Below are 63,361 nucleotides of genomic sequence, written 5' to 3'. Positions count from 1 at the left end.
CATCTCCGGGTCACTATTAGGCGGTGTTTGTCGTTCCTTGCATGAATTCCTACGTCTGTGTTAACTGCTTTGCATACAAAAATGTGGGCATCGCAAAATAGTTCTGGGGTTTATATAGAAATTCATGACTGGTTGGTCTCACAACGCTGCTTTGGGTGTGTCGCTGAGGGAGAAGGACTTTAACAACGACGATTTTCAGTAACAGGGAGATGGTTTAAAATCAAGTCGCTTGAATTGTAAAAAGCTACTCGAGAGTAAAATATGTTTTCTACAACGTGTCAGTCTGGTTTAGCAAGAAAAGGTACACAGAGAGTAGACGACAGGAAAGCTGTAAAACTTTGCTTTGGCACCCAAACTTTTGGGATCTGATCTTTCAAAGTGGAAGAAAGTGAAAATAATGATAATACGTGTTTATGTCATAGATGTTGGAGAAAAAAATGCATTTACAAACAGAAAAAAGCAGAATACTGGCTGTTGATGCTTTTTTTTTTTTTTTTTGTCACCACTGTATAGCTGAGTTATGAACGTAATTGGCATTCAATGTTTAAAGGGACATTTTCCCGATAAGCATGTTTTACATTTGAAAAATTAGCTCCTAATCAGGCCCTGGTCTGAGTAGCAGTTAGCTTGACTGCTGATCCATCAAGCAAAGGCTAGTTTCAGTAAGATACCAACTCATAACAACCACTGTGAAATAATAAAAAAAAACATTTCCATTTCAAAGTTACTGTATTATCCCCTTTTCAAATCCAGCAGCTCAGAATATTAAGCGTTTTTAAAGTGTAACTCAGCTTTCTGCTTGCAATATTTCCTTTTTATTTCAGTAATAGTACTTGTGGGTGTTAAACAAATTCAACGAAACCTGTACATTTTTCAGAAAACCAAGTGTCTGGAGATACAACGCTTAAAAAAAAAAGCATATTTAAAGTTATTACTAGATAATAAGTCAGTTGAATGTAGAAGCAAACATTTTGCTGTGAGACAGGCGGTCATCGTCCTTCTCTGATCTTTCAAACATCCTCATCTGAAAAAATAAAAAATGCTGTTGGAGTACAAAAACTCAAAGCGGATATGATGTGGAAGAACCACGCGCATGCGGACGCCCGCCATAAACACACGGCCCTTTTCTCCAAATAAACTCACACATACCCACTGAAATAATTCTGCATCCTCACCTACACAGGAACCGTCTGTTCATGCTTCAGACAAACAGGAACACGGCAAATCATTTGGTCCTAGACAAACACACACACACACACACGCACACACGCACGAGAATAAACTCTTATCAACGGAAGACACTATTCCTGACACCACACCTGAATAAGTACTTTAAACACCCAGAGACGCTTTATTTAGACAACCAATCCAGACAACCAATTCCTTTAACCCATCTTTACATTTTTCTGCTTCATGTGAAAAAATCTTGATTTTATTTATCTAAGTGGCACTTTTAGTAGAGTTGAACATCACTTGTGTCTTTTTTTTAGGTTTTATCTCAAGCCTAAAAACGCAGTAACTCCAAGATTCAAATTAAATTTACTAACAAATATTTTGTTTTTTTGTAAGTGTTTGTCCTGTTATAAAGGAAGGAGATTTTTTATTACTTGTGCATTGTTAGCATTTTGCCAGTATTCTAAGGGGCGCTCAATACGGCTTCTTCTATGTTTATTGGCGGTTGGCAAACAGACAAATAAAAACTAAGCTCAAGCAGAACTCGATCCTGTAGAATGAAAATTACCCAAAACCTAGGAGTAAATCCACCAAAGTCTGGCTGAAAACTAAACAAGATTGATGTTGGTTTTCGAGATATTTTTACTTTTCTTTACTTTATGTACGTCTACAGGTGACATTTTGATGAAACATGGGCGGAAATAAGAGATACATGGATGGATAAACTGATGTATTGACACATTGACAGCCCGATGGATGGATTAATTTAGAGGACAGGAAAGATATAAGTGTCTGGAAATATAAATGTTTTTCTGTTTTCTTTTTTCATATCCATCCCGACCTAAGATATTCAAACTTTCTACTTTTTCTGAGTTTTCCAGACTGCGTTGACACGTCATGCTGATTGCTCAGACATGACATTGGGATAACTGGTGCCCCTCCCCATGTGGTGCAGAATAAACCATTGTTGCTTCTATGCAACAAAGAGAGGAAAACCGTTTCAGAAATGTCCGTCCAACACACACAAGCGTGCGGTCTCTAACTGAACCAGGATGATGAAAAACCCGCTCATAAAGTTTGTGAATCACCCCCCCGCTCCATTGTTCCAACGCTGTTTTATCCTGTCCACCAAACCGACAACTATTTACACACTCACTGATACGCAAGTGGAGCTCTCGTCCAACATCCATCATTCTTATCATGTTTCCATTTTTTGTTCATTCCCGTCTGTCTCCCCGGTGCCGTTTTTGTCTTCGCTATTGTCTGCGACAAACCCGTTCCTCTGCCAACTCCCTGCGAGTCGTGTTATCTGTTCGCCGTTTCCTCCTCGGTTCTACGCACCTTCTGCCATCAAAAACAAACGGGGGGGGGTGAACAAAAATGAAAGCCTTTGTACTTCAATGACTTTGCATTTGATGTCAGAACGGAAGCTTTTTCATGACTGTCCAAGCTGTAATTAGGGTTTGCCCATACAAAGAGCCAATGCCCTTGATGGGCCTTGTGTGGATAAACTACAGAAAGAGTCACACTTCGGTGTTGTTTTAGAGTGGTTAAGTACCTGCGCCCCCTGACCAAGGTGTGTTTGAGGTGGTCTCCGTGGCTTATACCTCACACAGCACAGCTGAGTCAACAGCCGTTTCATGAGGCTGTGACGGATCTCTTTGGTGATTAGGCCGCCATGTTTCTCACCGATTTTTGTCTCGCCACGATGGTGTGAAGGATTTTACTGTAACTCCGTTTCCATTAACCATATGGTGTTGGACATGTTGAAATTATGAAAATAAATTTGCTTAATGGAAACAATTTTGAAAAAACTCATCACAAAGATGACTGGGGGACTTAAGTAAAAAGTAAAACGTATCCATCCAAGAAATTACTCAGGTAAGAGTAAAAAAAGTATTTGGTAAAATGTCCACACAAGTAATGGATCAAATTGTTTAATATTTAAAAACTACATAATCAGTTGGGCAAAAGTGTAGAGTGGAAATTTTGGTATTTTAAAGAAAACAAATGACAATAATTTACATAAGTAACAAAAATAAAATCAGGTAAAATAAAGTTTTTCAACATGAAACTTGTGTCTGTGTCTGGTGAATTATTTTTGGCTGAATATGTTCGTTCTTCATTCAGTGGGTAGAGAATCCAGACATTTTACTCAAGTAAGAGTAGAAATACTTCATGATAAAATTACTCAATGAAAGTAAAAAGTATAGCGTAGTAAGACTACTCCTAAAAGTAAAGTTTAAAAAAAAAAAAGTTACGGTGATTTACTGAGAGTTAAAGGTTGAATCTCACCACGTTAATGTAAATTTGACTTGTTTATGCTGTTTGTTTGCCTATTTGAACAGTTTTCTATTGGAATTATGCTGTTGTCTTTTTCTTAGCTTTTGAAGCCATCTTTTTTCACATGTAAAGAGTAAACTTTGATTTATGATGCATACTTTTTGCATTAAAATGAATTTTTTTTACAGTAAATGTGGGTCTAAGAGTTCTATACCTATTTTTCACTCATACTAATGAGAGTGACAACCTCAATAACCAGCAGATTAAATTTGAATGAACATGACAGATTATAGCTACTGGCTCACTAGTAGCTATAATCCATCGCTGCCATGATTTTCAATGACTTCACATAAACAAGCTTATTCACATAGAAACAAGACTTTCTAATATATAGCCAAAGATTTTTTTTTACCCGTTTTCTAATAAAACAGAGAATCTGTAGAGGCAAACTTCAGTTGTCAAGCAGGAGCCAGAAAAACCTCTCTGTTATTTCAGCTACTATTTTTTGACTAGCAAATAAATTCAGTGAAAAATAATGTTTTTTTTTTCTTTTTCTAACTTTCATGCTTCATTCTCTGCTTCTCCAATGAAAAGCGGCAGGTAGCTGGTTTCACAATATAACTGACTAGTACACCGGTGGTAAATTAAACACAGAAATCTGACTGACTTGTCTTTAAACATACCTTAAAAGTAATGGAAGGAAGTGAAGCGTGAAAGTCATAAACCCTTCCCAAGCTGTTGTCAGAAAAAAATTAATCATGTAGAAAATATGAGGCGTGACGAATTCATTCGAACAATCAGATAACGTTCACGATGGAGGCTCTTCACTCCTGCTTTAATGTCTGAGGTGTTTCTCTTTGTACCGTATTGTAACGTTGCCTCTACACGCAATTGTGTGTTCACTCCACGTTTCCAGCGGCAGATGCAGGTTGAACTGTCTGTGGTGTGGGTCATGTGTGCTCGTCTTCGCAAACCTGAACCCATATGTGAACGCAACAAGAAAGATAGAAAAACGCTACAGTTTTCCTTTCAAAAACATCCTGCGAAGGAAACCTGACACAGGTAGTATACGATGTAACCCTCAAGGTGAGCGAGAGTGCACCTGTCCCCTATAAATGACTTGATGGGAGACTGAAACTCTCCAGGCCGCCACCACTATCACCACACAGCAGAAAACCGTACGATAAGGGTGTTGACATGCAAAACTGGTTTTACTTTTACATTGAAGGTAGTTTTTTTTTTTAGAAATGAACAGATAAGAGATGTGAAATCTGTTTTGTTGGTATCTACATTGTACAAGGTACCATTGTTTCTGTCGTTTTATCTGCTTGGACCTAGGCCAAAACTGATCACGAGTAAGCATTTTTTTGTGAAAGATCCGGTAGGTACTCGTGATTTCTGCTTGGACCTAGGCCAAAACTGATCACGAGTAAGCATTTTTTTGTGAAAGATCCGGTAGGTACTCGTGATTTCTGCTTGGACCTAGGCCAACACTGATCACGAGTAAGCATTTTTTTGTGAAAGATCTGGTAGGTACTCGTGATTTCTGCTTGGACCTAGGCCAACACTGATCACGAGTAAGCATTTATTGTGAAAGATCTGGTAGGTACTCGTGATTCTTCACCGTTTTTCTTTCAGTTTTATGTTGGTGGTGTTTGTTTTTTTCCATTACTGGCATTTTTTCAAAGTGTCTTATTTATTGTTGAGTAGTAACTAGCTCTGCGACAGACTGGCGACGTGTCCAGGGTGTACGCTGCCTCTCGCCCGATTTTAGCTGGAGATGGGCACCAGCAACCCTCCCAACCCCACTAAGGGACAAGGGTGTAAAGAAAATGGATAGTAACTAGCTACACTTACTGAGATTCACTTGAGTAACTTTTTGTAGAAAATGTACTTTTATATGCTGTTTTTTAAAATTATTTTACTTGAGTAATTTTATTATGAAATATCGCTAGTCTTCAAGTAAAATTTAGTTAAATTAATGAATTCACTCATTTGTGGCTTACCCTGGCATTGTCATTGCCACACACGTTTAAACCACTGCTTCACTTTTGCTTTAGTTACATCAGAAAAAAAATCAGAGTGTCTTTTCCATAGAAAACTGGTCATTTTCAGGTGGAATCTGTGCAGCAAAAATGTCTGAACAAACCTATATAAACCTGTACGGAGGAACAAAAGCTCCAACGCTCGAAACGGGTCGACAAAGATCTGAACCGGGATGTTTTCATGGAGTGGGAGTTGCAAATAAAGTAGCTCAATCATTAAAAGAAGTAAAAAAAAAAGGTTCTGAAGCACTACTTGAGGTTAAACATTTACTCCCTCACGTTTACACCCCCCACCTGAAGTCTGCAGCCCTACTAGGAAAGCTAGTTCACTTGGTTCAAAGCTTCTTCTGATGCTCGCCGAGACCTAACGCCATCTGTAATGTGTGTTTGTGTCCTTTTTTCTTCTTCCTCTTCTTCTTCTTCTTCTCCACAATGCGTGTCTGTTAGTCCTCAGTCTTTGATGTGTTTAGTATAGGTCTGGTCATGTCTTCCTTTGTCGTTATATCGCTGTGGATCTCTTGCCTGTGACATCTGGACTGGTGTGAAACAGCTGTGTCTGCTTTAGTCCCCCTTAGGATTTATGGCCCATGTACAAACACACTCTCACACACATACATTGACAGTTCCTCATATAACTACTTATTCCTTATCTTTGCACCACATCCAATATCACGCTGCACCCGTTTCTAACCCGTCTTTCACCTTGGTGTTTCTCCTCGGTTTTGGGGGTTTGAGGACACGCTGAGAGATGCCAAGTCTTTGTCGGCGCGTTTGGCGAACAACTGACGTTGCACGTATAAAAGTACACCTCGCCTTTCATGCACGTTTTAAGCCTGCAAGCACATACACGCGGACACTTAGTTTCATACGGTTTGTAGTTTCTCATCCCCATGGCAAGCATTCCTCAGCCTCTGATCTTCCACACTCCTCTTTTCATCCCTCCGTTTCTCTCCTCCTTTTCTTGCTCCTCTCCTCCACTTGTCGTCATCCTCGGGGCAACGGTTCATGTTCAAGAACATTCTAGGTTTGGTCCGTTGAGGGAGGAAAGCTGTGTATCCTTTCATCTTTTGCCCTTTTTTCCCTCTCTGTGGTTCTTTCGTTAGGAAGGGGTTTATTAATTTGCAAGATGATTTATGGGCTGATTTTGGATGCAGGCTAAATCTCGCAAAATGACTGAAGGAGATTATATATATATATACTGCTCAAAAAAATAAAGGGAACACTTAAGTGTTCACTAAAGTGTTTAAGTGTTCCCTTTATTTCTTTGAGCGGTGTATATACACCGCTCAAAAGAATAAAGGGAACATTTGCTTCCTTCTGCTCTCAGATTCCTCTGCAGTTCCATGGATGGAAGTCAGGAACATTGTTTTTCATCTGCTTCACCTACTTATTGGACAATATAAGAAATATATATCACTTAATCGCATGATAAACTCAATAAGCTCAATAATTTCCATTTGCATGATTTATCGTTTTCCTCTTTTCTGTCTTTCTACTGAAAACTGGACGGCAAAAATCTTCAGTCTGGTGCTTTGGTCTCAACTAGGCCCTTTATTGAGGGCATTTTTGTTTGTAGAGACTTCATAAATCATTTTCTTGTTTCTGTTGTTTTATTTATTTTGGATATGTAAGATGTCTTCCAGTTCCAGTGTTAAATGTTCATTAGAATTTAAAGTTTATTTATCTTTGAGAATCTGTTCTTGCATTATTATGTCATTCTTGAAAATGGTCCCAAACAACATTATTATCGTTTATTGCGATAACTTCAGGGATGATTTATCATCCAGTAAAAGTTGTTATCGTGACAGAGACACATTTAACCTGATTAGTAAATCCCTATTGGTTCATCTAAATAAAGGGAGTACAACTTGTAGTGTTGCTGATTTAAATTGAGGAGGTGCTGGTTAAAAATCACTGAGTTTCCTATAGAAAGGTCGTTGAACAAAAACAAGGAACATTCAGATTCTACCAAGAAATCCGAACGTCAAAAATGGAAAGTAGTTGTTATTTTAGAACAACTGCGACACAGACAACATATTGTACCAGTAATTTGTAACAATCTCGTTTTTTTTTTTAATCTGCAACATTCAGTTTAGGGAATGTTATTCTGGGAAATACTAGAATTTGCTCTAGTCGCCTCAGGAAAGTCCTTTGACTCACTTGATTCGGACCAAAAAGACATTTTTCTTTTTTCTCATGTTGTAAGTGAAATAATCTGCCAGTTGGAGCTAATATGTTTTCATCAACATTAAGGAATTACTGATTTAAACAAGCTTCCTGGAGATTAGTTTTATATTAAGTTTGATCTTAATCCAAATGTACGAAGATATTTTGCATTAGAAACTACACAAGAACACTTGATAAGATTTTGTATTTTTGTAGCGTACTTGTCAAAATAAGATCAAGTCATATGTAACAAGTTCTAACGTTTCCCAAAATAACATTCCCTAAACTGAATGTTGCAGATTTAAGAAAAAAAAAAAAGAAATTTGTTACAAATTATTGGTACAATGTGTTTTCTTTGTCGCAGTTGTTGTACAATAACTTCTTCTTTCCATCTTTGACATGAACAATAACACATGAAGGTGGATTGAGGCCTTTTACAAGTGGATCGTTTATTCAAAATTTAGTAGCTTAAAGTGACAAACTAAATGCATTTGTGCAAATATGTCATCAAAGCAGGTGTATCTGGATGTGCCAAACTTCTAGTGTTCCAATTTATGAAGACTTGAGCTTTTTTTTTCCACAGACATGGAGGGAGTTAGGCACTAACTGGAAACTGCTCCTCTCTGTGTGTACGTGCACCACGCTCGTGGTGCTGCGCAAGATTGACTGCGTCTCCCATTATAGCCACAGAGCAGTGATTAGTCTTGTCTGTGAGCTGATTAATATTCTCCAGAGACGCCGGCCGAGGTGAGGGAAATGATTATGGGAGGGACAGATAATGGAAAGATAATGCCCCCATGGATCACACTGTCAGAACGGAGAGAATGTGGGAGGGAGGAGGTGAAAGGGGCAGAGGGAGAGAAATATGCAGGTGTACTGAGCAGAGCATTTCTTCTGAGGAATTTACAAACAGAGGGAGAAATGTGCGCGTGATGTATTTCATCAGATCAGTAAGATTAAATAAGTAGACATACAATAAAGCACTTTTTTTTACTCAAGTTTAGCCAGTTATTGGGTATTCTGGTTTTTTTTTGTGGTTTTTTTCTTTACAGATTTTCCTTCATCATTGAAAGGACAAAAGAAAGACTTGACAGGTTTGCACAGAACCATGACTTCAGAACACCATGGTGTTTCTTAGCACCAAAGGTAAGCCGTTATCAAAACTTTCAGGTTGAATGAGAAGAACGTTGCAAAATCTTGTGACAAACCTTGTGACAAACTGGAAGCGGAACCAGCTTCCAGTTTTAGTTTGTGAGACACATGCCCTCTCTGTTTAGGCCTAAAACATTTATTTTAGCACAGGTTATCTTGAGTTAGCTATAGTTATGCTTCTGTAAGCTAAAGAAGATAAAGACGTAATGAGCACTCTTCCTGTTGAGAACGTTTTAAAAACAGGATCTTGCAGGAAGAGAGAAGAGGACAGGAGGGAGGATGGAGTAAAACTGAGGACGAGGGAGGGTTGATATCATGATTTAGGGGAAGCAAATAATGAAAGACTGAAGAGGTGAAGAGTAATGGGCTCCACACCCTGGAAGTGACCAACAGCGGCATATGTGACAGTTTTCCGCCATTCGGGGTGAACCCAACACACGGGGCACGAACGTTTTTCAACTTTCTTGTTTTGTCGTTATGTGTATGAGCTTGAAATTTCACGTGCATGAATTTAGCCAGTCGCTTGGCCGGAGTAGGGCAAGTGATTGTCGGCTCTTCTTCAGTGGGAAATGAAAGGAGAGACAGAGACGTAGCCTCCCACGTGTCGAGCCCCTAATGCAGAGGGGAGTGAAGTAAGATGTGTCAGAGTGAAATAAATAGCAGGACTCAGAAACCAGTTAGGGAGTTTAATTGCCTTCCTACACAATAATGCTCGATTCTCATTTCCCTTCAGTACCCCATCTCTGTTTTCTCCCATAGAGCTGAATTTCTCTGGTAGAATTTCAAGATGGTCGTTTACCAGGAATTTCCGGTAAGCTTCATATAGCGTCAAACTGATGCATTACGTACATCAGGGCCAAACGTTAGCGGCTGTGTAAAAAGAGGTTACACAGAAATCCACTGCCTCTCTATATTTGGTAAAATAGTAACAAATAAATACATTTGTGTCACATTAATTACACAAAACAGTTACAAGTTGAGGGACAAACGCTACATTCACACTGCAGATCCTAATACTCAATTTGAGGTTTTCGGTGGTTATTCACATTTGACTTTAGAATGCATTTAGCTGCACGGGTTGATTCTTTTTTTGTGTTAACCAATTAAATCTGAGTGCCCAAGCTACAATGCTCCCAAGTGTGAATAAAAGTACATTTCTTATAATGAAACTTATTCATTAGGGCAGGATAAAGTCATATATGTTAAATAGTTTCTAATTTTTATTAAAAATAAAAACAGCTACCTCTGGAGGATCTTAAAACATCAACACTACGGCAAACAACCACAAGCTTTATCTGTGTCGACTGTGTGGGAGACATTTACAAAAGGAAAAGAAGTTGCTTTGTCTCTTTGCAAGAAATGTGAACGATACAGTTCCTGTTTTCTACTGAAACAATAATTCTTTTTTTCTAACTTGAGTTTATATTAAGATTTCCCCTCTGACCTCCGCATGGTTGTTTTTGTGGTGAAGTTTTCAGTGAGTGATAGATGACCTCACCCCTGCCACTGTTTCTTGAAATATGTGCATAGCTGCTTTTTTCTCTCTCTCTACCCAGCTCTTCATAATTGACCTTTTGTTTGTGTCTAGCCATCTGTACGACTGTGGCTCTTCAGTTTGAACGTTTGAGTCTTCTTGGGGGGGGTGAGTGTGTGTGCTGTTCATTGTTTCCTGTCCTTCTACAGCCCTCCCTGATTTTGGTTCCTTTGCTCGGGTAAGAAAAGCGCTGGAATTTGAAACATGCGATTTGAACTTCCTTTGTTTTCCTCTGGTCGCTAAGGTAGCACTTCCTGTCAGTGGAGCTGTGAAACCTGTGTGGCAAAAATCTACTATGACAAAAACAGATGCACATACATTGACATATAAACACATTGTGGTTTAAAGGAACAAGCATCAGATAGCGGTAAAGCAAACATGTAGATACTTCAACGTGAAGTAATAACCATACAAATTTTATTAATCTAAGTGAAGCATTTAAAAACATGCAAATTCAATTTCACTTCAGAAAACAAGATTTTGTGACCAGAGGATAACAGGATACCATATTTATTCAATCAATGTGTTTTCTAACGTCGATCCATTTGAAAACATGGAATCCATGAACGCATCAAAACAATTCAGATTCAAGAATACTTTATTGATCCCAAACTGAAATCAAATGTTATCCACGGTTCTTTAAAGAGTTGCTGTAGATGCCATTGACTGCGGGCAGGAAGGATCTCCTGCAGCGGCCTGCATTACAGCAGGTGTGAAAAGGCCTCTGACTGAAGACACTGTGACGGTCTCATGAAGAGGATGCTCAAGATTGTCCATAGTTTTCTTGATTTTGTATGAAATCCTTATTTTCACCATAATTTCCAGAGATTCCATGGTCATTTCTGGAACAGAACCAGTCTTCTTTGTCGGGTTGTTGAGCCTTTTTAGGTCGCTGCCTCTGATGTTACTGCTCCAAAAGATGATGTCAGAAGATGTTACATTCAACAACAGTTATCAAATATGTAGCACCTTGTTGCAAATCTCGAAGGACCTTACCTTCTTCGAGAAGTACAGTTATTCTGTCCTGTCTTGAGGACAGCTTCACTGTTGCATCTTCAGTCCAGATAAACACAGAGATATGTGTATCCCTCAACCACCTCCAATTCTTCTGGCCTCATGGAAATATGGTTTTATCTAACCTTGTTTGTCTTGAAATCTACAGTCATCTCCTTTAATTTGTTCACACTCAAGATGAAGTGATTGATCTCACTCCATGCCACAAAGCAGTCCACCAGATCTCTCCACTGAGATTCTTGTTAATCTCTGACAAACACAACAACTGCAAAGTCATCTGAGTATTTCTGTAGATGAAAGAAGTTGGACTTGTGCTGGAAGTCTGAAGTGCAGAGAGTGAAAAGGAATGGTGAGAGTACAGATCCCTGTGGTGCTCCAGTGACCGCCTGGTCTGGTTGGACACACAGTTCTTCAGTCTAAGAAATTGTGGTTTGTTAGTGTGGTAGTCATGGATCCAGGTGATTGTTGAGGCCTCCGTCTGCATCTTCTGGAGTTTCCCACACAGCAAATCAGGCTGAACTGTGTTAAATGGACTGGACCAGTCAAAGAACCTGATCCTCACTGTGCTGCCTGCTTCGTCCAGATGGGTTTGTTGAAGCAGATGTCCCATTGACATCATCAACTCCAACTCCACGATGATGAGCAAACTGCAGGGGGTCCCGATATGAGCTCATCTGCTTCCTCAAGTGGGCCACCAGGAGTCTCTTCATGATGTTGGACGTCATGGCAACGGGTCTGTAGTCATTGATGACTGATCAGAGAGAGTTTTCTGCGATACAAGGCAGGACGACTTCCACAACTCTGGGACCTTCTCTTGGATCCAACTAAGGTTGAAGAGGTGCTGCAGACTTAACATGTTCATTTAAGTTCAGAAATATGAACTTCAACCATGATCTAATATCATCAAAGATTCTTTAAACACACTGTGTATACATTTTTTAATATTTCCATAAAAACAATGACAAAAACTTCCAGTTTTTCTGAACAGATGAATGGAATATGACAGTGATTAGATTGCCTTTTATTGATTTTCACTTCTATAAAACCAAACCCAAAGATTCAAAAATGTACCATTGCAATTACTTTATTACATGTTAGGAAAAGAACATTTATTCACAAGTATGTGAAATACAATTTCTTTCCCTCCACTTTATCACAATAAATGATGGAAAATGTATCCCTTTGTCTTATTCCCTCGACACCCTTTCTGTCTCCTTTTTGACAGTCACTGTAGGTTCATGACCCCCGACCCGACCACAATGGGGGGGATTGAAGCGTCGTCCTGCTGTCATTTTGTCGGACTCATCTTTCTCTCTCTCTCTCTGGCCCTGACAGCCTGTGACAGTACGGAGAGGGACACGGCACAACGTCGCATACAGACTCTTGTTCTTTGAGTCTTTGTCGCTGGCTCACAAAAATGGCTTTGTTGGCACGCAAGGAAACTTGCAGCGTGGAGGAGGTTGTGAGAGGTACTCGTCAATGACGGTACCCCGCTGGAAGAGGGCCTGTGCTCCGTCTTTGTTTGGGCCGACCATTGTTGAAACCGTTTTACATTTTGATGAGATAAATTGTGCCTCTGACGTGTCCCGTTCAGGAGAAATGCTTGGTAAAGCACAACGCCACGGATGAATCTTTAAAAAAAGACATTGCATGCTTTTTTTGACTTCAATACCTGAATTCTGCTTGAGCAGCTGCCCCACTGCCTTTCAGGTATGGGTCAAGGTGCATTACTAAAGTCACTGACTCGAGCTCCAAACTCACTGAAGTCCTATTTAAATGTAAATTAATAGATAAGGATGTTTACTGATGCCAGAAAAGATCCAAAAGATCCGTTACTTATGCAGTTGCTTTAACAAAAACTGAAGAAGTTGTTTTTGGGCTCCTGTTTTTTTTCCAAACTGAAATCTGAAAAGTTTTATCAGTGCTCCATTTGATATGTTAATAATCCTTCATGCTGTTATTAGATACTTGTATTGTTATTCTTGCCTCACGCGATGGCTTATTTCTGTGACCTTAGGGCTGACTTGAAGCCAGCTGTCATAAATCATATTTGTAACTTCTGTTTGGAACCAACCACATGCTTTACCCAATTAATGTTTGTTTGTACATGCTTGTGCATTTCCTCGTGTGATAAACGGGTACCCACGGCACACCTCCTCTCCGAGTTTCCACTCACTGCTCTGATCTCATGCGGCTGATATGCATGCACAGTCACACGCTTTAAACGGCGTGTAGACATTCCTATCGGGAAACGTTACGCTGGGATCTGGAAAGCAAAAAGTCACAAATGTGAAGTTATTGGAAATGCGGTGCACACACTGTACTCTGTGTTTGGGTTATTGTCTTCTCTGTTGTTTTTTTTGTTTTTTTTCAGGCTTAAGTTTAAGTCGAGGTGCTGAATCAGCACCAAGCAAGCAGTGGTTTAAAGTAAAGAGAGAAGTCGACCCGCAGTGAAAGTGGAACGCCACACGCAGAGGAAGGGGTGCGACAGGGCAACATGCGTGGCATAATAACCAACGGGCTCGGACAGACGGATTACAGAGTGACACAGAGTGCAGAGGAGAGATCAGGGTGATTAGAGAGAGAGAGAGTGTGTCGAGAGTTTAGGTGGAGCTGACAGTAGAACCAAAGAGTGCATGATGACAAGCTGAGAACGTAAACAACAGATGGTCACAGAAATATTCAAGTAAAGTTTTGGAATTGCTCCGAACCAGGAGACGATGAACGTTAAAATCCTTTTCTGTTCTCAGAATTTCAGATGTGATGTCTTTAAAAAGCCCCTCTTAAGTCAACCTGCCCTTGTGAGAGCGAGAGTTTTCGGTTGACCGTTTGGTTTTTGGAACCTCACGTGAAACTTGCATGATACGTGAATGTTGGATATGGTCAGTGGTGCAGAGAGAGTGGTGCTCTCTGCTGCAGCAGCAACTCCACCGGTGGTATAATGTCATCACGTTCCTAAAATAATGACCAAAAAATTAATAATTGCCAATTTTTTCTTTCCAAAATATGTTTTAGACAAAAAAAAAAAACACTTTTGGTTCAAAATGACTAGGAAGGTGACGATACGCAACAACATCACATCTCCAGGATTAGAAAGAAAGGTACAACCAGAGGTCGCACTAGATGATTTTGTTGTCCGTCATTTTGACTGACAGCATCCAAAAAAAAATAAAAAATCAGTCATATTCTATTTTTACCTGTCAAATTCTAAATGATACTAATATAGCTGGTCAAATGAATTAATCAGATTAATTTGCAGTATTGACCACTACTGGACACTAAAACATAAGGAAGTTTATTAGGCCAAAAAAAAAAAAGTAACATAATGTAATAATTCAAGAAATCCAACATTTATCTTTGGTACATTTTGTAGTTGGAGAATGATGGAGGTTTTTTAATCTACATTTTCATGAGTTCAACACTCATTGGCAAAAGTCAAATAAAATCATCTGAAACAATCAGAAGATGGTTTCCTTTCAATTCATGAAAACATGACTTGTGGGCAGAATCTTTCATGAAATCATATCATTTATTTATTTGTTTACAACGTATTATTTTTGGTTTGCAGTAAAATTAGCTACAGACCAGGTGGAATTTCTTATCTTTTCAGCTTTACCAAGTCATTTGTTTCATCAGTGCATGTGAAGAGTGAAATGTTTGTGAAGTGGGGCGTCAAACTTTGTGTGAAAAACATAAGATGGTTGACCTTAGTTCTACTTCCCAAATGCACCTTTGATGCAATGATGAAATCTGGCAGATTTCTAAGAAATGTGTGAATAAGAATAATTGAATTTTCTTTTCTAAATCACTCTTCTGCAAAAAAAAAAAGAAGAAGAAAAAGTCGCCGTATTCTGAGGATGTACGTATGTTGCAACATGGATGTTGCGTTATGCCACATCCCTCGTGAAACCAGAGTCGAATATAGTTCTGGTCAGTCCTGGCGTTCCGCTTTCAGTGCTACTTTCTTCATCTTTGCATGAGGAAACATGCAGAGCAGCATGAGGAGAGGAGTCTGACTGGAAAAGGGGAATGCAGGAAGAGAGAGAGAGGAAATTAGATTTTAAAGCTTTGTGAAAAAGCACACAAGAAGCATGAACTTCTTGTTTCACTTCTGTGTATCTAAAATGGAAATCTGGAAGCAAACGAACGCCTGGTTACTGTAACCACAACTCCCAAAACAAATAACGTGACTCTAAAAATAAAAATGTGATTCCTCTGATTTATTGCCTGCTCCTCATTTCCAACTTTTTCCCATGAGAAGACTTTAAAAAATTAAAAATTTAAAAATCAACTGATTTCAAATCAATTATGGGTCAATCTAAATGTGTCCAAAACCTCAGACTATTTTTTATTTTTTTTGCTAGAAAGAAGATTAAAGTTTTTATCATGGACTACATAACGGCTTCTAGATTTAAACAACATTTACTCATACCTTGAATAATTGGTAACACTTTATTTGAAGGGGGGTGAATAAGACTGTCATGACACTTTCATAAACATGACATAACACCTTTCATGAACATAAATAAGCCTTCATGAATATTCATGACTGTTGTCATAAAGCGTCATTCAGTAAATTATGACACTTTTAATACAAAAGTTGACATTATTAAAAATGTCTATGACAACTTGACATTAACCAATAAATCATCACTGATATAAATTTGTTATAAAATTATTACTGATTGCACTTTAAAAATTAATTAACTTTATGTTATTAAAGGTAAAGTTTAAACAGTAATGATTTCTTGGTTAATGTCAAGCTGTCATAACAAAGACATTTTGAATAATGTCAACTTTGTATTAAAAGTGTCATAATTTACCGAATGACGCTTCATGACAACAGTCATAAATATTCATGAAGACTTATTCATGTTCATGACATGTTATGTCATGTTTATGAAAGTGTCATGACAGTCTTATTCACCCCCCTTCAAATAAAGTGTTACCAAATAATTTTTAAATTAACTACGGTAATGTTGTCTGTATGTTACAGTACTTTTAGTTGTACATTGAAATCTGTTACAAATGATAAATCATAAATGTTGTTCATTTTGCTGACTACAGAAGAAAATCTGCCTCTTTGGTTGAATCGGATGTATTCACAATGACTGATATACATTATCTCCTTTATGAAGCAACTCAAATTCACTAACTCCTGATGTCGGTACTGCACAGACACTGTTGGGACACGGTGGTGACATGAAGGGCGACAGATAACCGCTGTTGATGATTTTCTCCCATGAGCGTAAACATGACTCGAATTCCTATCAAGATCATAACAGGAAGCGGCGCAGAAGGATGTGCAGAAATATTGAATGCTGAGCTATTGTGCAACACAGTCTTGCTCCATGTTTGTCATCACTTGACTGACAACCCGAGCTCTTTGTTTTCAAAGCTTTTGTACTTATTTGGAGAAATTAGGGGAGAATTTTGTTTTGATTTTTGAGCATTTTTGGAAAGTGAGATCATTTGGATAGAGCCCTGACTGTCTCACACAATGGATTATTGAACAATTTGGACTGAGGCTCTGGCTGGAATTTTCCTGGTGGCTCATTAGTCATATGAACTGATTCACAGAAATTAATTACGAAAACTTGACTTTCTAACTCTAATCTTAACTGTGCAGAAATGAAACTCAACATGTAAAACCTACACCGTCATTCAAAGCTTTACACACACACACACACACACATATATATATATATATATATATATATATATATATATATATATATATATATATATATATATATATATATATATATATATATATATATATATATATATGCAGGGTTGTCTGGAAGATTGGAAGATTCTTGGGTGTACATGGAGGAGACTGAAACAGAATTCTTGAGTACAACATTAAGTCAACAGGAGACAGAAGTAAGTACAGCCAATGGGACCGGACCCAAACACCTCTCCTGGTGGATAAATACCTGGTTGCATGAGTGTTTGTAGCCAAATTACAGGTTGGGTGTGGGATGTTTCTATAGAACTACTAAACTGTTTCAATAGAAGTGTTGTTGTCACTAGGTAGTTGCATGACAGCCGGACCAACGCAAAGAGAGCTGCTTTTTCTGCCTCGACATGCCAACATTGGTTTCCGTTTATCAGTTAGATGAATAGCTAATTGAAAATTACGTATCAACAAGCAAACCAACTTGGCAACGCAATTAAATTAGATATCATCAAAGCAAAATCTCAAAGAACTCTCTTCAGCACTGGAAAGCAACGCCAAGGCTAACTCTGCTTTCACTTCTGCTTTGAGAGTTGCTTTTGTTTGAGAGACGTGCTAATGGCATGTCTAAGAAGAGCTTAGGTTGGACCTTTTTTTTTTCCTTGTAAGACTAGCTGACTCGTCTTTATGTGGAAAAATCACCGGTTCAGCAAGTTGACTGCAGATGTTTTATTGCCGTTAATTGTTCCAAAATATTTTTGAAACAATGAATAATGGAGAAAACTTGGCAGCAGATCGTAGTACATTCCCTTTTATTAGATTTATTTTTGTTTTCTTACTCTATTTTGCGCCAAAATGACAGAACAGAATGATGCTCCGCGCGCTCTGTTGGGGTTTATCATAGTTCAAGTTGCCAGTGTGTCGATTCTTTACATCATAGCTAAACATTAATTGAGAATAATATTCTCATTAATGCATTGACCTGTGACTCACAATAAGCACTTGAACTCTTGAATAACATTTTGAACAACTGTTTACCAGCTGAATTGATCGATATACATACTCACTAACATCTTAACGTCACTTTTGGAGTTATCTTTAACTTAAAAACTCAAATCTGGATTGTGGATTGTAACAGGATTAAACCGTTTTGAGTTGTTAATGGCCAACTAGAACTGTTCTGTCTGCTTTTTGTGATCTTGGTCTTGAGTGTGAATTAATGTTTCAGAGAAACACCTTCAAGGTTCTCCACAGAGCCAAAGCTTTGGTTCTCACAAGCTGATCGTAGAAGCAACAATCAAACTTCTTTAGTTTGTTTTTTAGGTTGGTTTAAGTCAACAAGGCCGTCATATTGATGAAGATTTACTAGTTCCACTGGCAGATTATTTCACCTCGAACACAGGAAAAATGTCTGTTAGGTGAAGTAATCTGCTAGTGGAACCAGCACTTTCTAAAGTCAATATTAAGGAATTTACTTGAAACAAGTTCTTTTGTCATGCTGAAAAGTTAAGCTAGTTTTTGTCTTATTTCAGTTGTAGATATTTGATCTAGAAACTAGGCCAAGAATACTTGGTAACATTTGGTGATTGTTTTGTTGCGATCTTCATGTGTTCAAACTGTCGATGTAAGCACTTCCTAAAAATACCACCTCACATTTGATAATTGATAATGGTCCGCACCTTGAAGCATAAAAAAAATATATATATATACTTTATATCCCAACGCCAGAACACGATCATCCTCCAGTGGAGGGTTAGGGTTTGAGCCCAACCTGTCCTATTTTTAGCTTTACTTACTTCATTCATATAAAATGCAGTTCCACACCTGGAGTGGGAAGATTCTCCACTTAGTTCAAAGTAGTACTGAGGTTTGTGAAAAGAAAGAGAGCAGTTATGATTGTGATCTGTGACTCAATCAAAATCTACAGCAATGATTAGAGTGTTTGGCCTCATATTTGTAGATACATGTTCATCATAATGGAAAACGCTCACATGGATGTTCATGCGAGCGCTCTAACACATAGTGAACCCAGGACAAACGGTGGGTGGGGGGTCTGAGACACGTGGAGCCACAACACCCCCACAGCAAATGGCACAGAGACCAAACTACCAGTCCAGCCCATACAAACCCACCGTCACCACATGACAACACTATTGTGGCCGAGGCGGAGTGTGTTTGTGTGTGTGTGGGCGTTCACTCGGGCGGGGCCGGTCATCTGGGTTTCCTCCAGAGAGCGAAACAAATGGTTTTAGGGAGATTCACTTCCCCATCGGGACAGACGGATAATATTGACAAAGTCTGTCACAATAAGAAGCAGACCGAGCCAGAAATGTGCAAACTGCTGGGCAGAGAATGGAAATCTCTCGGCACACTAAATCTAATTTCGGCTAGTGTGATTTTTTTCATTATTTTTTTTCTGTTTTTTTTAATCAACTAAACAAATTCAACTTGAAATGCACCATTCAGACACACATCATGGACAAACTCCCATCCTGATCACTGTTTTTACAAATTCTTTATCTCTTCTGATACCTGGACTCCTCAAACAATAAATCTACTTCATATGTTTGTTTGTTTATTTTTTAATCATTTTTGTTGAATTTCATGGGTCGAATAAGTGCTGGTTAATCCTTAAGGATTTATTGGTTCTTTAAAGCTCCATAACGCCCCACAAATGGGATTTGGGGATTTTCTTTAAAACCTCAGGGAACGCAGAATGCCAGAAGGATGAAACTAGCATAATATCTTTTAGCTTTTCCAGTGAAGCAATTTATTAACTTACTGTTCTTAACTTTGTTTTTATTCAACAGAGTGCTTTGACCTTTACCGGGCTTATGTGGACAGCTTTGGACCAACCTCAAGGGAATGAATCAAATTTGTTTAAAAGAGAGCTGAGTAGTCAGAAGCCAGTATCTTTCTGGAAAGTAGCAGAAGTGATAAAACCAGGGGAACTTTTCTTTTTTCTTTAAGTGAATTGCAGTCAGTTGACTTCATGTTTTCGTGTTGACAGTGTTGCTAAATCAAGACTTGACCAACAGGCCTAAACAGTGGACACTATCTCCATCCATCCATCCATCCATCCATCCATCCATCCATCCATCCATCCATCCATCCATCCATCCATCCATCCATCCATCCATCCATCCATCCATCCATCCATCCATCCATCCATCCATCCATCCATCCATCCATCCATCCATCACTGGTTAATGGTTTTGTTATGGCGATACAGCTGTTCAGCCCCAGTCCCTCCAGTTCCCATGACATTTTTAATTCTGCGTTGGACTGACCTTCACCTACTTCTTAAAACTTGGTCTAACAAAACGCTCCTCGTGGCTCAGTGGGAGTTTGGCTGATATAAAACAGACGGCTCACCAACAATATATTGTGAGTTTAATCAGTTACTATGATACTAATCATTTAAGAACCCCTTGACTGGGACATCCCCAGTACAAACTGGAAAAAAACCCCCAAAAAACATGAGTCTGTGCTTAATGGCCTACGCGACATATTAATACCTTTAACAATACAATTTTTGGGAAAACGATCCCAGGGTGAATGTCAGCTGCAGGAGCTCTTGTGAGTGGAATTTGCCTGGTTTTCCTGTCCATGTGTTTTCCTCTCACACTCCAAAAATATGCATGCTGTTAACTGGCTTCCTGTGAGTCTATTTTGATGCCTTCGACCCTGAACAAGACAAAGCAGGGTACATTTGTTATAATTTTTCTTTTTGGGGGGGAGAAATGTCTATTCATTCATTTGCTTTACTGTATTGCTGTGAACTAGCTAAGAGGTGGCTTACACTCTGGACAGATCGCAAGTCCATCATGCATCAACTCACACTTACGCCAGACTAACGCTCGGTTCACACGGCAAGATTTTAAAATTCTCAACCAGCTGTCAAAACCTGAGAGACCAACCCCACACTCTGATAAAATAATAGATTAGGTCCTATAGTGTGTGGTGACCAGCCACACATGAACCCATTTCCCTCATCAACATTCAAAATCTCAAGACAGTGAAATCTCACAAAACCTCTTCAGACAAACATGAGTAAACAAACAGTTTGTGCACTATGTATCTTTTTTTCTTCTGATGAACAAAGATGTCGCCAACATCATCCAGGATTCTGGTTTGCCATTGCACTCGTTTTGTCTTCTATGTATTTTGAATTCCCGTCGCCTCGTTTTCTGATTGTCGATCAAAAAGCTCAACCAAACAAGAACAGAACAGGCTGCACTCTTGTTTGTCTCCAAAATGAGTCTGTGCCTAATGGCCTATGAGACATACAAATACCTTTAACAGTATGATTTTTGGGAAAAAGATCCTAGGGTGAAGCCCTTGTGAGGCCGGGAGCAACACACACCCAGCTATATCAAGCCAACATTATCCAATATCTTTAATACCCTTCATTTTTTTAGATCAGAGTGGTCTTGAAGTCCTTCGGAGCAGACCGGGTCACTCTTAGTACCCACCACACACAACAGGAATATCTAATCGGTGCATCCTTAAGTTTGTTGGACGGAAGAAATCACTAAAAATCATCATCATAAAAATCTTGCCATGTGAACCAGGCATAAAAGACACAAGTTACCCCAACAAGCATTTATTCAAGCTTTTATTCAAACAAAGGGAGAACCATGGAGTCTTCACACAGAAAGGCCCAAGCCAACATTAAAAGTCCTGGTAATTTTTGCTAACAACTGCTTGTCCTTACAGGTGAAATATCTGTGTTAGGTGAGAAGTTGAATGCGTGTACAGACACCGCAAAACTCTGTTTATCTCAAGAACCTTATGTAATCGCTCCCCACTATCATAGGGTTGACTTCACAAAAAAAAGTATGAACGCAAACACATAGTGGTGAGCAAGAAAGTTGTGTTCCCCCATGTTGGCCTCTGTGCACATAACCATCCGTATGTTGATCGGCTAAAGCTGTGCCAAGCTGCTGTGACCTCTCCGAAAAGCGTGTGTACTCGTCTTCTCAGGCGAGTGTAAAATGTACGAGGACCCGCCGAGCTGTTGACACAAAACACCATGGTGTGACCCCGGAGGATGCCACCAACCCTGAGTGGCTGCCAGCTACCAGCTCATTAAGCTACCGGCGTGGGGGGACGTCGTGCCAAAAGACACTCTCTCCATTTGGTTCACAACACCGTGAACACAATCACACACACTTGTCAGAGGAACACCACAGGGGTGGCAGGCGGCCATGTTCGCATGCCCACCATGTGCATGTGCAACCACTCTCGTAAACCATCATAATGCATTGGGAACAGAACGTTTGTGTGGCCTCTGTGACCTGGCTGAACTTTGGCTCACCCTCATTGGTTCATCAGACCACAAAACCTCACACCTACTCTACAGACAACCAGACCAGATCGGGGGCTGGGTTATGATTTATTGGAGGAGAGGCCTATAAGGAAGAGAAATCTGTAAGAAGCTGCAAAGATGCACAAGAAATTGTGTTACAAAAAGAAATACAGCAAATAAAATCACAAGGAGATAGCAGTTTTGTTACATTAGCTTTTCAACAAGGCAAGATGTTCTTCGAACTGTCCTGAGTACAGGAGTCTTATCAGCTGAAGTTGTCCGATTTTTTTTCTTTCTCAGGCCACAAAGGAGCATCTCAAGGTGTGAAAGGGCCACACAATCACACTCTTAGCACAACATTGGCCTTATTTTCATTCCTTAAATAACATTGTACTCTGCCAGGTAAATGTCTGGGGATGAGATGAGAACACGTTTCCCTTGTAGGCAGGATAACTTAATATGTGTGTGCTTCTTTTGCATGTTTTGACATCGACTGGGCTGATGACAGGATCTCTGGGTCTGTGGCACAGAAAATGGTTTCCTGTCATGAATTCTGTTGATCTCTGTGAAAGCTTTTTGTTTAACCGTGCTTCTCCTTGAGAGTTTTATGAATTGTACTTATTCGTTTATTTTAGATTTTGAAGCAGTAGAGAGAGACCTTCCTTCATTGGACGTTGTTCAAGAAGACATGCAGTAAATGGCGCAGGGGCGTAACCTGAACCTTGAGTCAAGAACAGTAACCTCTACACATGATGCAGGGCCTGCTGAACCACTAAGCCAGTTGGCACCCATTCATTTGTTTAGTTATTACTTTATGTATTTTGTCTTCCTGTACAATGCTTTTTGATCATGTGAAACATGGATTATATTTACATTTCTTTGTCCCACTAATCTGAGATCCTCAGTCTTTAATCCTTCATGTTTTAGTCAGTCCTTGCTGGATTCATCTGCTGCACATCATCCAGGTGTTGTTGTTTTTTATTCCTTGAGGGATTTTAGGTGCAGGTTCCACATTTTTTATTTTGACATTAAAGTTTTCCACTTTAATATCTCATGCCTGCGTTCATCCATCTATACATTATCTTCCACCAGAACTTTCTACTCCTCAGTGAGGACATGTCTGGGTCAAGGACACATCCTAACCAGATGCCCAAGTCAGCTGGTTCCTCTCAATGCAAATGGCGTATCAATCTTTTTATCAATCTTCTGTTGTTTCCCTCCTTGTTTGCAAACTTGGGGCAGGACTTGTCATCAAACTGGAGAAGGCACTTTACCCTTTTCCAGCTCAAGACCTTAGTCGATTTGGAGGTGTTTATTTAGGTCCTGACCTCTTCACATTTGGCTGCGGATGACTGTAGATCACAAGCTGATGAAGCTGACAAAACACTATGATCTGTAAAAGGTAGAGACACAATCCTGAGCCCTCCAGAATGAATCCCTCTACACCTCGACTGTGCACAGAAATTCTGTCCCTACAGATTATTAACAGCTTCCATGGCAGGGTCCAAGTCTCGCCATAACATGCATGCCTGACTTACAGCCTGCAAAGCAAACCAAACTCTGAAACTAGTCATACACAGGAACCTAAAGGCACGTATCAAGGGGCTTGGTCACCGCTTGGTCACCCGTACTCCAGAATCACCTCTCACCGAATTTCCAGGGGGACAAAGTCAAACATCTTCTCCAAGTCCGCAAAACACATTTAAACTGGTTGGGCAAACTCCCATGCACCTCCAGGACCCTGCATCCTACTGGTAGTGTTTACATGTTAGTCTCTATATGTGCTAGTGATAGCCCTGATGCTAACATTTGCCTTGCAGCTAAAATAAGCATTTTAGCTTATTTTTGATATGTTATCTACATTTAGCATTGTAAATGGAGTAAGTCAATGTAGACCCACATGCTAGTAATGCCCCAGATAATTTAAGATAACCTTATAATTTTAGCTCATTTTAGTTTACACACTAATGCATACTGAGTTGAGTAAGTCACTGGTAGTCCAACATGCTAGTGATGCCCCACATGCTACTGACATAATTAAAGCAAACCTTAGCATTTTTTGCTCATTTTCAGCATTAGATCACCTGATGTGGGTTCGACCAATACAGACATGTTAGTAGACCCCTTTCTTCAGAAAATTTCTAGTTTAAAAATATTTTTTAAGAGCAGAACAGGCTAGTAAAACTAGGTCATGTGAGAAACGCTTAACTATTGCTTCTAAAATAATCCCCCCACCCCCCTCCATCTTTTCTAGTTGTGTGTGGATTTGGTCTTTCTCATCATTCCTGCCATGGTCCCTCTCAGGACTCTTAGTATGCTCTCACCCTTTCTGCCATTCATCACGTCATTCCTGAGCCGACAGCCTCCCTCCCTTGTCCTTCTTTCAAACATTCGATACTCCTCTGTTGACATGTCTGTCCATGAGTACCTATAGCAACCAGAAACTCTGCTGACCGCTGCTTTGCTTCGTGTGACGGTGCTACATGACTTGCAGTCATAGAGCAAAGATTAGCAGGTGATTCTAATGTGCAACGCGCAGCTTAACACGCACACACAAAGTGCATGGTGATGTGCATGGCTTTTCTTCAGCTGCCCAAACACCCACCAAAGATATCACTGCAATTTTTTCTTGATCCTTTTTTTATTATTATTTTTTATGAAAAATAACATTCATTACAGTACAACCAAATATTACATGTCTGTGGCAATAATTACACTTGAGAACCAAACGACTTCATATCCTCCTCTTCAATAAGTTAAGAAATACTTTTTTTTCTCTTTCACCAGGAAATCATTTTCTTAAAAGCTTTTTTTTTCTTACAATGTAGCATTTATCTATATAACTGATTCACAACAGCCTCTAAAAGCCATGTCTTTAAGACTTGTGGATATCTATAGCATTTAGTTAAAGCAGGCATTTAGTTGTTGTTTTGTTTATTTTATTAGACAGCAGTAATAATTGAGCAGGTTACTGATATTTTCCTGTACAATTAGCTACAGAACATAGTAGACTCTAAAGTCGGTGTAGTATGATCAGTGGGTTACTACTCCAGTGTTACATTATGTTAGACTCAAACATTTCAGGATAACAGTATTTTTTTGGCACTGAGGCCATGGCTGTAGGCTACAGTTTCCAGTCTTCCCAGTGTAGAAATCCAGTTCTCCTGGTCAGTTTGCTTTTTTCTTTTTATTTCAAACTCCACGTTTAGCCCCAAATCAGCAATTCAGTATCCATCTTGGCTAAATTAAGCAACTTGTTGAAAGTAGCCAGTCAATGGCTGCCTCTTGTCCTGCGTTCCTGAAGCGCTGTACAGATAAATCCTCATTTAGTTCATCCATTTGTGCTTTTCAGATGACACAAGTTGAGGTCCAGTGTTTAGTGTGTCAAAGCCTCTCTAATTTGAGGAGTTCACGAGATTGCACTTGTTAAATCCAGACTAACGGATACTTCGTAGCATCTCCAGAGCTGGAAAGGTGACTTTCTGCCAAGCCGAGTACGTAAAAGAAGCTGGTCTGAACGTCCCGGCTCCAGGAAACGCATCGTTTGTCTCCACAATCTTTGATTCTGCAGAGCCGCTTCCTGTTGGAGAAAGAAAAGAGCAAAACTTCAAACATGCTATTTTAAAAAAAAAGGTCCAACTTTTGATTTAATTCAGATTTATAATTGGGAACTATAACTACCAGCATTCAGAATGTGTTCCCCGTCCTTCTTATTCATCATTTATTAGCATCTTATATAGCGCAGCTAGCGCTACTAAAACAGAAGTCTCTGTGATTTCTAGACAATGTAGACCCTTCCCTTAATTATGTGATTTTCAAAATGCCATCAACATTTTGTATACAGAAAACGTCGGCTCTCTGCTTACGTAACCGAGGGTTTCAGAGCAAAACAAACTTTACTGAACAAAACGTTCTCCTTCATGCCTGTAGGTTTCTCTGTGTCCTCACCTTCATCTCTACATGATCATAGCCCTCATAGCAGCTTTGCTGATGCGTTTGCGGTGTTTCCTTTTTCTACGGCGAGGAGAAGCGGGTCGGAACGGTACCTGACGAGCTGCCGTCGACGCCGGTACCACAGTGGACAACGCTGTAGGAGAAAACGCACAAAACAAGAAGAGACAAGATTAGGCCAATTGGGATAGTAATCGAAGAGGGTTGGTTGGTTGGTTTGGTTCATGTTGAACCATTTTTATGTTGACTTGGCCTTGTGTTAATGCTGCTAAAAAGAATCCAAAAAATCTTTTTTTTTTCTACTTTAATGTTAAGAGTCCATATGATTTTTATTTAAAATGTTTTGGGATTTTAAAGTGGCTCCCAGAGGCCATGGGAAGAGAAATGCACCCAATCACACAGACGCAGCAAAAAGGATTTTAGACCAGACTCACTATCTGTACATTTTTATGACGTTCGCGTCCTCTGTGTCGCACAGTAACCTGCTCGGCAGGGAACGGTGTTCATACTGAATTGTTTCAAATGCAACACCAAGCTGGTAAGGTCAACCGTCGTCGCCGGCTTGTGGATGAAATGGTGCAGAATACGGAAGAGCATCTGATGCAAGATGTTACAAAATATAGAAAGTTGTAGGATGCATGAGAGAGAGAATAATGCGGAAGGAAAAAGCTCAGACACTGAGCAAGGTTGAAGCTTGAGACATGGCAGCTGAAATTTTGGCAAATGAAGGAATTTGTCATGACAAGTTTCTACTCCTGACTATGAAATCTCAATGGTTCGCAGACAGTGCAGGGGAAACCACATGCCTCACAGGTATGCACCCTATGCCTGACTTTGTGAGAGCCACATTAGTTTTTAATGTGATATTTTTTATCCCCACTGAGAAAAGGGACTCAAATTAAGGGCTAATGTTTTCCAAAATCTTTCTTGTGAAATTATTTGCATAAAAAAAGGGTGTATTTATTTTAAGGCTTTTTAAGAGGTTAACAGACTGAATTTATTTAGGGATTTTTCCAGTCGCATCGATCAAGCAAAGCACGACACCGGAGCCACTTTCACCCATTCGCACACACACACACGCATGCACACACGCACACACAGGAAAACACCGATAAATAGAGCAGTAAGCCTCTTGAGTTAAGTGAATTGCCCAAGGGCACATCAACATCTGACAGGAGAAAAACTGGAACCAAACCCACAACTTTCAGATCACAAGACGACTGCACTTCCCTCTGAGTCACAGTCGCCCACCTGCTTTTACCAAGTGGGTCGATAAAGATGCAGGGTGGTGTAATCGGGCAACCATAAGCACAGAAACACACATTTGTGGCAGGTTTTTAGTTAAAGAGAGCAGTAGCTAGCACAAACCTGAACGACAGGTTGGTTTAAGGGAAGCGACAGGAAGGATAAACACTGGGTTTGGAATTTGACCAACTGTGCCCCGAAGGGACCTGAACTTGGTTCATCAGAGACTGCTGCTACGCGAACGTATGAGCTCACGTTTCGACTGCAGAACACAGAGCAAGTGAGGACAAATAGTTGGACACGTAGGTGTGCTGCTGTTTATTTTGGCATGTACAGATTGCTATATCCTTCCAGATAAACAAACTTACTCACTCACGAGTTACAAACTAAGATTGTAATCTTTGTTCTTCACATGGACAATGGCTGTGGAGAATAGGGGCAGATAATCTTCAGTATTTTTTACCGTTATGCCAGGCGACCTGATTGGGCAACAGTGGTTGGAGTCATCATGTTCCTTTGGTGCTCAGACTTTTAGCTTCAGCTACTTTCTGTTTTGGTCATTTCTTATTTGTTTTCTTATATCTTGCCATTCTAGTTTATTTCTTGTGTTAGTTCCGTGTATTTTGCATTTGTTTCATTGGATTAGCCCAGCCTGCCGTTCGGCTCACCATCCCAACAGTTCAGTTCTTCCTAATTTGCCTCTACCTGCTCCTTCCCCCAGCTGGATCTATTCTGGTTCCTTTAGTCTGAATGCTTAGAGATCGACAAATATTACAGGACCCTGTTTATTTTGCACATCATCAAAGGCAAAAATGAATGAAAAAGTAGTTAAATACTAAACCAAAATCACTTATTGGCTTTGAACTAGTAATTGTCTTAATAAATTTAATATATTTAAGTTATTAAATGCGGCCATACATTGATACACATTCCCTAATCTGAATTCATCTGCTTACATTGGACAATACTTGTATGATACGTTTTTTAAAAACCGTGAGAGTAATAAATGTGCATTTAATGCATGGTTGTAATACATTGTAATATAAACTGGTCAAAATACTATTTTTGCATTATTATAACTATTTTTGGGAATTTTGTGTCAAATCCAAGCTGTACTCACGTATACAACTAAGTATATCTTAACTCTGGAAGATCATAGAAAAACCTAAAAAAAAAAGAAAAAATTCTACTTTATATGAGTTTGTAGGAGTATCTGCAATAAAAATATATTTTAATATTTTTTTGTAAGGTTTTATAAAAATCTAATAAATATAATATATTTTGCATTTTGTACAAGTTTACATATGTTCTGTAGACATTGTATGATCACTCCAATGTTTTCCAGTAACATTTCAGGACTGAACAGCCGGGTTGAGTCTCTACGTTTGAGTAAAACAAACTGAAGATAAATTTGTAAATTTGTTTGTGTGTGAAATACAGATGTAATATCTCAACACTAAGTCTTACAGCTGGTAATGTGACGCAGCATTCAAACTGTTATAATCCAACAGATGTACTTTGTCTCAGAAATGTAAGAATTACCTGATTTAAATGTCGTTGGTTTTGGTCTTTGGTGAGGATGCAGCAGAGGGTCTTTGTCTGGCTCACTCTGTACCATCTCCAGTAGCTTCTTCCGTCTCTCCTCCTCTGTTAAATGGTCTGCCCCCCCACTTGATTTAGAGTCATTTTTCTTCTCCTGATTGGCTGCCTCTGCCCGACCTGAGTCACCGCTAACTACGTAATCGCTTTCTTCCCTCTCGGTCCCGTCTTTTGGACCGTCTCCTTTGCTCTTCACCTGTTTGTGACGAGTGACCTCTCCATTTATTTGGCTCGTCACCGAGTCTTTTTGATTTGCAGTTGTGAAAGAAGCGGGATTTTGTCCCGTCGTGGGCGCCGGGGTTATGCTGACGGGCGGGGAAGCGCTGTCTGACTGGGGAGCGTGAAGCAGATACTGCGTCCTCCTCTCCTGGTCCTCATCTCCTCTGGGGTTGTTTTGTTGCGAGAGGTGAGGGTGTTGATGATGATGAGGATGATGATGCTCCTGCCTCTGCTGGTGCTTTAACAGCTCCTGCTGTCGCTGTTCATGGTCGGGACGGCGCGCCTCCCCGCCGGTCTCCTCACGGCTCCTGTCAAAGCCGCTCCCGTGTCCGACTTGCTGCGGACTTTCCATAACGGTGTGCTCTGCCCTCGCCTCAGACGGCCAGGTCCCGACTGAGCCGAGAAACCCGGCCGTCCTGAGTTGGGTCTGCACGTATGTGGGGGCTTGATGCACTCGGGGCTGCGTCCAGTGCACCAGCTGAGTGTAGCTGCCCTGCTGCCACTGCCTTGCCAACGGATCTTGTTTGTGCGGAAGATGGTGGTGCTGGTTGTGCTTGAGGTCGTCGTGGCGGTGGAGGTCCGCCTTGGAGGTGGGAGTCTTTGGTGGAAGCGGGTGGGGGTTGTGGGGTGGGAAAAGAGGAAGGGAGGATGCAGGGTGTCTTTGCGGGGGAGGTGGAAGAGGGTTTGGTTCAGAGGTGAAGACAGTCGATGAAGAAGACGACGACGACGATGTGGAGAGTGGGGGCGCCTGCAGCCGGCAGCTCACGTGATCTACTACTGAGATGATGGCGTCTTCATTGAAACGTCTCTGGTTCCTGTACACAATCTTTGTTACCTGAGAAAGACAGATGAACGACCAAATAAGAAAACTGTTTGTGTTCGATAAAGGCATGATGGTGCATCCATTAGAAATTGTAAACTTTCAGCTTTCTAAACCTGTTGCATACATATACCCACCAACCCTTTGAGTAGATCAATCAGTTCAATTGATGGTTGACATGAAGAATTATCAATCACAAATGAGCAACTGAATATATTTAGGCAGCTGTTTGTGGTGAAGACAGTTTGCCAATGTCCAAAACATGCACCAAAATAGGGATAAAATGTGATTTAACCAACTTTCTTGTGAGGATGGATGGTCTGAGAATTGAACATGAAGACATTGTATCCACTCTACACATCCAGGTCACTGGGGTGTGATGGATTTTTTTCTTTGCATCCCTTAGACCAGAAGTGCCCAAAGTCGGCATCCTGCATGTTTTAGTTCTCTCCCTAGTAGTAACAAGCTAGTCAATGTTCCTCTTAGGCCTTCAAACGAGCCATCACTTGATCCAGGTGTGTTAAACCAAGGAGAGACCTAAAACATGCAGGACGCCGGCCCTCCAGGACCGACTTTGGGCACGCCTGCCTCAGACCTCTTGAGACTAAGTGGGCCTTGTTTAAATGCCACAGCCTACAAGATGATTGCTGCTGACCATTATCTATCCCTTTATGACCTTTATTTACCCCTCTGATGGCAACTTTCAGTATGCCGCAAAACTTGAATCTTCTCACATCAGTTTGTTGTGCATGACTGTTGGGCTAAATGTTTGTTTGTTACTCCAGCAGCCTCCACAGTCAGCCTCAACACTGCTGCAATAATGGATATGATGAAAAGGGAGATTCACATCACAATAACAGCAACTGCATGATACTATGACAACCACACGGACCAAAAACTAAGGAATGTGTCCGACGCCTTTTTTTATTAAAAAATAAATTGATAAATTGGCTGGTGAGTGTAACAATCCATATTTAATGTTGTCGATTTCCTAGTATTGACATCTGATTCCATAGTTTTAAGCAGCTGCCTGTCAGGACCTGTTTGCTAATCATGTTCACAGAGTGAAGCTGAGATTCCTGTTTGTAAAAATTCCCGTCTGTAAATTGAACCAAACGGTCTATGCAAACTATCATTAATCATTCAAACAATATAATAAAAATACCACATAGCTTTCATCAGCTTTCTATTATCTACCCATTAATCTGGCTTCCATTATAGCATGTCGATACAGAAATGTATCAATCTGCTTACAAATTCACAAAACAAACAAAAACCTAATGGTAATTTGTGCAGGGTGATTTATAAGAACTTAATTAGAACTTGAAATGTTCTGCTAGAATAACCATAAATATTAACCATAAATATGTTGTCACTTCAACATTTAATCTGTGGGAATATGAATTTATCCAAAAATCAAAGTGATAACTTGGGGGGGGGAGGGGCGGACGGTTGTTTTGTTGCATTTCAAGCAGCTTTTAGATACAATTCAATCATTTCTTAAAGGAAAAGGTTTGTGTGGCTCATTATTTATAAATCATTAAATCAATTAAAAAGTGCTTTTCTCTGTCCACATTCTGCAATCTGCTGCTCTGAATGAACTAATTTCCAGTTAAATGTCATTACTGCAGTGAGATCCAGAACCATTTCCAAACAAAGACCAGTAAACATTTGGATGTTGCTTAGCAACCGCTCCTAAGAAACAGTTCAGATAGCAACCTCAATGTAAAAAAACTGAACTATTGTTCTATTAATTTATTTTGTCCGAGTTAGGCATGTATTTTTTTAATGTACTTTGTTATGAATTTCTTTGATTTGTAGATAAAATATTTAATTGACTTGAGAATTTGTGAAGCAAAAAGTGGAAGGAGTTTGTCAGAGTTTAGTCTCGCTTCGTTTTGATTTGCATAAACTGCTTTAACCTAATATGTATGATCATTTTTAGTGTCATTCATGTAACCGTTTAGCTGAGACCAATCAAAGCTGGACTCCTTGCTTGTATCCAGAAACTTGGCAAATGCAGCGTATCTTGATCCTGCTTAAGTAAGGACACGATGAAATCTGATCTCACAAGATCTTGTGACATTAAGCCCAACAATATTTCTGCTGCCAGCAAGTGATTTTATCAGCTCAAATAAGTAATTCATAAAAGTGTGCACTACTCTTATGAACCCAGAGTAAGCAGCTGTTGTGAGACGATGTCGCAACTTTGTTTAGGGCAACTTTTGAAGCAAGAAAGTAGTTATTGGGTAATGGAAAAGCATCTTAATGTTTAGTTTGATGTAGGTACTGCTGACGTTAAATTGATTTTTTTTTTTTTACTGTGCTGCACTGTTTTATCTCTAGTGTAAATTCTGCTAAACTTGAACAAACCTCAAACATTGAGCAGTCATGATTTAATTCGCCATTTGAGATTTACAAAATCTTCATTTTTGGGAAATGAATTTTCATTGCATTATGGGAGCAGAACCACTTTAGATAAACACTATTATACCAGTTTAAGAAAAAAAAAAAACTTAATCTCTAATCAAGAAATGTAATCAACCAATACATCAAAAATAGCTTCTTTTTTTCATTTGGGGGAAGTTAAGCATGATAAACTTTTCTTCAGCTGTCACTTTACAGAAGACAGTGAAATCATGCTTTATTTGTTGCGTACCTTCAGGTTTCGGGTGGCGTTAACGACGGGGACACACTGCAGGTGTCTGGAGTTGCAGCAGCCTGAACATCGCTGCACCTCCACACACTGAGGCCACACCAGGAAGTTGGCGTTGCTACGATCCACCATGGATCTGGTTATTTCCATCACCTCTGTTCTGACTTTACATTCTGCCTTCTGGGCTTGCTGAGCTTCTACGGCAAGAAATATGAGATCAAAACCAAGGTAAGAATTATTTTTAACAATATAAAATATCAAGATAAAAGAAGAGCAATGCTGGGAACAAATAAGGAAACCTACCAAGACTTCTAATGTATCGACCGTGGATGGGGCTGAGAAGACTGTCGTGCTCGTCCTCTTTATCATCTGTAGTAAAGAAATCAAAAGGATGAGGAGCAGTTAGGTCACCTTTACATTTTACAGCATAGATCTTGAATAAACAGGTCAAACATGTAAAACACGAGCAGCCTATTGGGCAGATTTATGCCAAGCTCATTGTTCAACTCACAAAGGAAGCCTTTTTTTTAACCTCTCTCAAACAATTAGGCTATTTTCTGCCACAATTTGTCTCACTGCTGTCAAGAAAATTGTTGAACAAAGATATGACTTGTTAAATATAACTCATGCGTGTGTACGTATACTCTCATTTCATACTGTAGCCCCCAAGTCCTAATTATATCCCTAGTGTAGGCTGCTTTAGCCAATGTGTGAGTGTGTGTGTACGTGTGTGTGTGCGTGTTTCCAAAACACAAATGAAGGTGTTACTTGGTTGCCTGCTAACTTTAATTAGCTGCCTGGTGTTAAAGGACTTTGTTTACAGAGGTTGCTAGGTGTCCATTTATCTGTATCTAAATAAACTGTGAATGTAATTAGTTTTTTTATGTATTATCATTTGTTAAAAGAAGCATTCACAGTCTGAATGGTTATTTTATATTTAGTATAGCATCAATTTTAATACCATGCAGAACTGTTAAATATACAGAAGTCACTACAGATGAAAACTAGCTGAAGCTAAATCTGGTGCAAAGCATTTTTTGTTAACACGTTTAGCACACTGTCCTGTTTTAAGAAAAAACTCATTTTTTCAGGTAATTAAAATCAATAAAATGCAAATGGTTAAGTCAATTCATAAAAAAAGCAAAGGTGAATTTCTCTGCCATCGTTTCTGAGAGAGGCTTAGCTCTGTCATGGCTAACCTGGCTAAATAAACATGCTAGCGTGGCTACTAGCATGTGAATGTCGCATTAACAAAGTGTAGCTAAGGGTTTTACTTTGTTAAAAATCTTTTGAGAACACATTTTTTTTTTTATCATTTATGTCACTAAGTTAATAATTAATAATCATTAATAATTGTTTAGCATTATTGTGTGATAGCAACATGCTACTCAGACTTCCTCCCATAGTTCAATGGGCCATGTATGTTGGGTTAAATGAAGATCCAAAATGGCCTTTATGTTTGATTCAAAGGGTTAAATTAATTTTTTTTATTTAACTATGTAAATGCCATTAGACCATCTGTAATGACTCACTTGCCTACATGCTAGAATCTCACGTAAAGACGATTAAGTTGCGTCAACCTCATGAAAATAGTTTATTCTAAATTAAAAATATTTTGAGTCACTTCCCTCATGTCCTGTTTCTATGCATCCTTCCCTCTGCTTGTTCCTCTCTGTAGCCACTGCTATGTCACTGTGTTATTTATACATTATGAGATGATCAAAGTCCCGTCTATTAATACGTGTATGTGTGACTTGGTTCCGCTGTGGCAGAAGTTTAAAACGGTTTGCTGATCTGCGTGTGAGCTGCTTCATTCTTGGACTCTGTGGAGGTGAAGAAAACACGCAGCACACGCGGTCGTTCTGTGGCACAAATGCTCACATCCATAATTCAGGCCTTTTGAGGAATCCAGTGCAGCAGAACAATTCAGTGACCTTGTGCTGGAAGCGTTTCCCCCCCTCTTCGCTTTTTCGGTTCCTGAAGGGAAAAAAGTTGCTGCTGCTCTCTCTCAGACTTCTCCCATAACCGACTGAGCAACGTAGCCTGGAATGTCTGCTGACACGCTCTTAGACGGCATTTCCCTTCATTCATGACTGTTAAGACACCCCCATCCTCACCTCCTCCATGTGGGTCTAATTAATGTGTGTGTGAGTGTGTTTCTGTGTGCATCGGCCAGTCGTACCTATTGTGCTGGACTCCTGCTGCTGCAGCAGCAGCTTCAGGTCCTCCACTGAGGAGATGGGAGAGTCCCACACCAGGTCAATCAGTGACTGAGGGAGTGGATCGCCCTGCAGAGACAGACACATACAGTTACAGTGTGTTACCTAATAAGCTACGCAGTCTTTGAGTGATCACGACAATCTGAATGCGTTGCAGTATTCCAGTTCTGTGACCGTGTTTAGTCTGATTTAATCAAAATCTAGCTCATTTGCCAATGAAGTCAGATTCGTTTGGGGAGGTGTTGAAATTGAATTAGCAGTAATTTAGCTAAAACCTTCATGAAGGTTTTTATAAAAATGAAGTTGGAAGAGACACCTTGAAAAAAAAAAAGCTAGATTTTTTTACAGAGACATGTTCACTTTTCATTCACTCTGCTACTTTTCAAGAGAGTAAGGGATTTCAGTAGATAACAGGAAGGCTAAACGTTTGAGAAAGCTGGTCTGTTTTTCCGTTTATCCGTTTACCGGCAAGCCACACATCAGACTGTTTTTAATGCTAACTGTGCTAATTGCTAAAACAGGACGCTAAAGTGTTTTTTATAGAGTATCTCTGTTCTTGATCTCCAGTCAAAACTTGCTCCAGTTTCACTTCCTCCTTTGAAGGAAATTAGGGTTGTGATTGGTGTTCGCTGCTTCCTTTCCCTGTCTGTTTACCCACAAGACCCCCTGCTTTTCTCCCTCCCTCTCTCTTCCTCTCTCTTTTTCTCTCTCAATATTTTTTAAAACGTATGTAGTGAAAGTATCCATTATTTAAGAAAAGAGCTGAACTGAGAGACTTAATGAGGTTTTAATGAGTGCCGCTGCAGGGACTCCTGATGGATCTAGCGCGGCCGTGCTGCAGGAAAGGCCTGTGGTTTCACTGCGGAGATCAAATGGAGATGGCAGCGAACATTCTTTGAAGCGTTTTGTTTTGCTTGGCTGTTACTCGATACCATCTTAGAGAAACAACTGATACAGGAACGTTTAAAAAAAAAAAAAAAGACATGCCGGAACAAATTAAGAGATCATGAGAAGTGAGAACTGTGAGAAAAAAAGACGTATCCATCAAAACTCTCCAATTTCACTTCCTGTATATTTCTAAATGTTAACTAGTAAAATTTAAATTCCTTAGGTGCTCCTGTTCATTTAAACTGTAAATATGCTGCCGAATAGATCCTAATGTGTTGCTTAATTATTTTTTTTTAATACTCCAGATTCACAGAGGACATGGACAATGAACCGTCTTATTCAAATTCACCCTTAGTTCCTTTAAATGTGATTTAGACTCGCACTATTTGTGTGCCCAACCAGCTGGGAAGTGAAACGATACTTCAGAAATCCTGCATCACGGCGACGACGCACAATCGTGATTTAAATACCGGCACACACAAAGTAAAGCTGCAGCTGCATAATCAGCAGCTGGCGCTTTGGACTTCACTCCGCATTGCATCATAAAACAGAAAACGGTTGCCAAAACGAAGAAAACCATTAAGGAAAAAGAAACGTGTAAGGTTCTGAAACATGATAGATGATAGAGTAATTGTGAGATTAAAATCTTTCCTTCTTCAGAAACGTAAATCAAAAACTACTTTTGACAGAATATCATATATTTGGCACGTTTCTTAATTTTTTTTAATGTAATTTTATCACAGCTCATCTCTGGTGCCGTAACACACAAAACTGCCATAACAAAACTCAGCATACATCATTTCTTTTTGGGGTAGAGCTGGTATGAAGCGGGCTGTTTTAGCTGACGTCTGTAAAATTTCACAAAACTAGAAAAAAAAAACTATTCTACAATTGCAGTTGATTTCATGTACATTTCAGAAAATTTTGCCAGATAAAATCAGCTGTTTTATTTCCTCAGTTGTGACTTCTGGACCACTCTGTTCTTCTGATTCTGGTTCTGCTCCACGTCCCCAGAATCAGAACCAAACATGGAGCATTCAGCTCCTCTAATCTGGAACAAACCTCAAGAAAACTGCAAAACTGCTCAAACACGGAGTTCCATAAAGCTCATCTCATTAATAATAACTGAAAAATAATTACATTTTATTACTCCTCTTTATTCTCCCACAGTAATGTAACATAAAAATAAACAATACAAAAAAACAAAGCCAGGTTGTGCCTTTTGAACATGTCATTAAGAGAAACAGGCCCATAAATGGCAGCTCATGTAAATGTGTGTGACTTTAACTGCCTAAAATTAAAATGAGATATATTTGACTTGAGTTTTTTCCTCCATGTCTTTTCCGTCCTCGGTTCTATTTTTCTAGGGTCGTTCCCCTCAGTAAGGTTGCATTATAAATTTAGCTCCCACCAAATGGGGGAAAAACAGCAAACACTCTGGTTTCATAGGCAAACAACTGACAACAAAGCTCATGCTCACAAAACCAATAGCTGCTCATGCAAAAAAAAAAGAAAAAACAGTTGTTTTAATCCTAGTTTTTATTTTCGTTGAACCAGAGCAGCTCCAGCTGAATCTTCTGCTGTTTTCACATCATCCCCCCCCCCTTCCGGCTTTCTTTCCCCTGCTCTCTGTCTGCTTGGTGGGCGGTGATGGCTAAGGACACCTGGATGACTTTCACCAGCCATTGGCTGACCCACTTTAGCAAACACACACACACGCACACACACTACTCGTCTCTTTTTGTCCTTTACATACAGATGCTTTAACCACTGTCCGCCCAATTTGTCAAGGCAGCCTTACAACCGAACACACACACACACGCTTTTCACTCTACAACAGGCCATTATTTTGCTCCCTCCACTCAAATTAGAGTGGCACACACATCCAGGAAATAAGCTTCAGCCGCTGGTTTAAAATGGCAGCAAGATTTGTAGCTGCGTTTCCATTACAAATGTGCACAAAACGTTGCCGATGTTCCACTGATGTCGACGAAACACAGTTTTGCAATTACGGTGTTTCCGTTAAAAAAGAAACTCAATTAAAATCACAAGTGAATAAGTTTGTTTAGACGACGAGTGATTTAAAAACGCCATCATCCTCCGACCACTTCCTGTCGTTTCCTTCTCTAACTTTTCCGCCTGTAGTTGTTGATCACGTGATTCATGTAATGTGAAAAAAGTGTTTCCATTTGGGGTTTCGCAAAATACACAACATTCAATACAACTGGGGAAAAAAATAAAAGCCTCATCGCAGCACAAAATTCTCAAAAATCGTGGAAACAGACTTTGGTGTGTTTCCAAGGTCAGAGTCAACTTTATTGTAAATTCATCATATGTAGTAGTCATGTTTGTAGTTTCATCTTGTGAGAAACTACAAAGTTAAAAACATCATATATTAAGTAAAAGCAATTAGTAACTTAAAAAGTTCCGACTATTCTTCTTTATTATTGTGATGCTGTTAAGTTTGTAGTTTCACCGGGGATGGCGAGAAATGTAATTTTGATTCCTCGTTCATCTAGGACACATATACGATTAACTGACAGTAAAGTTGACTTTGGAAACGCACCAATTAAAAAAAAGAGAAAAAAAAAGTTTTTGATAAAAGTTTATGCGCTAGAATGAGATGTTTTTCAGATGCATAGAAACAGTGAAGCAAATTTATTTTAGTATTTCCAATTTGCACAATCAGTGATTTGAGAGCAACGCTTTTTTTTTTCTTTATTTCTCATGCATCACACAATTTGCACAGAAGAAATCTCCAATCACTTCTGCTTCTGGTCCTGTGTGAGTGTGTAGCTGAGACTGCAGGTCAAAAAGGCAATCTGCTGGGCTGCTGCGGAACACAAGCAGGTCGCAGATGTGCTTGTGAAGAACACACACTACCAGGGGGCCTCGGAGGAAGCCCTGAAGGCAGCGGGGTTTGTAAGGAATGTTTGAGGAGAAAGGTGGAGTGTGTAATGGAATGTAATTATGGGGGGCCAGCAGACAGCCAGCGCACACACGCTGTCAAAAAGACGATCAAAGTTTTCAGCAGAGGGCAAACACAAACAACGGCGGGGAATCGATGTAACGCTTGAGTCGCAGTCGCGCCGAGATGCGACGCCACATGCCTTCTTTTATCAGCGCGGCAGTGGCAGGTCGCCAAATGTTGCTGCAGGAACAAAAAAGAAAACAAGTAAAAAACAAAAACCCAGGCCCGCTGAGCTCGGTGGGTAGTTTTTCAATCACACACAGCAGCAAGCAGAGCAAACACACACACGCACCTACATACACACACCCGCACACACACTCCCCCTACGCACACTGCGCTCCACCCCTGGCTGAAGAGATGAGGGTGTGGGTGATGGATGGAGGGACGGTAAATGAGAAAAGAGGAGAGGAGTTGAGAAAACAATGATGAGCTCCGACTGCATGGGTACACAAGCTGACATTCTTCTTTTAATGGGAACGTCGGAGAAAGCTGTCACCTTTGTGTTCCTACAGGCCGTGTAGATTCCTGCATTGAACCAAAACCCAAAGTGAAAATGGTTTGGTCCAACGAGCTAATGTAAGTTATTCACTTGAAACCACTTTTGGTTTGATCTGCCACATTTTAAAAGAGGTGACTGGTCCAAACTGAGATCAGACGGGATGTGATCTTTGTAAAGATTTAAAGAAGTCTTAAAACACTTTGCTGTGTTTTGTTCAAAAACATAGTAACAGCATCAAACTTTTCTGCCTAGATGAGCGGTTATTATTTATTGAAATAAGAAACAGTGACGATGTGACACATTGTCTGAGAGAGAGTCATCTTTTAGAGTCTTATGTTAGTGGCTGGTAAACCTAGCTTTACTAAAAGTCACTTTGTGGATCCGATGTATAGCCTCATCATAAAATGATTGTGCGCAATAGTCATATTGCAAAGGATTGTTTGGAGTGCAATAGTTGTTGGCTGATATGTTCAAAGTGTTCTGAACTTGCATTTTACATTTTAGTGTCATCTACAGCTTGTTGGATACAGTCTTGCGTATGAATCAATAGCATCGTCCAAAAATGATAATGGTCGTAAAGTGCACAGATGAAAAAGAAAATAAGCACATATGGCAACGGTTAATGCAATATTATCGTCATCAATGTTGTTGTCATCGCAATATTTACCACCAATATTATCGGCATCACAATTTTTTCTAGTATCGTGCAGCCCTAGTGCATTCCCTGCAAAACATAGACCAAGAAAAGTTGCAAACATTTCTAAAACCATCATGTTCCATAACAGGTTGAAAGAGTAAAATTATAAAACTGAACAGTTTTGATGTTCAGACTTCCTGTTCTCTGCTCAAACTCTCATTCTTTCCTGCAGGATGAATGAACCTCTGGCATGTAGCTTCTTACACCTCCATGCTTACTTTGACTGACTTTTGGTTACCTCATTAGTCCATATTCATAAAAATACTTAGCTACCAAAAAATAAATAACGTAATGCACCATTGTAAAGTATTTGGCTATGAAGTGGAAGTAATTTGGGGTGAATTAGTGACAACAAATGGGTGTACGAACTGGTGAGCCTGAACCTTTATTCTGAGATGCTCTGCATGCAATATGTCAAAAGCAAAGTACTACATGAGTACAGGTTTAGTTGGAAATCATATTTTACTTTCTCTCCATAATAATAGTAATTTTGGCCAGAGGAATGGGGTCTGGCAGCCCTGAAGGCCCAAACCTGTTTTATATTTTTATTGGCATAGATGCTAAAACTGAGTCAATATTAATTCTGCTCTGTAATTTTCATTTGCATGATTCATTGTTCATCTTCTCTCATTCTTTGTCCACCAAATCCTGGAGGACAGCAGTCTTCAGTCTGGTGTTTTGGTCTCAAATAGCCTTTTTGTCTATTTACAGAGATTTAATCATTTATTTCATTTGTCATTTCTGTTTTGTTTATTTATTTTGGATATTTAAATATCTTCCAGTTCCAGTGGTAAATGTTCGTTAGAATTCAAAGTGTATTGGTGTTTGAAAATGTGTTCTTGCATTATTGCGCCATTACCTTACCATAATATTACTGGAAACTGGCTTCAAAGCAACAATATTATAGTTTATCGCGATAAATTCAGGAGCAATTTATTGTCCAGCAAAATTTATCATCGTGATAGGTCAGTTTGTGAGTTAATTGTATAATATATTGCCAAAGTTTCTCCAATAGTGTTGCAAATACATATATTTTAATATTTGCCACAGGGATGTACCATTGTTGTCTTCTTACACTGAGTGATACCTTACTGGAGAGCAAAAAAACCCTCAAAAGGCAAGTTGAAGTTCTCAGTTAACCACTGGAGCAGTCCATGCTACTGATGTGAAACTTTACAAGATGCTAACATTTTCACTGCCCTGGCTTTAAAACCAAATGACTTAATGAAACAGCTCCATACTCCGCTTATTGTGTGTGTTTTTTTTAAGTTAAGTGATTAATATCTGAAAACATCTTTTCAGAACAGCTGCTGTGATGAAATCTGCTACATTCTGCACATACTTGCAGCTGCTTCAAGGTAAAAACCTTCCAGGTGTCTAACTGAAAGAATGGATGAGTCACTTTGATGCATGTTGCAATAATCTTTGATTTATCCCAAGCTGCATCATCTGTCCAAAAATCTGATAAAACTTTACGCGGATCCTTCAAATTTTATTTTTAGATTTGCAACATCAGCAATCATCCACAACTTCGTATCTTTCTTCATTAATCAGATTTTTGCTGAAATCACACCAAACGAGGCTTAACGAATAAATGCTCTTATGAGCCGCTGCACATTTTCTATCTGACGTTTGGAGCTCTAACCCCTGACACACACCCACACGCACACACACACACCCCCACACACATGCACATATGTCACTCTAACATGTACCCAGGGATCCAGATGTGAGCACACACACACACACACACTGCACAAACTGCACGAAATCCCCCGGCAGATTAGTTGTTGTTCTTATGTAAAATGGATCAAGTGAACAGGCGGCGGCCAGCTTGTGCGCCAAGACAATTGCCACAAAAACGACCCGTCTCAAAGTCACCAATCGACAGTTTACTTTTTCAGTAGATGATGATGATGATGATGAGGAAAAAATTAAAAGCTGAGGTCTAACCTGATGTGAAAGCATTTTTTGTGGGTGTAACTCTAGCACCTTTTACAATGAATCTGAAAACGAAACATAAGAACTCCCGGCGCATGTGTGGACACGCTTAGCTTGTGTTCGACAACACATTGTATAACACATTGTACACAGTGTGTTATCGGATTACGAACGGTAGCGAACGCTAATGACGCTGCTGCGCTGAAAAATTGCTGAATAATCAAGCGGGTGAACGTGGAGTCTGTTCAACAGATCAATCAATCAATTAAATGTTATTTGTGTAGCACATTTCAGCAGCAAGGCATTTCAAACACAACAAACACAGAGGCATGCAATATAGACTCAACAATCAAAGCATTGCATTAAGTCAAGTGCCATCATTAAATTCGTAATTGATTACGTTTAAAATGCAACTATAAACAGGTGGGATTTTAGTCGAGATTTAAAAGAAGTCAGTGTTTCAGCTGTTTTACAGTTTTCTGGAAGTTTGTTCCAGATTTGTGGTGCATAGAAGCTGAATGCTGCTCCTCCTCATTTGGTTCTGGGGATGGAGAGCAGAACCAGAACCAGAAGACCTGAGAGGTCTGGAAGGTTGGTACAACAACAACAGCAGATCTTTAATGTATTGTGGTACTAATCCGTTCAGTTATTTATAAATCATCAACAGTATTTTAAAGTCTATTCTCTGAGCTACAGGGAGCCAGTGAAGGACTTTAAAACTGGTGTTTTGAGAACGCGAGCAGCAACAAGTGGATGTAGCAGCCGAACTAGAACAACGTCGTCCCCCCTTTCTGCCAACGGAATGAGCATGCTAACGGTTTAGCCAATCAGCCAGAAACCAGAGCTGACTAGTTTGCCCTGGATCTGTGCTGATTTGTAAAGTGGCCGGTCAAATGATGAAAAATCTGATTTACATGCATCAAAATGAAGAATTTTCACTAATTTTCTTCTACAAATCCACACTGAAGAAAAGAGAATTGAGCTCCAACTTTCTTTTTTTTTGTTAATTTTTTGTTACACGTAATATAATTTATCCAAGTAAATGAATTCGAGTTATCATGTTAAACATAAAAAAATGAAGCTTGTTAAACTTAATTCAATTACATGTCACAAATTAACACATTTCTTTTTAAGCTTTAGCTCCATTCTCTTTTTTTCAGTGCGTCAACCATCCACATATACTCTAAAACACTCAATTTACTTCTGAACTGCTCAATTTATATACTTAATTAAACAACAATCTGCAAAGGTGAGGCACATATTTGATTCATAAATTGTGAAAGTCTTATAATTAATTTAATTCCGGCTTCCTCTTCTTATCTTTTATTTGTTTTACGCCCTGAAGGGGGCGGGGGAGAGGGAACTGAAATTAGTGAAAAGTTCAACTAATCAATCTCTATTTATAAGCACTTCCTGCTCTTGTAGAAGTTAATTCGAGGGCTGGTTTTGGCAGATCATCCACACAGAAGAGGAAATCTTCACAAGACGTTTCTGCTCAAGCCATATCAATAATCAGCACATATTAAATGACAATCACTATACGGGTCAAAATGAAGCTTCATTTAGTCAACAGTTTTAACTGTTTGTTTTTTTTTGTGGATGTGCACATTTTTGTTTCAGCATGGGGGCTGACAAGAAGATAAGTGAAACAAAACCCATCCAGAGAAAAAAGATTTCAGGAACGGGGAACCAGTTTACACCTGTAAAAAACTATTCCAGCCTCAGCATCGCAGTTTAATCTCTGCTGGATGCATGCAGAGATGACATTTCGCCATTCTCCTCCATCTTCCAGCAACAGAGTGACTCCTCCCTGCACCTGAACACAAGCCGCACACGGATTCACCGAGTCGCAAAGGGAAAACCTCACTGAGCATTAGCTCCTGTTTTAGCATCTATCCAGCAAATAAAACAGTTCTATATAAGAAAACAAAAATCTGCTGAAATTATAATTTTTCTGGACCATATGAGGTCTGACATTTTATCCAGAGTGGTTCCAAATCAACCAGATTTGCAGGGCCTGATTTACCCTATGCCCTGTCCATATGTAGGGTCCATATGTAGGGTTTCCCCAACTGCATTATAAGCCTGGCGGGCCACCAGGCTTTACTTGTGCCCCCACCAGGCAAAGCTTTGCTTGTTTAGATTTTTTTTAAATGTTATAGTTGGTGTTCAGATATTAATCTTCTAATCTTTCAATAACATATAATTGTCAAGTGATATTTTAAAATCTCCTGTTTTTTAACTCAAAACCACAGCAGGTTGTTGGTTGAATGATTGCCCGAGTGCCCCAACCACCAGGCTTAGCAAGTTTTCTGGCGGAAACCTTCCCTCTGCAGCCCTATAATTCAGTGGATATAAACTGATGCATGGTAGATTGAATATGTATTGTTCTAAAAAAAATGTACTATAACTTTCCTCCAAAAATAAAAATAAAATCTTTTGGCCGCTCTCAGAAATGACGCCCTGGGCTTCTTCCCCAGTACGATCTTTATAAAGCTGTGTCCATTGAGTATCTAGAATGCTTGTGAGTCCCATATATGTCAGGTACAGACGTTAGCGGCGTTTAGAGTTCATCAAAACTGGCAGAAAACATTACAGATATGAAAAGTATGAATGCATGAAACTTGAAGCGTCATATGCTGCCAAATATCAGAACCAGGCGTTAACATTGCACACGCCAAAACTCAAATTGCACAAAATTTCAACTTTTACTCATATGTAGTCCTGAATTGATCCTTCAGAGGTCATCAACATTTTGAGCCCTCATTATGTGACTTGTGCCCATCAGTCTATATTTCAGACCCATTTTATCGTAGCTGGGAATCTATCTCACATATTGCACATTAGATAGGGATGTAAAGTTATCAAAATAATGCAATCCTAATCTATCCCTATTCAAAATTATTCAGACTAAAATTAGTCCAAACTCTTTTTCTCAACTGTAATGTAAAATGTGACGTATTGTTGCCCCAAAAATAAATGCAACCCAATACTGGGAAAATGACCTGACAAAACACTGAGTCAAATCACACAGCCACTTATTTCCATCATTTAACTTTAAATTCCAACCGAGTGTCTATATGGTCCTCCATGCTTCCGGCAGGTGTCCCCCCGCCCCCCTCCTCACCGATTAGAGGTCATTTGTGTACCGGGCTTACCTCAGCGTTCCCGAGCCGCAGACGGGCCGATAGCAGCGCAGTCAGCAGCAGCGGTAGCAGGACCCAGGACTTCATGTTTCCGCCCAGGCTGAGGAGCCGCAGGGGTCCGGCTGGGCATTTAGCACACAGCCCCGGGGGTCCAATCCGGCAGCCGCACCGAGCCTCGTCCCAGGAGTGTCGCGTGCGCTGTGTGACCGCTTTTGCGCAAAAGCACGCGCTGTTATAATATCCTCGTCCAAATGTTTTTTTTTTTTTTGTTTTGTTTTTTTTTCGCTCAGTGTGACTCACGCGCAGGAGAGACGTCTGGATCGACTCTGTCCATGCCGTCGGTCTTTATCAAAACTCACTCAGAGGGTTTCCGGCGGTGGGACCAGTGCGCAGGTGTGGTGACTACCTACCGCACGGTCCTCCTGCCTGCCCACACGGTTCCCACAATGTCCAAGTTCAGTTCAACTGAGGCTGCTTCCACAAGCCAGTCCGAGTGCGGCTCTGAAAGCGATCGTCAACATGTGGCAAAGTGTTCACTGCGTCCGCTCTCCATGCAAAATTCCACACGGAAAAATGATCAGATTTCAACAAGCTCCCGCTTCTTAATTTCATTTTTTATTTGTTTTTTTTTTTTTAGCGTGAGAATAATGCAGGTTTCTGCTCACGCGCGTAATCTCTCATCCCTCAAGGTCTGCGCGTAAAAAAAATTATTTTTAAAAAGCTGGTTCACCTTGGGAACCAGCTTTGCCAGCTTCGTGCGTAATTCTTGTAACCCAACTCTCAAATCTATCTAACCGCATATAAAATTCTGCGTCCAAACGGAGCGTTTTTCTCTCTGCATGTTCGTTCCCACGCGTGTTGTTGCGTGCTCGTGCCTCTCGTGGTATGCTGGATCAGGTTGGTCTCGCCCCGCGCGCCTCTCCTCTCTGGTTGCGTCCCGAGCGGTGAGCGCCTTTCAACGGGAGCTTGGCCTCTCTCCTCAACTTTTATCCATCAAGTCAGACAGGGGAGGGGGGTGGGGAGCGAAATTCATATCGGAAGTATGCTGATTTCCCTTTCAAAATAAAACGGCGTGGGTGACCTTATGACTTTCTGTTATTTAACAGTCTTATTGTCCCCGTTAGCGCTGACAGAAGTTGTCATTTATTATTTTATTTACTTATTGGCGGTAGGATTCAATAAGTTCTGTCTTCTCCCTACTTCTTTTCGAACTGGACATGGAAGTTTTATTCTTTTTATGTTTAATTTTTGTTGCATAATTTTGCTCTCTTTGTATTTTTTTCTCTGTCATTTTACTTGTTTGAAATAAAGATTTTCTTTTAAGTCCCAAATTCCCTTTAATTATTGCTGAAAGTTGAAGTTGTGTTGGAAAAACTGTGCAGAACCTCTCACTCTTGTTACTTTTTTTTTTGACAGCTCCACAGCCTTAAATTTTTTTTATATTTTTTCTGGGCACGGACGAGTTAAAGCTTAGATATTTACTCGCCAAAAAAGAAGAAATCCTATTTTTATTGCAGCTAAACACTGAGCAAATAACAAATGTGGCAAAAAGCGAACTCATAATCTTTTCTAGAAAAGAATCAAACCGCAATATCTTTAAATTGAAACGATTCCCTCTTCAACGTTTGTGTTTTATTTTGAAAGTCTTTTGGCGGATGTTTCTCTTTACAAATATCTGTCTTTACTTTTGGCCCCCAAGTTTTTCATGCAGGTCTCCGCAGTGAAGGCTGGGTTTGTGTCCTCCGTATTAGGAGAGAAGGAACTGAAGCGCTCTTAAAGGGAGACCTGGTCCAGAGTTAATGTTTCTCTTTTATAATATAATCAATATAGATTATGGAAAACTTTTTTTTTTTAACTATTACTTATTTATTGTTAGGTGATGTTTTTAAGTTTTTAGTTTCTCCGGCACACTGCACGAAACTTAATTTTGATTCTTTGTATGTCTAGTACATATGATGAATTGACAATAAAGTAGACTACATAACTCTGATTAAAACTGCAACTTTTGCCCTGAAACTACTCTGCAGAAATCTTGAGTTATTCATAATTTCTTTTGTATTTTCCTTCAAAGGAGCCAGACTTCCTGGTAATCTCTTCCTGTGATGTCAAACTATTTTCCCTCAGATTCTCTGCAGGTTTTTTAAGGCGTCTCTCATTTTTGGCCGCTGCTTCAATCCCTCTGTCAAGTAGCTAATTAAGTCAGTTAACTATAATATCAATCACTCAGGAATAAAAAAAAGTCCCTAAAGGAAGAACAAGTCATACCAGAATACTGAACACACTAGCAATTTTGAATTAGATCTTTAGATCTATTGTCAGGCAGACACCTTTTAGTGTGTTTTGTTCGTTTGTTTTTTTAAGTAGGCAAAAATATGCTGAGAAAGTTGGAAAAATGTCCAACTTTTTTTTTTTCAGTGATTTTGGTTCAGTTCAACCTCATCGGTTCAGCACCAACACACCTCAAACGTCTCCTCAAGGATTTTTACATAGAAATTAGTTTCATAGATGCTGAAACAATTTTTTAAAAATTACTATATTTTATTTTGATATACCTTAACATGTTTATGTAGTCATGTTTAGGTCCAGTGTAATTCAGTTGAAGCCTCTTAAAGTTATTTGAAAACCCACACGTCCCTGTTAAAATGCCAGGTTTTAGTGATGGAAAAATTGAAGCCAAGATAGATAAATAATGTCAGAAGTATTTTTTGTTAAAAACAGAAATCCCCTCTATGGAAAAATCCTTAAAATTCCGATTGTATAATGTTAGCATGCACACTTTCCTCTAAACGGGGATGTGGTTGTGTTCATATTCAGACTCGTGTTAAACAGAACCAGCCATCATTTAAAGTGCCTCTGTCTTTATTTATAGTTCAGCAGTAGCTGTGGTCCACAATGACGATTAGACGGAGCTTATTGTCAAAAGGTATCAGTCAGGGGATGGAGAATTTTTTTTTTTAAAAAGGCACTAGATATACGATGGAACTCAGTGAAGATATCAACATCAATGTACGGAGATAAATAAAAAAACTAGCACAACATTGCAGAAAGAACACATTTGAAGTCTCCAAAATCACATCGTCTGTCTTCATTTAGTTGACATGTCAAATAAAACCCAAGAAGCATTTCACCTCCACATTTAAAAAGGAGTAGCAGTGGCTGCATCATGTGTTGGGACTGGTTTTCTTCAGCAGAAACCTGGACTTTAGTAAAATGGAGTTTAAATTGTTTCCTTAAATGCTTTGAGATGTTTTTGCAAAGAAAGACGATCAAATTAAATTCAGAATGTGGCATAGTGAAAGTTCTGTAAGAAATCAAAAAGCACTTCAACAAATTATAGATTTAAGGAAGTGTATGACAAACATTTCAGATAAAAAACAAACAAACTGGAATTATAAATAATACTTGGAGATTATTTTATATGACTATATGAAGATGTCATTAAATAATTGACGGTAACACTTTATTTGAAGGGGTGTGCATAAGGCTGACATGATGACACTGTCATAATCGTGACATAATACCCGTCATGAACATAAAGGAGTCTTTATGAATGTTTATGACAGTTGTCATGAAGTGTCATATGGTAAATAATGACACTTTTAATGCAAAGTTGCTCTAAAAGTTGCATTAAAAGTCCATTAAAAGTGCCAACTTTGCATGATTTTGTAAATTATGATAATTTATTGACAACTGTCAAACATTCATAAAGACTCCATGTTCATGACAGTGTCATGTCATGTTTATGACAGTGTCATGTCATGTTTATGACAGTGTCATGTCATGTTTATGACAGTGTCATGTCATGTTTATGACAGTGTCATGTCAGTCTTATGCACACGCCTTCAAATAAAGTGTTACCCACTTTTCTTTCTAATTCTAATAAAGACTTTCAAATTTCATATCATCATCATGTATGTTGCATTTAATCATTTAAGCCTGAATTCTCTGCTTTTGTACACAAGATGTTGTTACGCTCATAAAAACCTTTGAAGAACCTGCAGAAAACCTGAGTTTGATCAAAGTTTGGCTTTTTTGCAAGAAAAATATAAAAACATGATGGATTACTGCAAAGCATGTTGTTCTAAAATGTTGGTAAATTTGGGTTCTAAGCATTATGGAAAACATAGTTGCGAAGCTGTACTCCTTTTATTCCTGCAATGTTAAAAATAGAGCATGTGTTTACTCAAAAAACATTCAACTTGTACGACTAAATTCGTGCTAAAAGCAATTGAAAGCATGAGTGAAAAGGGGACAATGAGTTCTTGTAATCTGTTTGGATTATTGCTTGGACTTAGTGTGGGAGCTTTGCAAACAGAAGAAGAAGATTATTATCATTATTATTATTATTATTATTATTATTATTATTATTATTATTAGTGTCTCCAGAATAAAAAATTAATTTGGGCTTAATATATTAAGAGTTTTATTTTACTTTTTTTTTTGTGTCTGTTTTGTCTGCCTAAAAAACCAGAAGAAAAAACAGCATAAATAATATGCAAATAAGCATTCCTCAAATTATCCCCAGCTACACAGCAGAGTGGTGAATAGCCAGCTGATTCTTCTCTTTTTTTGTGATGTGACTGTGTTCATGTGCTTTGCAAAAGATTCTGGTCTTAGAAGTCAAACTCTGGATGTGAAGAGATGTATGGATAGCCCCTACTTTGCATGGGACTGATGGTATTATTAGACTGTCAACATAATTATGGTGTTCAGGAGATTTTCTTCAACAACTTGACGAGTCTTTGCCATCACACTTCCTCGTCCAGGTCTGTTCAACGGTAAAATGTGTGGCCTCTTTGAGTTTTCAGAAAACCACACATACACTAACTTTCCTGCGATGTCTTTTTTTCTGCCTTGCTCTGGTAAGTATTCATATCCGTTGCTTGTTAGTGTAGCTAAGTAAAAATGATTTATGGCACGGTTTCAGTGCCAAGTTAAGACTATTGCTCACCCCTCGGTTGCTACTTCCTTGACACAAAAGGATATATCTGTTCCTAAGCTAGCACTTAGAGATGCTAACCATTTTCTTGAATAAGTTTTCTTTAAAGAGACGAGTCGCTAGTGGCCATCCAGTGCTAACGCTTGTCTATCTAATGCTAGGCAAACCAACGAGTGACCGGCCTAAGTATGCTAGTCACTAGCGTCTCTAAAGATAACACAAGTGACTACGCTCTTCTCATTTGCTAGCGCCGGACATTAAGTTGCTAGGTTGTTCAGTTAGCGGTAATGGTTGCTCAGTTAGCGGTAATGGTTGCTCAGTTAGCGATGCTGGTTACTCAGTTAGCATACCAGCCCATCATTAATCATATAGCTGTGGAATGGATGCAGCTTCCTGCTAGCAGGAAGTAGCCACCTCCAGGTGCGCAACAGTCTCAATTTAGCGCTGAAATTGCGCCGTGCAGTGTGCCAAGCAGCTTGCTGTTTGTCGATGTTGCTTGTGCGTCACATTTACGAGAACACCAGAAATACAAACGTTCCATCTCTGGACTTTTGTTTGTAAAGAAATGCAATTTATTGTGTTAATATTTTTAGCGTGTTAAAATCTGTGCAAGTAATTAATCAAAATTAACTAATTCATTTAAGATCCAACAAAACTTCCGATTTAACAAGCTTTGTTTCCTTTCTACTTCTTTTTGAACGATATGAAAGGTTTGTATTTCTATGCTTTATTATTATATATATATATATTTTCTTTTGTCTTACACTATTTTGACATTTCACACATAAATAAAGTTTTAATTTAATTTAATTAAATTTCGAGTTCAGAGTCTTGGCGTTAAAGTCCAGGGCCCTAGTAAATATGGAATCCCAGTTTTCAAGCAGGAAGGACGCAGATGCACGTTCTCTCCTCTTAGGTTTTTATCTGGTTGGCATTAGCAGCGGCGCTCTGACCTGTTGCGTGGCAAATCATTACAGATGAGCTTGTTTTGAAACAAAGGACAAATCTGCTCTCATTTCCAGAGCAGAGGCAGACAGAGGGTGTTTTCCGGGAAGCTCCGATGTTTCGTTTTCAGGTCACGTTGTGACAAGTCGTCGCGGAAACCTGGGGGTCAAGGCAGATTCTTCCTCTTCTGTGGTTCAGAAAGACAGAGGAAAGAGGCATCTCGGTGGGGGTTATTTCTGGACTTCACACAAACATGTACTCATAAATACCTGCCTGTGTAAAATGCTGCCGTTGTAGAGCAATATTTATCTCTATAAGAATAAACTTTAAGGCTCGATTGCTGACGGTTTTCAAGGTTTTTCTTGTTTCGTGCAAACAAAAACACCATTAGAATAGAATTCACTGTAAAAGCGCAAGTGGCAAAGCAGTTAAATCTAATTAAAGCCTCATTGCAGTGTACAGACCGATAGGGCTGACTGAGAGGTCACTTGAGTCACCGACGGACTGAAGTAGGACCCCTTCTCCGCGGCGATGACCCCGCTGTACTCCTATGAGTGTCTGTATCAGGTTAACAGAGCTGCTCGCTGTCAGTGCTCCAACTTCGACATTCCCGGTATGTAACAGAGGAAGAAGATGTACCTCTAACACGTGTGTGTGTGTGTGTGTGTGTGTGTGCGTGTGTGTGTGTGTGTGTGTGTGCGTGTGTGAGTGAGTTCCCGCAGGTGGGATAATGTCAAACATTTTCTCACTTTTCACAGCTGTCCATGACACGGATACATGCAGGAGATGGACCGCAACAGTTTGTTTTTTTTTGCGCCATAACAACTTGATGCATAGAAAGAGATGAATCGTCATGCTGTTATGGAGGTAAATATGAAAATGTCTCCAAAGCAAACCTTCTCTGGTGAAAAACATCAGTACACGTTTTGTTTGTCGAATGATTTTACACTGCAAGTTTGTTTTTAGTTGACATTAAGGTCCCTCACAACAAAAACGTGTAACCTTTACAATTTTGAAGCAGCTATCATGTCGGAATTGTAAACTTAAATATATTTGGCACTAACGTGATGGACCACAAAGTGCATGTTTACAAATTAAAGAGTCACAAAGAGCCATTTTATAGCACGATCAAGTAACTATGTTAACTTCAGTTGTTACTAAAACGCCGTATATATCATATATGACTTATTTTATACAATACATATTTTTTAAAAGCGTAAGCGGTTAAATGAAAATGTTGCAAAGTGTGCCTTTTTTTTTATTCGCTTGATTCATCGTCAGAATAATAAGTAGAATAATTGATCACTAAAATAATCATTGTTAACGCAATGTGGAAAACGTAACCTGCAAATGAGTCTTGACACGCCATCTTGACCAATAAACATGGTGGAGGCAGCATTATGCTGTGGGAATGAGATCTGGCAGCTTTAATTCTAGCAAAATGTGGTTATCCAGATGGCACAGACAGATTTTTATTTAAAAAAAATAATAATAATAGTCTAGTAAAATACCCATCACTTCCCTTTCACACAATTACGCACTTCCCTATTGAACTATTAATTAAAATGTTAATTACAATTATTTTTAGTTATCGTTTTTGACTGTTTACCAAACCTGGGAGCTCAAATGAGAGCCATAGACTTATAAAAAGATCATATGGAAATGTAACATTATATTTCCAACAACGATGAATATTCATGCAGCCACTTGGTAAGAAAATATCTTTACTGCTACAACCTAGGATAAGTTCAGACAGCATCACTATGAGGTTATGTTATTAGAAGCCTTGGCAATAAACCTTTTATCTATTGTTTTTTTGTTAAAAAAAAAAAAAACTTAATGCCAAACTTTGTTCATCTAGAGAGAATACTTGGTTTGGTTTGTTGTGCCTGCTTGTTTGCAGAAATTTCCTATTTTATCACATCCCCTAAAACAGTGCATCTCAACCCTGGTCCTCAGCGCCTTCCTGCTCTGCATGTCTTAGATGTGCCTCTATTCCAGAACAGCTGATTCAAATAATTGCATGACCATAAAGTACTGCTGAAGCCTGTTAATCACCCAGAGATACAATTCAGGTGTGTGGCAGAAGGGAAACACCTAAAACATGCAGGACAGGGGGAGTTGAGGAGCAGGTTGAGAAACACTGCCCTAAAAGGACGTGGAGATAAAATGTTGCTACAGCGAGAACCAAACTAATCTAATTTCTGAAAATTTGTGGAATTTAGATTCCAAAAGACTCTGAAGTTCATAAACCTGCAAGCATGTCAGGTTTCAAACAGAGGCAGTTAAGTTAATCAGTTTGCAAATTGAAAATTAAGTATTGAAATCCTTTATCCATCTGTGTCGTGGTCATTCATCATTCAGCATTCAGTTTCTATGCACCACAAATTTGGAACAAACTTCCAGAAAACTGTAAAACAGCTGAAACACTGGGTGCCTTTAAATCTCTACTTAAAACCCACATGTTTAGAGTTGCTTATGGCTAAATTAGGATTAGAGTGCAGGTTTTGATGTCTTCAATATTTTTATCTTTACTTTTTATCTATTTATTAATTTCTTTTTATTCCTCTAATGATGTAAAAGTGGCGAGTGACTGAGGGTCATTGTGTGCACAGAAAAACCCTTTAAATTCTAGACTCTAACAGGTAAAAATAGTGAACAAAAATCCATGTAGGACGTCGAAGTCCTAGCGCAAAAATTCGCGTGACAGGTGGGCGGAGCCTGGTGCTGCAAGGTTGGAGATCTTGTCCTGTTAGGCGACGGGGCCTGATAATACCAGTGTTAAACGGACGGCGGAGTCCGGCAACTACAGGCGCTTAAATTCCGTAACAAAAATATGTTTTTATCTTTTTTACTCTTTTTTTTTCAAAATTTTTCTCTTTCTTACTGTTTATTCAATGTCACATGCTGTTTTTATTTTTTTATTTTTTCTTTAATTATGTAAAGCACCTTGCTAATTATGTAAATGCCTTGCTGCTGAAATGTGCTATACAAATCAAATTTTATTGATTGATTGATTCACGGCTGCACAGAGGCGCAGTTGGTAGAGCTGTTGCCTTGCAGCAAGAAGGTTCTGGGTTCGATTCCCGCCCCTGGTCTTTCTGCATGGAGTTTGCATGTTCTCCATGTGCATGCGTGGGTTTTCTCCGGGTACTCCGGTTTCCTCCCACAGTCCAAAAACATGACTGTCAGGTTAATTGGCCTCTCCAAATTGCCCCTAGGTGTGAGTGTGTGTGTGCATGGTTGTGTGTCCTGTGTGTCTCTGTGTTGCCCTGCGACAGACTGGCGACCTATCCAGGGTGTATCCCGCCTCTCACCCGGAGCGTTAGCTGGAGATAGGCACCAGCACCCCTCCCGACCCCACTGAGGGACAAGGGTGTAAGAAAATGGATGGATGGATGGTTGATTCACCGAATCCTTCCCAGCATTCTCGGATGAGTTGGAGTGTTGATGTACTACCTGTCTAATATCCTGATCCAGTTCGCGGTGTGACTTTCTCCCCCTCTCTGTGTTAGCCAGCTACCTGCTGCAGGATGAGGCAAAGTTCAAACTCGGGCCACAGACTTAACCCACAACCTCGGCAACCTGCTTTGATTTCGTCTTGCCTAGATAATCTCAAATGTCCAGTGCCAAACGTTTCGGCAAATACCGCCATGGTGGATCCGTTTCAGTTGACCCGCCCAGGTCAAAGTTGTACAACAGAACATAGACAAAGACGAGAACTTCATCTGGAGTGATGTTCTGTGGACAGATGGGAGTCAAATCGGATTTTTTTTATTGGACATCACCACAGAGCTCCCATCATGTAAATTTATTTTCGTTTTGCGCAATTTTATAGTTAATGGAAACATGACTACTGACTCAAGACATATAGTGAATCCATAAAAAAACAACTGAGGATTAAGATCAAGATGTTGACATTAAGATGTTGTTGACCTGAAAAAGCCGGTACCTGGAAGAAACCCTTCAAATATCTACCTGCAGATAGACTGTATTTACTTCAAGCAATGAGGACAAAACTAGCAATTACTAGGTGCAGGTATCTCCTAACTTTGACCTCAGCGAGAAGGCCTTTTGTTTGTATCTCATTTATTCGGTGACAATGTTGATCTTTTATAAGTGAAATTAGAATCACTTTCTTGATTCTTTTCAAGAATCACTTAAAGAATCAAGTGATTCTTTTAGATTTTTCCTCAATGGAAAACTATGGAAGATTGGGATCGATGAAAAAAAATTACTTTAATCTTAGAATATTAAAGTCAACATTTTGAGAAAAAAAAAATCTGAATTTTATTTTTGAGTGGTAAAAACTATTAATGTACCTTAATTTTTTTTTTATACAGCTCATACATGAAGAATGACAATTTTCAAGCTGTTTGTAAAAAATGTTTGGTAATCACACATTTTTATTATTCTCTTTAAAATCTATTGGCAGGGCCAATACATTATATATACAACAACAGAAAAACAAATAAATAAAAAATTAAAATCTATTCTCCCATGAAGCTGTATGAACTTTGATGAAAGAACTATTTCCATTCCTGGCTTGTAATGAGCGTTCCCATTAGGGTGTTCCTAATGAGTGTAAATATACAGAGAGATCCCAAAACTCACAGGTCCCGTATCTGATCTGCACCATGTTCAAGTCCTAAAAAAAAGAAATCAAATGAGAATATTTACATCTTAACTCTGTCACCTAATCTGGCCAGCAGAGTAAACTGATGAACAGCTCATAAATGGAGACAAAACGTGGAAGGAACAATGAAGCCAGAAATGTGTGTGTGTGTGTGTGTGTGTGTGTGTGTGTGAGAGAGAGAGAGTCACTGGGGCTATTATTTTCATCTGAAGGCATGATTCAGATTTTACTCACTAATAGTCCTTTTTTTTTTTTTGGCCTTCGGATTGTATTCTAATCTAATTCCAGCGTAGGGAAGTTTGTGTTTGCGTTGCCTGGGTCATGTGAATCACTTCGCAGTTTTTTTCTCAAAGAAGGCTTTGATGGGATGGAAAGTGAACAAGGGACCACCGACTCAAGGGAAGGTACCACAGGGCGGAGAAGATGGTGAGAAGCCGATAGCAGAGGAAAAGAGGGGAGGTCAGAAATACGGCTGTATTGTGTGTTTTCCCAACATTAGCAGTGGAGGAAGTGGAACAGGGCAGCTAAATATACAAACAGCACAATGAGGCAACCGAGTGTGGTGGTCAGGACTGCCCTCTGTTCACTGCGGAAGACCTAATGTTTGTGATATGGATCCTTAAAATTAGCACGAGACATTTGCCTGGTTCAGTTCACTGGCTTAAGGTTTTATCTCACTCCAGACCTTGCGATCGGTTGCCCGACGCTAATTCGAATCCAAGAAAAATGGACTCGACACACCCAGCACATTCATTGCATTGTCCACAGCTCAGAGCTGGGAGTAACAGACGCTGGAGGGAAACCCAGGCTTTCCTCTCCCCAGTGAAACTCTCCAACTCTTTCTGCGAGATCCTTAGAAGATTCCAGAAGAGACCCAGTGGAAACCACATGTTCACATACAATAGTGATTTGCGAAGAAACAATAATGATATCTATCGCGATAGACGTGTGATCAAGGTCGATAGAGAAGACGTCCGATCAAATTTTGATCATATCACTAAACTCTGATCCGCAACTGCACGATATTCTGAGGAATCTAGGAGGAGGAAAGGTTTTAGCCGCTCAACCTTCCCTGGCCGAGCTGAAAAAGGTTTGTTTCATCAACTAACTTGCCCAGTCTTTGGCTACCTAGCAATGACTTGTAGTGTACCTACATCTGTGTCCAACAAAAAACTGCTTAAAAATGAAAACAATCGGCGTGGAGTGAAAGCAGAGAATGAATACGACAGCTCAAGAGGAAACTGGATAAGGCCACATCAACGTTTTTTGGATATTTGGATATGAAATGCTCATCTCAAGACAAGTTTTTCAGCCATGTTGCTGAGCCCCAGCATACGATGTATAAAAACATTTTATATATTACTGTCTGAAACAGATTAGAGAAACAAGTCTTCTAACTGAGCAATGACCCTAAGCATACTACCAGTTTGGTTACAAAATGCCTCAAGGACAAAAACGTCAATGTTGGAGTGGCCATCACAAAACTGCCATTTCAGTTCCATTGAACATTTCCTGGGCAAAGCTGAAAAAGTGTATGTGGACCTGACTCCTCAGTTTTGTCCAGTGGAATGGCATGAAATTTCAGCAAACTTTTCCAAGAAGCTCGTGAAGGGAAAACCCTAAATGTCCGACAGAAGTTCAAACTTCTGAGTCCAAAGAAGGTTAAGAACAAATTTGTTACATTTATTTTCAATCATGAAGTCTAAAGACAGCGATTCATCAAACATGTGTACTAAGATAAAAATAGAAGTGTTCAACAAAGACAGGCTAATGTGAAAACAAACTACAAACCTAAACTGCACACCACAAAAAAAGACATACCAGAAACACGTCAGTCGGAGCTAAAGGATAATAATGCAGATGTTAATCTGCAGATGAGCTGAGAGCATGTATATAGAAAGAAGTAAGTGATGCATAGCAGGTGCACAAATGGAGCGCTGAGCCACCGTCCACACCCAAAACACACACACATTCATACGTCACAGACATACAAATGTGCATTCAGAAACCCAAATAATACAAGAATGTTCCGTGGTACTTTTAGTAACCACTTCAAAAACCAAATAAAACAAAACCAAAAACAAGATGGTATGTCAGAAATGTGTCCTTATTACTCTGGTAATGTCAAAATGAGTTTTTGTGCTGAAAATATGAACATATTAAACGGAAACATCTTTCCTTCTGTTGACTCTTGTAAGCACGACTACACGTGTCCGACAAAAAAAATCAATAACTGCATACAGTTGTTTGTACTCGCATTAAACATTAATACAAAACATTTTGAAGGAAGGTCACTGAGTAACAATAGCTTAATACAAATTAAAAAAATTGTAATTTTGGAAAAAGTTCAGTAGTTTTTGTCACAATTTTTAAAAAGGAAAACTCAGTTCTCACACAGAGTGATGTTAAGTCATTATTTCTCGTATTTTTGATGATTATGGCTAACAGATAATAAAAACCCAAAATTCTGTGTCTTAGATATATGTCTTACATATTGGAATTTCGTGGCGTCACATTGTAATCAGCAAATTAAATCTAAACACCTGCAAAGGTTTCTGAGCCTCCAGCCGGTCTGTCGTTATGGGTCACTATAGGCGACACAGTCATGAGGAAGACCGCTGATTTTACAGATGTTCATAATACGGTCATGGACGTCCTTCACAATGAGGCCACAAAGGGTCATTGCTAAAGAAGTTGGTTGTTCACAGTATCCACGTGTACTCACTGATATTTGAGAAGGAAAGGTGTGCCAGCAACAAGGTTGGTCTCCGTTTTGAGAGAGTTGTCGAGCAAAATTCATTCAAGAATTCAGTGGAGCTTCACAATGAGTGGACAGAGTCAGAGCATCAAGAGCCACACAGACAAACCCTACGCATGGCTGCAGATGTCTCATACCTCATATCAAGTCACTCCTAAATCAGAACATCAGGAGACTCTTGCCTAGGTTTTTTTTTTTTTTGACTCTTGCCTAGGTGTAGAAAAAGAACCACACCATGCCATCTGCTGGTGTTGGTCCACTTTGTTTTCTGAAGTCCGCAGACAATGCAGCTGTCAGCAGGACTTTCCACCTGCCCACCCTGCCCAAGGTACAAGAACCTGGTTCGGTTGCCATGGCGTTACTGTGCTTGATTGACCAGCAAACTTCCCTGACCTTTTACCCCATTGAAAACCTTTGGAGCATTGTCTAAAAGAAGAGGAGAAACAAACCAACGTTGGCTCCTAACAACAAACCACAGGCCTCCGTGCCACTCCGCGTTGATGCAGCGATTCATGGAAAAGCAGCTCCTGACAGCCTGACATTTCTGTTCAAAACATCCAGTTTTCATAGATTTGATGGGAGATTCTAATTTTCTGGAACACAAAATTCTGGGTTTTCATTATCTGTAAACCATTACCATCAAAATAACTGAATCACACATTTTCTGTCCGCTCAACTTTTATTCTTAAAGTGAACGAAGAAGTATTGCTGTCCGTCGAGTTGTTTTTGCTGGTTGCCGTCACCTAAGATTATTTGTGTATTTCATTTTATTTTGCTTATTTTACTGTTTTTTAGAGCTTTTTGTTTAAAAATAGAAAAACATAAGAAAAAGTTAAGTTATCAAAATTAAAAGAAATAAAGGCTTGAAAGATTTCTGAGTACTGAATTTGAATTTATGACCATTTTGCTTTTTCACTTGTAGTACTTTATACTACAAGTCAATAAATTGCAACAGAAATTCCATGTTACATGTTCAAATCCAGCGTAAAACAAGTCAATTAGAGTCAGTCTAACATGAATGTGTTTGCCTTTGTAGTCCTGGTTTTGAACAATTGAAGGTAGATCAAGAGATTGTCTGTTCAAACACGGCTTTCACCGAAAAACCGTTTGTGGTCAAAACGGCATTAGACAACAAACACTTTACGTAGGCCGTCTTTTGAACTCGACTTGTCCCATTGTGCCAATAAGTGTTTTGATACCAAACCGTGTCGGAGTGTGCCAATCACAACTCGACCTCAACCCCCTCCCGCGCTCCCACACCCAGCAGATCGCTGGAAGGACAATTACACACGCCACTTCAAAGTGTCTCTTATTTAAACAGTCGTCATGCAAGCAGTCTTTATCGGATGGCGATACAAGGCAGAGCACATGAAGACTCGTGAAATCCAAAATTAAACCGAGACATGCCTTCAACAATCCCGCAAGTGAACATTTATTGGATGAAAGTTGGGACAACCCAGTACAGCAAAAACAAGCAAAAGAAAGAGAAGAAAAGAATCCAGTCATTGACCAGTTGAAGCGCAGGCAAAATATTTATGGCCGAAAGGATTGGTTACTAAGCCTTCAGCAACTCCCAGAGCAAGAGTTGTCAAAATTATATGAGTATGTTAAAGCACAACAGTATTGGCAATTGAATTCGAGGTCTGTGGGCCAGATCTGACCCGCCGGAGCTTTTAATGTGGCCCTCTGGACTCTAAATTACATCATTAAGTCACTCCAGGTTTTTTCACAAATCTGGAAAATTCACACAAAATCAACAGATCCCCACACTTTTTCTGACTTTACTGACATTTTTTCCTCAAAACTGGCCAAAAACATTTGGTCTAATTGACTACTGCCTCAAGCTTATTATGATGTGTGTCCAATACAGCCATTAATTAAAAGTCACATTAAACAACAACAAACATTAGCACAAATATCTTAAAATGTTCTTACAAATATTTCTAAATTAGCTCCAAAAAAAAAATCACAAAATCCTGCATGGACTGATCAGTGTGAAAAGATGTTTAATATTTAATTTTAAGAAACACCTATTGAATTCTGAAACAGCTATTTATTGATATTTTTGCAACTTAATGGGTTTTATTAATACGTTCTGGCACAACCGGCCCTTTAAGAACATTCAGATTTTTGAAATGGCCCAAAATAAAAGTGAATTTGCCCAAAATCATGTGTCTCTTCCACAAGTGATCTACTGTGATTTGGAATAGAAATGGATAATGATAGTGATTCTTGCTTTCCTTTACAGAAATGTACTGTAAACTGTGATCAAACTTGACTGATTGCTCACTTGTTGCAACAATGTTGCATCAATGGTTACACAAAAACAGTTTTAGTTGAGTGAGTGGTGATTTTGAAGAGAATATAAACTATTTGATGTATGATACGGTGTGGAGTCAGCTAAGAAAAGGTGAAACTGTTCCATGTTTTCATTCAGAAGTTCATACGGGATTAACTGAAGAATAACGAGTTATTACGATAGTTTGTCTAAACAAACTCATCTGAAGGCCAACAGTGGAAGGCTGTGTTGACTCAGCTGCACCAACTCTTCTGTAACAGAAGTAATCCAGCCACAAGTACTAGAATCGGATGATTAATAAGCTTTTCACGAATCTGTAGTGATTTCATAATGTCTGCGGTGATTGAAAATGTCTGTTTATACGAGTCTGACAACAATTAGGGGAATTGTGAACTTAAAAATGCTTAAAATCAACGCTGCGGCAGGAAGAAGTCGTAATAAAACAAGATGGGGTCGAGGATAGACTGAGCAGGATGGTGTGTTGAATCGTCTCCCTGGGAGGACAGGAAACCCAAGACGGGTGATGCAGTACGAACTGACCAATCCAGGACTGTAGCTCCAGATTGAGCGTTGCTCATCAGCTGTGGCTCAAACTCTGCTAACAAAGATAAGGAGCTTGGTACATGAGAAACCTCCTGTCCACTTCCACAGGAAGAGAACACTGGATGGCAGCTTTTTTCCACACAAGACATTTTCAAGATCCTGTCTGATCTGACTTGGCTATGGAAGTCATTTCCGTCTCCTTCAGGGATCAGGGGAAAGACAGGTTAACTTAAATTGATTTATTTTTATTATTTGGATGTTTTGTGCTGCTGAATTAAGCTGTACTCACCCTTGCAACGCCTTAGTAACGAGAGAAGGAAGCATATACAATTTTAGAGAAGTTGTGGACCTTCGATTATTAAAGCTCACTTTTACTCTTAATGTTCTTCAAAGGTAAAATTGCCTTGGTGCACGTTTCATTAACTTACAGGCAGTATTTAACAATTCCTTTGAGCCCAGAGTTGGTAAAGCAACAACCCTGGGGCTCCATGCGAGTCACTAAATAATTCCTGGATCAAGTAGCTAAATATGAGAAGATTGTCTGCTAGTGGGTGTGATCTGGGAATCCTGGGTGTGATCTGGGAATCCTGGTTGAATTAGTCAGTGTAATCATTAGATGTGGCTATGTGGGTGGGTCTATAAACCAGCTAAAATAGAATTTCTCCAATCCCGATTAGGCTAATATTCTCCTGGTTTAGGAATCTCAGTCAGAACTGAATGGAGAGCTGGCTATGTCTTAGCCTCTCAGAGAGGGCAGTAAGGTGGGACGGGTTAGCATGTCAGACTAAGAGTGAAAACTAATGCATGTTTATCATTTTGAACACTTTTTAACCCTATCAGACCAAAGCGAGCGTCAGCGATCCAGCCAAATTTTGCAGTACCGTAATTCCCCCACACTTTGTGCTATCTGGAAAACTCCAACGGTTTCTGAAAGGGGAGACGTTTCCAGCCAATGTCGGGTTATTACGGTAATTTCAACGTTGACTTTTGCTGTTACACAAAGTTGCAGGCAACATGATTGCCTTTATCAATCATTAGTTAACATCTCCGCTTGATGGGCTTCCATGGTCTCTGTGTGCAGTTGAGTTCATCAGGATGTTGACGCGGTTGGACCTTCTGTGTGTGGTCGGACATACTTCAGGTCAGATTAACATCACGTTGGTGCCCAGTAACCTGGTAACATGTTAACATCCTGGATTTAATAGAGGCTGTACTTTTCACCTTTATATTGGTGTGTATTGACTGTTTCTGAAGTCAACATATCCAGTAACCTGCATACAGAATGATCTCAGCTCTTATTGTGCATGGATGGGTTATTGATATTAAGGTATGTCAAGCTTTTAAACATAAATCTAAAATAGTACTTTTCTAATGTTATCTTAAAACTCTGCATCACATGCAAAAAAAAAAGTCCAGGGAAACGGGCCACGTTAAGAGAACCTGTCCGTCCGTCTGTCCTCCTTCCTTTTTAGGTCGGAGATGCTCACAGAAACACATCCACAGACGTTTTGATCCGAGAGGCGGTTTTGATCCGTGCAGGGGAATTCCCTGCTATATTGCTGTTGGAGGCTCCTCTTCCTCTACCTTCCAATAAAGAAAGAAATGCATTTCATTTTTTTCCTTCATCCAACTCTTCTGAAGCTTCTTAAGGTTTGCCCTTTAGCGATGGAAGCTTTACACGCTCCACTCCTGCTTTCTTTTCTTTTTCTTCTCCTTCTTTTCCTCGTCTTGAAGCTAATCTCAATCTGCTTGTTGTTCCTGGCCCTCTGATCCTCACGCAGAGAGGCCGCCAATAGTTTCCATAGGTCATGGTGTCCTACTTCAAATGACTGCCTTTAAGTAGTTCAGAAAACCTTCGCCGTGCTGATGAATGGCGCTCTCATAGAAACAGAGTCACTGAGAAAGTTTCTTGGTCCTTTCAAACATTCCTTTCATGCAAAAGGTCAGATTGGATCGTCACAGTTTGAAATCCCAACTTCTGGATGTGTTTTTTTATTGTATTACGCATTAATAAAGAAGTTCAACATTAAAC

The 63,361-nt window shown here is 39.5% G+C and overlaps 1 protein-coding gene and 1 long non-coding RNA gene across 4 annotated transcripts; one reads left to right on the top strand and one right to left on the bottom strand.

Moving 5' to 3' along the window:
- Nucleotides 1-21,648: 21,648 nt before the first annotated feature.
- On the bottom strand, nt 21,649-46,218 carry pdgfba (platelet derived growth factor subunit Ba). Of its 2 annotated transcripts, none has more exons than XM_008430204.3 (7): nt 45,222-46,218; nt 35,031-35,136; nt 33,152-33,217; nt 32,852-33,042; nt 29,097-30,207; nt 26,307-26,445; nt 21,649-25,938 (listed from the first exon to the last, which is right to left on the bottom strand). In XM_008430204.3, the coding sequence occupies exons 1-6, from the start codon at nt 45,294-45,296 to the stop codon at nt 26,315-26,317; spliced, it is 1,680 nt and encodes a 559-aa protein (XP_008428426.1). In that variant the 5' UTR covers nt 45,297-46,218; the 3' UTR covers nt 21,649-25,938; nt 26,307-26,314. The 2 variants fall into 2 exon arrangements, with proteins under 2 accessions (XP_008428426.1, XP_008428343.1); XM_008430121.3 differs by having other exon boundaries at nt 32,852-33,045; nt 45,222-46,215.
- A 3,585-nt stretch (nt 46,219-49,803) lies between these two features.
- On the top strand, nt 49,804-52,035 carry LOC145551891 (uncharacterized). 2 transcript variants are annotated; one of them, XR_014087854.1, is made up of 4 exons: nt 49,804-50,071; nt 51,171-51,316; nt 51,549-51,706; nt 51,852-52,035. It is a non-coding gene; the product is annotated as an uncharacterized LOC145551891 (long non-coding RNA). The 2 variants fall into 2 exon arrangements; XR_014087821.1 differs by having other exon boundaries at nt 51,171-51,706.
- Nucleotides 52,036-63,361: the final 11,326 nt, after the last annotated feature.

Source organism: Poecilia reticulata, chromosome 1, assembly GCF_904066995.2.
Source record: "Poecilia reticulata chromosome 1, P_reticulata-male-v2, whole genome shotgun sequence".
NCBI classification, from domain to species: Eukaryota; Metazoa; Chordata; class Actinopteri; order Cyprinodontiformes; family Poeciliidae; genus Poecilia; species Poecilia reticulata.
The sequence above is the reverse complement of the archived record's forward strand: the minus strand, read 5'-3'. Positions and strand labels throughout refer to the sequence as shown.

Coding starts and splice junctions, on each gene's coding strand:
- pdgfba (XM_008430121.3), bottom strand. CDS start 45,296: ATGAAGTCCTGGGTCCTGCTACCGCTGCTGCTGACTGCGCTGCTATCG. Junction 33,218..35,030: donor GCAGGAGTCCAGCACAATAG/GTACGACTGGCC, acceptor TCTTTACTACAG/ATGATAAAGAGGACGAGCAC. Junction 30,208..32,851: donor ACGCCACCCGAAACCTGAAG/GTACGCAACAAA, acceptor TGTCTTTCTCAG/GTAACAAAGATTGTGTACAG.